This window comes from Falco cherrug, chromosome 5 (assembly GCF_023634085.1).
Source record: "Falco cherrug isolate bFalChe1 chromosome 5, bFalChe1.pri, whole genome shotgun sequence".
NCBI lineage: Eukaryota > Metazoa > Chordata > Aves > Falconiformes > Falconidae > Falco > Falco cherrug.
Window position 1 is genome coordinate 33,790,318 of NC_073701.1, and position 54,325 is coordinate 33,844,642.

The following is a 54,325-nucleotide window of genomic DNA, read 5'->3' on the forward strand; positions in this document are numbered from 1 at the left end:
CAGAGTGAAAGCCACCTTGATAGGTTTTCATGTCAGAATGATAGCTTTTTACATTGCTAAAACTGGGGTGCCGGGCTAGCACAGTCTGCAGCCTGGGCAGAGGAAACAGGCTTGTGGCCAGGAAAGGCTGCTGTTGCCCTATTGCTTCTGCTGGGCAGGGCATCAGGGGTGGATTGCCCCACACTTGAAATCTTGCCCCTGAGGAGGCAGGCAGCAGCACTGCTGGCTCCGTACAAACAAGAATTGCTGTAGCTGTCACTGAAAAATCTGAATATTCCTGATTACAGATAATCAGAGAGATTTACAGGCAGAGGAACAAGGCTCGTTCAGGAAAATCCTCGAATTTCACATTAACTAAGGGGACCCATTCAAGTTTGGCCCCTGTCAGTAAATATGTGCAAATACAGAAATTTTAGTCTGAGCTCTGATTTTTTAGTGAAAAAATAAGGTGCTAGTCCTTTCCGCTGCAGAGAAAAACCTGACCCCGCAGCATCCTGTGGGCTTCTTTCCTGTTATCTAGTTAGTTTTAATTTGCAGGTTTTAGGTCTGTTTCATGATTTTAGGGACCTGACGCATATTTGTGGAGAGATTGTAGCAGTCAGCACTGCCTTTTAAAACTGGGCCAAAGCAGTTTTGTGCTCTGGTTCCTTTCAAGGACACAGATGAGGTTATCGACATATGCATTAACTATATTATTATATATATTGCCTGGGTGGTTTTCGTACTCTGCAGCAAGCATTTTTATACAGACATGTCTGTGTGCTGTGTCACCTCTTGGCCATAGAGTTGATGCCTGGGACTGGGACAAGGAGATGAGACTATTTCCAGTCCTGCAACCTGGAGGCTATTATTTGCATGGCCCTTTGCAGACAGATACAACTCATTCTGTTCATGCTCCCAACTGGCCGAAAGCTATACTCAACAGGACTGAGTAACTCATGCTCAACAGCTCATTAGTGATGGCTGCTCTGTTTTCAGTTGGTTTGGAGTGCGGGCAGAGGGAGCTTACGTCCAAAGATATTCACCCTGTGTCACGTGGGAGTAACTCCTTAAAACCTGCATGCATATTCAAGTTTTCCAATTGTAGACTGCTAAAATATTTATGTTCCTGCTCCATAGGAACTGAGCCTAGCTTTTTAAGTATTTGCAGAATGTGTGGAGATACCAGCAAAAAAGTTACACTAAGAGTACATAGTATTACCATTATTATAATGGATTTCACTTTGGTTCTTGAGTACATGATTGCAGTCCTCTGAGAGGGGGAAATGGAACAAGTACAAAAATAAATATAAAAGAACAATCTGTCATTCTCACCTGTTCTTCCCTCTGGAAAGATTGCCATTCACTGGCGTCCTTTGATTATAAATAAGGGTATATAATACTTCTCAAATCAAAGGAATGAGGCATTTTTCAATCCCTCAGATTTTCTTATTTTCTTAATGAAAGGAACAGTAAGAAAAGAACAAGTGCTGTAATTGCCCAGGTTCTGGCATAGGGCTGGTCCTTTATAGAGAGGAGGGCCCAGAAACAATTAACACAGTATGAGGACACAGGGCCCTAATTCACACTGATCATCACCATACTGCTGTTGTTCTTGTAAGTAACCACAGTGAAACCAAGTGCCAAACAGAACCCATGCAGAATCATGGAGGTGTAGAGCCAGAGCCACCATGAAGCTTCAGGCTGGCAACCCAAGAAGATTGCTTAGTACTAGACAGCTTTGGTGCTCAGGCTCTGGCTCCTGGAAGATAACCAAGGGAATTGTCTGAGCTATCAGCTTGAGGTTGTGCAGTCCACTTGCATGACTTCAGGGAGCAGCAGTGCATTTAGAGAAGCCTGTCACCCAGGCATACAAAGACAATGGTGTTAGCAGAGGTGTACCTGTAAAAATCATCAGTTTTACAGGTGAATTACCCACTTTTCTGGAGGCACAAGTGTAGATGGAAGGTGTTGGTGGAGTATGAATGAATGTGAGAAACCAGATCCTTAGAGAAGCAATTTTTTGCACTTGACAGATTGCAAGGCAAGGAGTGCCTCTTCTGAACAGGAGTATGTATGGACCCAGCTGATCCCACATATAGTGGCCAGACCCAGACTTGTAATTGCCACTTCTTAATGGAGACCAAAACAGAATAGCTGGCCACAGGCAGCATCACATGTGCTGCAGAGGGCTCTGGCTTGTCAGTCTGTTTCATACATCTTTCATGCACCTCTTGTTCCTGTGCCGTTTCTTTTGTCTTTGTTTTCAGCTGTATCTAATGAGCCTTCATTGTGCTTTTGATCAGAGGTTTTTCTGTGAAGACATACAGAGCTCTCCTCCCCAGTCCTCTTCATCTTCTCCCAACTCCTCCTTCCCCTCTGCTCTCCTTAGTTGTTCGTACTGCCATCACAGGTTAAAATCTTCCAGAGATAATGACCAGCCCTTATAAGAAGGTCAAAACAGATGGTAAAAGAGGAGGAGTATGGGCATGTGTTGTGGACCCAGGTAATGGCAGTGGGGACAGAGCTATAGAAAAGGGAAAAAGGGATCATTTCCCTCTCTGTCTTTGGGAAGCACTGGGATGGTAGCAGCCAGAGAAAAGCTTTGGGAGCCTTTTGAATGAACTCTTTCCTACCAGCATTGTTCAGCAGGAGAGAGATGTGCTAGCTCCCTCCCAGGTGTGCAGTTATCTGTCTGGACTCAGAGCCCAGGAGCAGCTAGAGAAATGGGATGCTGAATGGAGACTGGAAGTTGTAATGTGTACCTGTGCCCACTCCTTCCTGAAAGGCTGACACAGCACTCTGTAGTCACCGTCAGGTGAGTGCATGGCTTGTCCTTCTCCTCTGGCAGGATCACAGGCTACACGGAGGGATGTGGTGGGGGTTGCTATTCCTCCATCAGGGCCTGGGAGGCTATAAACTAACCCCCCTTGGTATTCACTGAGGGTAAAGAAATTAATTGCACACTTTGGGGTTTTTTTTTCCGCATGTTCTACCCAGAAGGTTTTTTGAATAATGAGGGGTGGGGGGGGTGGGTTTTAAGCTTTAATTTTGCTTCTTAGTAATTTTTCAAAGATGGGGAAAGTTTAAAAAAGTTTCAACAGTAGAATGAAAATGAAAAGGTGCATGCATGTCTGGTGAGGAAATCTGGGCATGCTGTGTCAGTGGCAAAAGGAAAAGAGAGGGACTAGAAATGCAGTCTGTTCTCAAAAATATTTCATTAAAATGTAATTAAAACCGATTCCCAGCAAATGCAGCAAATAAGAGGTGACTTGCACATTTTTCACAGCAAAGCAATGCTTTTCCATTTTTCAGGGATCTCAGAAAATATTATTAACCCATTTTAAACCCTGGGACACTGAGAAATTGGTCATACACAAATTCTGTGACAGGACCAAGAATATAAGTCAGACCACCACTTTCTCAAACGTATGCCTTCTCCAGTTGTATTCTCCCAAGTATTACTGTTCTTACTCGTAACTGATGATCATTACTTATTTTCCCAGTCACTGTAACACCCCTGGAGAGCCTTTCACTGAGTTTAAATGCCTGGGTGGTGGTGATGTACAAGTAATGCAGGGGCAGTAGTATTTGTGGCTGCTCGTCTACTTGCTCTTCAGAATATGAATTGGTACCTGCAGTTTACTGACTCTGAACATTAACTTTTCAGCATTGCTTGGAGGGAGGGGCACCAAGCAGGAGAAGTGAATGTGGGAGGGAGGAAGGGAAGGGAAGGGTGAGGGGGTGGAAATATGAGCCTGCTTTACTGAATAATGAGAGGAGTGAAAACGAATGGGAAAAGAGAGAGAAAAGCTGGCTTAAATATTTAATCTCTGTTGCACTTGCTTTTGAAGAAGAGACAAAAGCCTTGGAACATCTTTTGTCTTGAACTAATTCTGACCAGAGGTGAATGGCATGTGATTGTCACTTCTGTCTTTTGCCTTAAGGTGGAGAGAAACAGATTGGTTCTGCTGTATCAGCCCATCACATCAGTCTCCAGCTTCAGCCACTGCTAGTACCCGATCCTGAAGCAGGTATAAATTACTCATGACAGTGATACTTCTGCCCCACAAGCCGACATTGCCCCAGATCCTGGTGCCGGCGTAGTCAATGTGTGTGCTGCCTGGGAGCCGCACCTTTCTTCAGAGAGGAGGAAGCTCCTCTGAGGAGCAGTTGTGTCCCACCACAGAGCAAGTCACTTCCCTTTAGGTTTTCATCATTTGGAGCCAGGTGGTTAATGCAATGCATCAGCAGTATTTCCCCCTTGTCTCTCCCCACTACTCTGTACGTTCTTCTACCCAGCCTCTCCCTGAAACATTTCCCTTCCCCTTGCTTAGACCAGCCACAACTGCACCATCTGCAGCACTTTCCACAGCTGAGGCAGCCCCATGGATGAGCTGGCAGGACCCACACACCAGCATCGGAGACAACAGCTAGTTGTGCTGATGTGCTGCTGCCTCAACAAGGTCATAGAATCATACAATGGTTTGGGTTGGAAGGGACCTTAAAGATCATCTGGTTCCAACCCCACTGCCATGGGCAGGGACACCTTCCAGATTGCTCAAAGCCCCATCCAACCTGGCCTTGAACGCTTCCAGGGATGGGGCATCCACAGCTGCTCTGGGCAACCTGCTCCCGTGTCTCACCACACTCATAGTGAAGATTTTCTTCCTTATAGCTAATCTAAATCTATCCTCTTTCAGTTTAAAGTCATTCCCCCTTGCCCTATCACTACATGTGCTTGTAAAAGGTCCCTCTCCAGCTTTCTTGCAGGTCCCTTTTAGGTACTGGAAGGCTGCTGTAGGGAGCAGTGGTGGTTCCCTGCAGCCAGCCTGTCATACTCTGAGACAGATTCAGCCAGATAAAAACATCATTTAGGCTTTCTGTATGGACTGGTAGAATAGGAAGGAGAAATGCCTCCAGAAAGTAATTAATTGTAAGCTGAGCTTTTTGATTGGTAAATATCTGTAAGCTCTAGGAAAGGCTGATGGTCTCTGACTAACCAGAGGAAACTGCTGAGACTGGGAACTTTTTCTATTGTTTTGGCAGTGGCTTTGTCTCTCTGATCCACTTGTTCCATTTATAACCCTAAAAGCAAAGAGGTGCTGCCATCTCTGCTTCTCAGATAGGGGCAGATATAACATGATTTCTCCACTGGAGCCCCTCAAGACATCTTTGAAAAAGCAGAGATTTTTTCAGCTGTGGTCTCCTGAGTCCTGGGAGAAGGCATGAAAGCCCAGCTTCTTGTCAACTCCTGAACTGGGAGCACAAAAGAAAAAAAGAAGCAAAAAAATCCACCCCCAAAAACTACAGCAAAATCTCTCAAGCCTCGGAAGGCTCATAGTTAGCAATTATCTTTCAAAGGCTCACTTCAAAAGTAATTTATAATTTCCCTAGCTGTTTGCTAAGAGATCAAATAAAGCCAAGGTTCCTCGTGAAGTATGTTTCTATTCTATTTTGATATAATTTGAGGAACTCGATTGGCTACTTTAAATGCTGGAGAAGACAGCTGAGTAGGAGTCTGAGCTAGGTGAAGCCAACCAGGTGAGAGTTTTGCATTTTGTTTACAAAAAAGCTTGAGTAGGCTGACATTCCAGGCTGATGAGATGGTCTCCATGATGACTACACTTCTCTCTTCTTGGGCAGAGAACTTGTACACTCACAGGTGAGCTATAGCAATGAAAGAGGAGTTCATTCTCTATAGCACCATGGGATTTGACCTTGCTGATTTTTGTAGCAACTTTTCCCATGGCAACGATACCAGGATGCCAGTCACTCTGTTTGGATCTAAGCCACACAAATGGTTGACCAGACACCAGAGATGGCAGATTTTGGTCCAGGTTTGATCTGAACCAATGACTTAGGAATGGAAAGCATTGTATCTTATTTCAAACAATTGTCTGAGCCATAAAAATACTCTTCTACTTTTTGCCAAGGGAAAAGGCTCAGGAGCTGAAAAACGAGTCCTGGTACTGTGGTCTAAAAAGAGCTCAGTTCAGGTCACGACTCATTACCAGTTCACTACTACTGCAGTGTTTCAATGGTGCTGGGCCAAACCATGCTGTGCCTTCCCAAACCTAAGCTGTCTGCAGAGGCTGCTGCTTCCCAAATTTGATCAATGTTTTTTTGCCTTTGTGTTGTCCTGGGAGCCTTAAACCCACCTCTTGCTCAGGCCTGACCTTAGTAGGAGCTGCTGCCTCTCACAGACGGTTACAGCAGGACCCATCTCATAGCCTGTGTCACGGCCTTCACAGTCTGTTGGCACAGAGATGTACAGGCGTGTCAGACTGTGTGCCTGCAACAGCCACAGCACCCTCCTCAACCGCTACTGATGGCTGCTGATGGCTGCTGTGCAGCACCAGGAGCACGGGCAGAGGAGGGAAGCGTTATTCTGAGGGTGACAGCAGAAACCTCCATGTGCTCTGAGGAGGAGGAGGAGAAAAAGCAAAGCATCTCAGGAATTCCTCAAAAGCTGCAGGAATTGTTGGGGCAAAGGGGTATGGAGATGAAACAGGCAAGGTAGTTGGAGTAGTTTTTGTGATCAACAGAGTAAATTTGCTCAGAGAAAGAGAATTGTGGGAGACCTGAAACTATATTCAGATTTGGGAGATCATGTCTCACTTCCATTTTCTTACTGTCAAAATATCTTGAAAAGCTGGAAGTGTGTTTTTTCCCCTCTCCGATTAGGAGTTTTAAGTGGGAAATGCTGAAATACTCAATTTGAAATCTTTCAAAATCATTCTTTTTGATGTCTTTTAAAATAGACTTCAGCTCAGAAAGAGAAAAAAATAGAGTCAATAAACAGTGAAATAAACTGCAAACAACACTTTTCACTTGGGCTGAATGAACTCCTTGAATTCACCTTAATTTTTCTTTGTTTCTCTTTTTTTTCTGACCCTAGTACACCAGACTTTCAGTTTGTTTGTCCTTTTTTAACATTTTTATTACCCAGCCTTAGTTTAATTTTTCATTTATTTAAATATTAATGAAAGAACAGCAGTTACACATTATTCTTATTTCTTAATCATACCAACAAGCAATCCTAATGTAACGTGTTTGAGGTTGAGGGAACAGTGTTCCATACGGCAAAAGAATTGGAGGAATTATGGACAGAAAGCCCCTGCTTGGGAAATGAGTCAGTCTGCGTCTGTCTAGCAGAAAAGATCAGCACAGAAGTATAGAGCCTTTAGAAACAGCTTATGAATCTGCAGCTTGCAAAGTAAGTCAAGTGTCTGTGTCTCTCGTACACATACGCTAACTCACTCGCCACACATGCATACATACAGGTCTCTGGTGGAAAGACGGGGATCGTGCAGGCTGCAATGCATAAGAACTTTCTGTTTAAAGGAGAAAAGAAAAGGTTTTTCAATAGGCACAAAATCCCACCCCCTCAGCACCCCTCCTTCCCCTGTGTCTGACACTGACTTCCAGGGAGGAGTTGAGCCAATTATCTGTGAGTCCTACAGAAGGAAAATCTGCAATTTGCCAGTAGTTGTGACAGGGAGAGGGAGAAAGGCAGGGAGGGAAGAAGAAGAGAGACTTAATTGGCAAATGTAAAGAGAAGCCCTTTCTGTCCTCGAAAGGCAATATTTTAAGGCAAATCTCAGACCAGAAGAAAAGAAGCTCGTAGTGGTGGGGGGTGTGTCAGGCAAGACCTGGAGAAGCATAGGTGGTTCACCATAGACAACTTCCATGCCCCCACTGATTTTTCCCCCCAGGGTCTAAGGGGGTGTGGAGGCAGGGTGGGCCAGCCAGATGCATCCACAACCCTGCACGACTAGGTGTCGCTCCAGAGACCCTTCCCCACAGCAGAGCCTATGAAGCACAACTTGCAAGAAAAGCCAGTGGGAGCGGGTGAGACTCTGCCTCTCCTTCCCTTGAACTGAGGCTGTGAGGAGAAGAGCTCAACTCACCAAAAGGAAAAGCTGTCGCTGCTTCTGAGACCCTTCTTTAGCCCACGTTGGTTGCCTAATCCAGCACCTACCATCCATGGGGGAACGCTCTCTGAAGCCCCGCGATCCTTCCCAATACTGCTAAGTTCCTGGGAAATAACTAGTGAAGAACTGAGCCCAGAGCAAGCAACGTGGGATCCACAGAACAACATCTTTTTGCAGTAGCAGCTACCTCTGATTAAAATTATCAGCTTCATCAGACTGTACCAAGAACTGCTCCTTCAGGGAAAGAGAGGTAAGAAAGCATCATTGGCTTTGGTATGGATGTAGGAAACAAACATCCCACAGGAGTGATTTTGGTGTGCATGAAAATTACAGGGATACTAGTAGTAATTAACAAGTGGCAGGTCTGTTATGCATGACACAGTTTGTGTCTGCCTCTGTCCTTTTTAGCTGGGTGCACTGAATTACATTGGGATAGCAAACAGAGACACAAACAGTAGCTGAAGACCGAGGAGTGCAAGAGAGGTAGTTGAGAAGTCTGTTCATGGGTGGGGAGTGGTAGCGAACATACCCCTGGGTGGGAGGATGGAACAGTAAGGTGAAAAAGCTCTAGGCAGTTTGAATGAAGAATGTCTCTCTTAGAAATCTCTCTCTGGGTGCTCAGGATCAAATTTGTCAGCACCTCACTGAAATTCAGACAAGCTCTTCAGAGCATACAAACGCAGGTTCATTGTCATTCACTCCGATGTCTGCCTATGAAACAAGCAGTGGTGGTTAGCAGGTAGAAGATGACACGGAATCAAAAGAAATGGGGTTTAATGTTGATTTTAGGCAGCTGTTCCAGGTCTCTCTGGGCATATAAGCCTATCCCTTTATTAAGTGGAGATTAATTTTTAAACTTATTGCCTACATTTCTATGACATTTTGAAATCCCTGTGCTGTACCAATAGAAAATACTACTGTAAAGTTTCTAGCATCAAGCCAGTGCATAAAGCAGAAGGTACCACTGGGAATTAATCTATGCTTAAACATTTAATAAACTGGAAGGAAAAGATGTAGATTAAAGCCAGCTGGAGGTTGTTTGTCTCCTCATTCTCTTCTGATTGATTTTGCTTTACTTAGTACATGAACATGTGGTCTCTCCCTTTCTTTTTCCTTTAATCTTTTTTAATGTATGAGTCCCTGTACTCCCCTCCCTTCCCTACCCCTGAGTGTGAAGGCTGAAGCTTCCTTCCTTTTCTGATGAGGAAAGGTGGCAGATTGTATTATAATGGACAAAAACTGGAGGTGGGTGAGGCGGGGCGGATAAGAAGAGAAAACACAAAACACGAAATAAGCTCCTGGTTTAATGGCATGCTCTGAGTCGGATTTGCAGCAAAGGTGCTGAGATGAGCAGCAACTCCATGAATCAAAGTGCTGAAAAGCATCTTTTGACTTTGTGTGAAATGAAATGCAGTCAGGAAAGCACAAGAGTCCACTTGACAGAATGCCTTGAGAGGTGGAACTTACTCTCAAGAGCACAAAGTGCAGCAGCTGCAGTGACAGTCCACCTCCTTCGTTGTATGATGGGAGTTTCTGTAATCACCAACAGCTCAGTGGTTACCTGCCAGTCAGCAGTGTAATTTGTAGGATTTTGGCTTGTAAAGCTGCTGGCCAGGATCGTGTCCTTCAGCATGCACATTCTGTTCAGGACATATAAGGCATTTGCTTAAAATGCATAACTGCTCACTCCCAGATGCTGCTGCACCAAGTTGTACAAAACTGATCTTCAGCAGGTGTCCTCTTGCCCTCATGCAGCTACACTGGTCCATCCCAGTCTGAAGAGCTGACTCATTTCTAAATACCCATCTGAGCTGTACAGAAGTTTATAGTTTTTCGTCACAAAATCTATCTCCCTGCTTTTCTCTGCCAGCTAAATAAAGCCTGAGATGGTGAAAGGAAGCATCCCAAAGCAGCTCTGTCATCTTTTGTCTGCCCATGGATGCAAGGCAGTATTGGGCTGGTTTGCACAGGAAAGGGCAGAGGCAGTGTACATGGCAGTGTTGCTTCACAGATTGAATGTGGTGTTTCTGCACTGTTGGAGATTGGTCCTGTTCTAAATAAAACAGAGTCCCATTCAAATTGCAGGTGTGCTCCTTGCTGTCATTCCTGCCACAGCAATCCCAGCAGTACCATAGCTGTGCATGTTTGTGTCCATCTGATGTTCTGATATGACTTTCTGGCTCTAATATTATGCTGTCCTGCTCGCTAATATAATTCAGAGTGTAAGCTACTCTGAGGAGAGTATTACATTTTCTTCTGTGCTTTAGATAGGGCTGAATATGCTGGTGGTGTGCAGCAAATTATGGCAATAAAAATAAATAGTAGTGTTTTGCTGTTGCCTTGGGCTATAGCACAGAGCTTGTAATGATGCTGGATCTGAATTCCAGAGACTTCTTTATTTAGCAGTGACCATATCTTCACTGCTGCTTTGGTGCTTAGCACATGTTAAACAAAGTAAAAGATTTTAAGCTTTTGACTGAGATAACTGTCAGCTAGATAAAAGCTTAGGGAGATAAAATTCACTCAAGGGAAAGATAGGAATCCAGATCTGGACCCAGAAATGATCTTTCAGTGCACATAAAGTACTTGCATTGTAATATTAAATAAAGAACACCTAAGTTAAATAAACAGCACAGTGGGAACTTGATTATTCTTTAATGAGATCCTAGTAACCAAAATAAACTCTGTCAAAAATGTGCCGCCTTTGCTCTAAGAATTAGCTTTCCACACACAGGGGTTATATTTTTCCTTTCAGCACACAATTCATTTGAACTGGTACATGAAAATTTTCTGAGCAACACCCTCTTCCCCATCCCACCCCCTTCAAAGTTTTTTGCTATGTCAAAATGTGATCCCCAAGGTCTTGAGACTCATCTTAGTTGTTAGGGGTTAGAAATCTTTTCTAATAGCTATTTAAGATGGCTGTCCTTCATCTTTTCTCCTGGTTGTACTTAGCACCCGCAAGGACTGTGACACCCACAAAAGCTGTGTATGTATAAAGACCAAAACTCCTATGAAATCTACGTTTTTGCAGTTCTATTGATTGCCAGCCATCCTGCTGCAAAGCTGATAGTTTGTTGATACAGAGTTCCCACACTACCAGTCCAAACAGCAAGATTAAAATCTGGTTTCTAATAGGTCACTGAAGGCACAGATCTTTGAGTTTATCATTGGTCAGTGCCATTTTGTGGCTCGAACTCTGTGCATCAACAATGAAGGTTGTACGAGACCAACTATTTAAAATTACTGAGATGTCCAGCTTCCACTGATGTCGAGCATGATTCTTGTTTCTGTCTGACTTTTGGTTGATCTCAGAAAATGAGTACTATGCACAGCTCCTATGTAGGCAACAAAATGAAGCGATCTAGGTCCCAATGGCAGCTGCAGTGCGTGCAGTATATTGGGAAATCTGACCTCTCTGTTTATGTACCTAAATGAGAACTGAGCTTTACTGAAAAATCTGGTAATGTTTAAGTGACGCAGATGGTGGGAAGGAGCCTGGTGTCTAAGTTGAAACACAGCTGATAAAATTAGCCCTTAATGTTTAAACGAAATAGCAAATTACAAGTTAAAACCATATTATTTTTGATGTAAATGCCTTCACTTATTTATGACTTCAAAAGAAAAGGAAAAAAAATTTAAAAAACCCCAAACTACTCCCTGGAAATGAAACTAAAAATTTAAGCATTTCTAGTGAAAAGATTTCTATATGGACCATTGATCTACTAACCAGGATTGTGCTTCAGAGCACCCTTTGACAAGCTGGTAGTAAGGACCTGCTCTACTTCGTCCTCCATTTAGTTTACAGTCTTTCCTTCAACTCTGCTATTTCCTTTTTCAGGATCAAGCAATGATGAAGACCATGTCTGGTGGAAACTGCACCCTGAATGTGCCAGCCAAGAACTCGTACCGCATGGTAGTGCTGGGAGCCTCCAGGGTGGGGAAAAGCTCCATTGTCTCACGCTTTCTCAATGGCCGGTTTGAGGACCAGTACACTCCCACCATTGAGGATTTTCATCGCAAGGTCTACAACATCCGAGGAGACATGTATCAGCTGGACATCCTGGACACCTCTGGGAATCACCCTTTCCCTGCTATGAGGAGGCTTTCCATCCTGACAGGTGAGAAAGAATGGGGAAGTTTGCAGATGTGGAGCAGTGGGTGAAAGATAAGAATACACATTAGGTTGAAGGCTTTAGCCTGGAGATGACTGTTTCTTGTCAGGTAACTAAAGGGACTGCTTGATTTTGTTGGAAGACGCACTTTTCTGGAGAGGTATTTCCTGGCCAGGATGCTCTGGGCACTACAGGGAGTGCATTAGCCACAGAGGAGATGGTCACTGGGTGAAGATCTGAAATAGAGATTCCCCTTAATTTATTTCCCTCCCACGTTCCCCTCCTGTTCCATATTTTTTATTGCAGTCACAAATAAATGGCTGAATAAAATCTCGTGAGCACGAAAAGCAGCAAGGGACAAAATAAGCATGTAATTACAAGACACAAGTAGTGAAAAACAAATGTAAGACACACAGGAAGGAAATTCTAACCAAGAAAATCTCAAAATTATTTTTTTTCTAAAATTTCCAGCCTGATGCCCTTGATTTGATATTCCAGTAAAACAGTAGTTCTGCTTTTACCCTTTCTCCTTAGTCTGTGGTTGATCAAATGTGTTATATGGAAAAAAGAGAAAATGGTGGGGTCATTTTGTACATTCACATTGTCAAGCAGTTAGCTAAGCTGTATTCTTTAATTGTGAAAGTGACAGTGGAGGAGATATATTCAGCCACAGCTCACAAGAATGCTACTTTCTGGATTTGCTGTCTACCCTTCTAGCTAGCTGGTGAAACATGTCATTCACATCTGACCAGGCTAGCTCCCACATTCAGTGAGATCCCAGGGCCAGTTTCTGGGATGCAGGTGTGAGGTTTTGTCCCTGAAATCGCTCTCAGCGTGTTCCACATGAATGTCATTGAACAGGCAATGATTTGCCTTATTTTATATTTGCAAAAGGAATTGTAAGTCAGGAAATGTCAAAAGGAAATGCCAGGGGATCTGTGTCATTTATGTATTTCTTTTTTTTCCGTGGTCTGTTTCTCTTGAGCAAATGAAACGACAGCAGAGCACTGCACATTGGGGAAACTCTCGTTCCTGACTTAGGCATTCAGGACTGACTAGCTGTAGATCTTCAGTTCAGGTGTTGCTTCATGTATTGTGTAATCCAAAGGCCAAGGCTGAGCGGCTATTAGCTCTCCGCTCTTCCTGGTGTCAGAATAGGCTGTTTTTTACACAGAGATACAAATGAAAGGAAGAAAAAGGAAAAGCATTGCAGCAGAGCTGAGATAGAAACATATTTACAAAAAGAGATTAAAATGGGCAATAACTTGCAAGTCCAGTGCAACATCCAAAAGTCTTTTCCAGACATCCAGTCCCATACAGAAAGGTATGGGGAACTGAATAAGAAGAACTGGAATTAAAGTACAGCTGAGTGAATAGATTCAAAAGGACAAAAAAAAAAGGGGGGGGGGGAGGGGAGGAGATGGCAAATATACCTATTTAAAAAGAAAAATTAGCTCCTCTGACACAAGCTATGACTAACTAGCCTTTACAGTATCTTCTTTTAATTGCAGGGGATGTTTTCATCCTGGTATTCAGCCTGGACAACAGAGAATCCTTTGATGAGGTCAAGAGGCTCCAGAAACAGATCCTGGAAGTCAAATCCTGCCTGAAGAACAAAACCAAGGAATCAGCTGACCTCCCCATGGTGATCTGCGGCAACAAAAGTGACCACAGTGAAGTCTTCCGCAAGGTACGCTCAGATGAAGGTGAGAACCTTGTCTCCAGTGACGAAAACTGTGCTTACTTCGAAGTTTCAGCCAAGAAGAACACCAATGTGGATGAGATGTTTTATGTGCTCTTTAGCATGGCCAAGCTACCTCATGAGATGAGCCCTTCCCTCCACAGGAAAATCTCCATCCAGTATGGTGACACTTTCCAACAGAAATCCTTCCGGATGCGCCGAGTCAAGGACATGGACGCCTATGGCATGATCTCTCCATTTGCTCGCCGGCCAAGCGTCAATAGTGACCTGAAGTATATCAAATCAAAAGTTCTCAGGGAAGGTCAGTCCAGAGAGAGGGAGAAATGCACAATCCAGTGAAGAGGGCTTGCACTTCTGTCTGAAGTCATCATCCACATGCAGTGCCTTAAAGAAAAGTGGTCTGTGAAAGCACAGAATGGGCTCATGGGGTTCATCGAGAAAACCCAACATGGAGGAAGGATAACTCTTCCTGCAGATTCTGCCGAGTCACGAATTTAAATAACCGTCCTTCTAAACAACTAGGAAAAATCATATGCCTGAGATCTGAGCGCATTTCTCTGTAATGCAGTTGCTCTTCATTACCCTTTTTGTTTAAAGAATACAGACCTGAGAAGTAAAGACATTTCAACCTCATCCTTGCAAAGAAAGTAGGTCAAAAATGTACAGAAGACATTAACAGTTACCCAGCATGCAGCCCTGGCTAAGAGACAGGAGGTTTTGTGTGTGTGTATGTGTATCTCTATGTGTATACAGAGACTGTATACAGAATGTGTGTATGTGTGCATGCGAGCGTGGAGCTCTCCTTTGGAAAAACGGGACTTGCATTTCAAAGGGCAGCAATACTAACTGAGGTTTCCCAGATTGGGAGTGGACTCTGTATATGGATGCATGACTCTAAACTTGCTTCTGAGGCGACCTGCATTAAGATCTTCTTTTTATGTTTGCTGGGACAGTTATCATTTGACATTGACATGAATGTTGTTTTGTGTTATAGACTTTATTTGGGATTTGGTATTTTTTATTATCTGGGGGTGGATTCTTAGCAAAATCAGATGGCAAGTGCGTTTGATATCAAGAGTGTCTACTTTCTAGCAGTGAAAGGTGTTTTTCATCTGTAAAACCCTGTAATATGTACATTGATTGAAAGTGGAATTGTTCTGCAAAAAGCCAATACATTTGACAGCTTTGCAAGCCTAGTGTGATATTGTTTCTCAAAGCAGCCATACTGACTCTGAATACTGCAGTACAAATGCACCCTTTGCCTTGCTGGCCACCAGAGCAATGTTTCCTTCCTCTGCCTGTATCAGCTGAGACTGACCAGATTCATATGTAGGCTTAGACCACTTCAGAGACAGGATTGGGTTTTCCTTCAGATTTAAGAGCTGAACGGTTGTAGGACCAGCTCCATCATATTTATTCTAGTAACATGCCTCTAGTCATTTTGTTCATGATTTTCCCTGTTGTCTGATAAAGGTTGTCTTGATGGAAACCTTTCCACTGCAGAAGTCCTTCAGAACATAAGTATTGTCCTGGCTGTCCAAACAGAGCTGAACTGGCTAGCCAGATAAATCTGGAGCCATGTATTCACTTCTTCCCTTTGCCAGCCCAGTCCAGGCTTCCTTGCCTCCAGCTCTCTCCCTGTTCTGCTTCTGGCTTTGTTGTTCGATGTGCTCCTGTACGCCCTCGAAGTGCAATATATTCTCCCAGATGTGAGCTTGCCAGTCTCACTGACTGGAATGAGATGTGTGCACACAACTGTGGGCAAAGCATGGCCCCAAGGCTGCACACAACAGTAGAGTATATATGTTATACATACCTCAGAACGGCCTTCAGATATCTTGTCCCTCCCTCACCCTCAAATTCTGTTCTTGGCTGTATCTGCCTTGCTGTGTTCTGGGCAGAGCTGTGAGCTAGTTCAGACTACACTTTGTCAGGAAACCAAGAATGATGGTTGTCTGTAAAAAATAGCCTCTGGGATTCAAAATCCTATATTCATTTATCAGCTCCACCCTTCATTGGTACTGTATATTGACTGGCAAAACACACTGTTCTATTATTCCTGTTGCCAGGGCAGCACCTTTCAGACCACACTCTATCTATAAATATGTACATGGTTTATGATTAAATCTGTTTTATTTACTAGCTGTGTCCTGGTCCTTTTTACTTTCTCCAAGAATAATAAGGAAGGGCCTATCTTTTTGTTGTGCCGGTGCAGCTACGCAAGCAAGTTGTGTGTTGAGAGCCCTGATGAGATCTCCAGTAAGTTCTGGAAGGGGCTTTTATGTCCTCCAGACACCAGGAGCTATACATTTGTCTGTTTGGAATACAACTGTGTCTAGATTTACATATTTCCACCTGTTTGAACATGAACTTATATATACAGATATCCTCATAAGCAGAAGCAGACAGTTGCTTTTCCCCATGCTGCCTCCAACACAAGAGAACAACAACTCTGTCCTTTATGCACAGAGCTGTATTTTCAGTCCTGGTGTGATATAACATGGTCTCTGCAGAGACATCACTGTTGCTTTCAGCAGTCTCTCCATCTTACTATCTGCACCTCTCAGCTGTATGAGTCTTGGGCCCCCTGAGCACATGCCCACCTCTCTATAGACTTTCCACCCAAGTGTATGACTACTGAATGTACCAGTGATCAGGTACTGGGACTCATGTACCACAGGGGCATGAGGCCGGGGGACTGAAGATGGAGTAAGAAGGTCATGAGCACTGCCCATCTGTTGGGTTAAGGGGCTCCAGGAAGCTGAAGGAGAACTCCTTGCACTATAGACCATGTGCTGCCTTACTGAGCCCATGTCCGCTCTCCCTGGCCTGCTGGATAAAGCTGAATTTTTAAAGAGCCTTCATAATCTGCAGGTCTCTTCCTCCGTCTTGCAACACTGACCTTACAATTATTTTCCTTACTGTCCTTCCACCTCCACAAAGACACCAGCTTTCCTCCCCCTTCCATGTCCTCCCATTCCTGCCTTTTTCACCATGGATATGAAACCATAGGGCATGGGAAAACAACATTGCAGTGACAACAAGGGCACAAGAGTGAGGAAGCTGAAGACCAAGAGCAGGTGCTCACGGTGGCATTCTGGATTCCATGGGAAGGGCGGTGAGCCCCAGCTTCACAGTCTAGCTTGGTCTGCCAATGTTCAGGGTGAGAAGCATCTGAGAAGCTGGCTGGGAATGAAGGTGAAGCAGCATTACAGTCACCCGGAGAAACAAATGGCAATAAGCAGGTAATCTTATTAAAGTAATCACAGTCTTCTCTCTGCATTTTGTTACTGATGGTAATTGCTTTTGAAGTTAGATTATCATGCTCTCGAGGACTTTTTTTTTCTCTTTTATTATATCATGACAGTCATTCTATTAATATTCATATATTATTTGGGCTTTAGAAGTGCTTACAGCCCCTAAACCAGGCAGTATGTGTATCAGTTGTTTATTCACAGTTAGCAACCATTATATTCTGTGAAAAGGCTGGGACTGGAAAACAGAGAGCAAGGCTACCTGCCTGCACAGGGGGCATAAGGTAAGGCAGGAAGAGGAAAGGGGAATTATTTCTTCTCTACTAACTGCTGAATGTGTCTGGCTGTAAGACAGGGCAGGGAAGGGCTTTATGGGAAGCTCTATTACATGTGTGCAGAAATTGTGAGACCCTGAAAGGAGCAAAGAGCAGACCTACATCTAGGTCTTAGAGGTAATGGAAAGAGAAACTACTTTTTTCCTCCGCCTTGGGATTCAAGGGACCTGCACAGAGCTTACTGTAACCCAAGAAGTCATGAAAACACACCGGACTAAGAGCAAGCCTGTAGGAAGGGATCCATCCAGCAAAGATGCTGCAAGCAGGTATACCTTTACTTGGTCTTACCTAGTGTAATTAAGTTGCTTTATTCCAATAGTTGCCTTGTCCTATATTGCAGTATATAAAACCTGTCATTAGTGATACAAAGCCCTGCTGATGTTTTTCATGTACTTACTTTCAGGACAATGAGCAGGGACATATACCTGACTGAGGATCAGTCACAGCCCTGGAAAAAGACAGGGCTGAGATTTATTTTGTACATTGCTCTACACAGCAAAAAAGTCCTTGTCCTGAAGAAATTACAAGTCAACACATTATAGGAGCTACTATAAATAATGACAAAAATCTAATTAAGCCAGAGGGTTGGTACAAATCAGGAAGGAAATAGTGGTCATGGTGAATTAAGTAAAAAATAAATTGAGGGTGGGAAGGGCAGAGTGAAAGCCTGTTTTGACATCCAAAGGACTACATTAGGTTTCTGTTCTGAAGGATCCCCAGGAGGACTGCTGCCACCAGGCCAGCCTGATGCTACAGAGAGGCTTCCATGATGCAGCCTCACAAAAAGCGTTGTCTTCTTGAGACCCCAGGGTTCAATAGGTCTGAAGGAGGGTGAAGGGCTTGTTATTATCATCACAAAGGCAAGTAGGAATTGGTGAGATAATTCTTAATAGGGCAGCAGAAAAGAGCTTCAGAAAGGGGCTCACAAAAGCAGGATGGAAATAGGAGGTTGGGTGGGTAAAGAGAAAAGATAGGCCTGGAGTGTATGCTGTAAAATGTAGCTTTCACCTCTGTTTCATCCTTCCCTACACATGTCAAATCTGAAGACATTTTATTTAGCTTTTTTATTCTTCCTCAAATGTTAATCACCACTTACCACTGTGTAAGGCTTACCCCCCACCTCCCATCACACTTTTTGCTGCCTTAGATTTACCCTCTTGTCATGTACTATATTGTGGGCTGCCTTGCTAGCCTTGTCCCAGTGTCATGTCAAGGGTAGAAGGTTACAGGCAGAGGTGTTTTTGAAGTAAGTGGTGATGATTTCATTTGATTTTAAATCACTATTACTCTTACGGGGTTTATTAGCATTACTGTTTCTGTAAAATTAAATGGTGGCAGGCTCAGATTAAAGGGTCTCCTTGGAAAAATATATAAAACGTGATATAATGTACATTTTCCCTACTGGTTTCTATAGCAACAGCCTTTTCTCTGCACTAAGAAAGAGCAGAGAATTTGCAGGGGGGAGTTGAGTAGCAGTGGCTCTGCCCTCCATCTTTCAGCTCTGAGTTCTCATAGGAGGTTCTTCTCCATTTGGTTTCTGTTATATGGAGAAACAAAGACCACTAGTGAGACCCCCCTCATAGACTACTGAATATGTATGGTAAAGCTGTGGGATGGATATGCTACCATAGATAAGAAAGTAATTTCCACGATGTGACTGTAAATTGGGGCATTGCTCCTTGCACCGTACCTGACATGGGGAATACACATCACAAGCTGCTATAAACCCAACTTCTGTACTCAGGTTTGGTTAGAACTAGCGATGAGCCTTGCTCAGCTTCTTTCTTCCCTGTGACTTTACAGGCTGCCATCTGGTACAGTCAGAGCCTGAGACTTTCCAGAGAAACATTCCACTTTGCTCTCATGACAGTATCAGCCAAAGACCTTTCCTCACCCCTACCATCACTGGCCATCTACAGCATGAAGAACCACCTTAAATCCCAGGCATCGTGTTCCTGGAAAGTTACTGACAGTTTGGAAGGGGCCCAAGAACCACCACAAAAAAACATTTTATGATCCTAGAGAGATTGACTTGAGTAAGCCTTAAGAAAACTCTGAAAGGGATAATTCTGTGCCGTGTAGGTAAACAAAGTCTGAGAGAGGCTGGCTGAAAACCCCTAGATGTGTTTGAAAGGTGGAGATGACAACTGAGACAGCACTTTTAGAGTTGGACACTGGGATCTCTCAGTGAGAGCAAGACTATTAAGCAGGAAATTGTAGGCAAAAGACTTTAAGACAGGGAAATCTACTGGAAAATTTTCTAAGGGATGTCATGAAAGTCCCGTTAGGAAAACACTGGGAAAAACACTGAAATCTAAATAGCCAACAGGGGTAACCGTGGTGTGGGCAGTGGGCTAGACTAGCTGACCCAGCAGGTTATTTTGATCCCCCACACTCGTTTCTGTGATGGAGCCTGATCCCAAGTCTGCTTCAAAGAAATTTCCTCAGACTGCCTGTCTCACTGCATGCTCCTGGCCCCTCAGTTGGAGGGCTGGTAGTTCACTGGTCCCCTCTAGTCAGACCACTAACAATACAAACAGGACTTCTTACATCAGACCCTGCTTTTCTGAGCATTTCCACAAAGATCCCTGGACTGTTTGCAGCAAACAGCTCCTTTGGTGAATTGTCCATGAACAGTTTCTTGTGCATTTGTTTATTGTTCAGAAGTATTTGATGAATGATTTATGCAAACGTGCCCTGTGCTTTGGCTGAGATGGATAACTAAGATTAGTTCAGATTAATCATGAAGAAAAGGAGGGATGAGTTCACTGTGTTTCAGGACATCTTGTATTAAAGTAAAATAATATAAATAAATAAAAAAATCCAGCTTGAATATGTGTCCTCACATCACTCTGACTTAGAGGGAAGCAAAACCTCCCTCTCTTTACCCCATTGCTCCCCTCCAGGCTCTTGAAGGAGGGATTTCAGATGGACTGTATTTATTTAACAGTGTCCTTTCACAAGCATTTGGCTTTCAGCAGTTAGTATAGAACACCAACTCACACATGAAAGCACTGAATATTTCAGATTGGTTTTAGCGATATATCTTGAGTCCATATTTTTGATGTTTAAAAAACAAGAAAAAAGGAAAATAACCTCTACAGTTGTGGTGAATGAAAGGCAGGGCGGGGGAGCAGTTCTGGCTCCGAGAAACAATTCTTTCACACATTGAGACCTTATCTGGAAAATGCACAAATGTCTTAAACTGGAACTTGTGGTCTTGCTGTGTTAAGACTGGGAACCAAAGCAACATAGACACACAAGAAAGACACTCCCAGCAGCGGAGCTGGATCTTGCATTTCAGACCCCACTAACATCAGGACTGTGACAGATCCCACCTAGTTTCTCAATGTCTTTGCAAAGCTCACAGGAGCTTCAGCTGGGTCCTGGTCTATGGGTAGAGCTCCATAAGACAAATAAATACCACCATGACTAATGACAGACCTTGTGTAACTGCCCCAAACTCAACAGAAGTTGCAAGCAGTCTGAGTCAGTGCCATTGTGTAAAGGGATACAACCTCTGTTGGCTATTTAAAATAGCTTTGTGATAGGTACTATGGGTTTCTGTCTTACTCTTCAGGTCAGAGACCTAACAGACTCTAGGAACAGCCCCACCAGTTTCCAAACTCTTTACATAAATCAGCATCTTGGTTTCCCATCCCTGATTGACAGAGGGCCAATAGCAGTCACAGGAGAACTGAGAGAGAAAAAAATCCTTCTAGATTGCGAGGCACTTGGGTACCACAATGATGGATAAACATGTTAAAAGGTGAAGAGGCACACCAGAAACAAGTATCACCTTAATCAGGAGCTGAGCTGCTGCAGTGCCAGCTACAAAGAAGAGCAATTACATTTAGCATAATCCCTGATTTCTGTGCTACCTACAGTCTTGTTCTCCACAGCATCTGCTGAGCTGTCAAGTCCCAGAAGCCTCAGGATTAAAATTACACACTGGCTATCCCCTGCCCTTCAATCACTACGTACCTGTGTGCTAAACAGTAGCGTGCTGCAGAAAGGTTTACACTCAGGGACCCTCGGGTGAATGCACAGCATAACCTTTCCTTTCACCCTCTCCTTGCTGTAGAAATGAGTGCCTCAGGGAAACACAACCTTGTTAAACACAACCTGGGGGGTTAGGATGGCATAGGGAAGATCAGTGGTATTGCTTTTAGCTGGTCCAAGGCAGAATGTCTCATCTCTTCTGTCACAAAACAGTTTGTTCCTTGCTGGGTGGCTCATTGCCAAGGTAATAAATTCAAGTTTCTAAAAAGAAATAAAATGAAAAGGAAAAATAAACACAGAGCAATGACTTGTTCTGCACATTGACAGGAGACTTGCCTGAGGCAATGGATAAGGGGTGACAGGGATGAACAGCTCTCTCATGGAGCCTTATTAAAGAGCGGACTGGAGCTCATCTCAGATGCTCTTTATGAGATGCTGCCATCTGGGAGAAATCCAGATTGGCAATTATTAGAGAGAACAATTCCAGCTGGCCACCACACAGCCAAAGCAGAAATTATCCCTTTACACAATGGCACTGACTCAGACTGCTTGCAACTTCTGTTGAGTTTGGGGCAGTTACACAAGGTCTGCCATTAGTCATGGTGGTATTTATTTGTCTTATGGAGCCCTGCCCGCAGACCAGGACCCAATTATAACAGACAATATACAAATGCACAACAAATAGAAGGTCTCAATGTACACAGAGGCTAGGGCAGAATCTTAGTCATTAGTGATGTCTGCCTTATGCACCCTGTGCCTCACAGCATCTGTTTTACCCTGTGATGGCTATCTACCTGTTTTCTACCAGCATCCTCTCTGTAACCTAAAGTGAGAAGAAGCTGCTGTATGCAATATTAACCCTCCACTTTCCTGATTAACATTTGAAAGCTAATTATGTCTGTAGAGACCTTGTAACTACTACATTGTGATAGTAGCAGCACCAAAACTTGGTATCATTTAGTAGTGCTTTTCCTTCAACTGGACTTACTGAAACAGAGAAAGCAGGTGGAAGGATTATACACTGTTTCCAAAATGCTCATGGGATGGGTGAATTCCTTATTATTCTTGCACTGGTTCCTTGCAGTGGTTCCTAGCAGTCTTGCCAAGGAGATCTCTTCAGTAGACAGAGCATCTTTGTGCCATGTTGGTGGCCTTGTGGTTGTGCAAGCCCCAAGCCAGCTGTGGCTGATGGTAGTTCCTAATTCCAGTAGACCTAATTCCAAGCTGTGTCCTGTGACAGGCAGTGGAGCCTCCTTACGTATGGCTGTCGCAAAACCTGAATGTGCGCAAGGTGAGGAAGTGAGGCAGCTGTGCTGGCATTGCCAAGTCATGGCAAAGGCCTGATGACTGCCGTTTTCCTTTAGTGGCCAGGTGATGCCTCAGGGATGTCTACTCTTCTTTTGCCTGTGAGCCACGCCAGGACCTCCCATAGCTCTCAGGGGAAAGAAATGTCTCATATACTGCTAGGACCAAGGTGTCTACCCACCTCTGAAATACAAATTGATGGAACAGAAGGCATTTTTAGCCACTCATGGAACTTGAAAGCTCTGAAAAAGCATGGAGAGGACTGAAATCCTCCTTAGTGGCCCCTTTGTACTGCTGTAGCTCACACAAGAGCTGTTATTTGCCCTTGATCTCCCAGAGAGGAATATGTCTGGTATAGGCTTTGGCATAATCACAGTATCCTAAAACTTCGTTTCCTCCCTCTACAGCATGAACATCAGAGAGAGATCTACCCTCAGATGGATGGTAAAACCCTTCCAGATGATACGGAATCCAGCTGACAGAGAGCACTCCAGCAGCAGCAGGACACTTTACTGCACTGGACAGCAAGCAGATGCTTAAGAAGTGAATGCCCTTGGTGTAAAAAGACGTAGGTATGTTTTCTATCGTTTTTTCTTGGGACTTGACACATCTCCAATGCATTTTCTCTTTTCAGACAAGAATTCTGTCAAGGAAAAGAAGTCTCAAAGTACCTCATTAATTAAGGGGCCTTGAGTTTTGCTGATTTTCTATGAGACTTTAGACTCTGAATTGACTTTTGAAAATGTGATGAGCTTAGGCTCACTTAAGCACTTTTTCAACTTTATCCAAATTAGTTGCGTGAAAAGGGTGCATTTGAGGACTGAGATTTATCAGGAGGAAACATTGTTCTGAACCAAATTTCCACTGAAAGAGAAAACTGAAAAGATAAGTGATTTTGCATGAGAGGCGCTTCAGTAGTAAAGGTTTTTTTAGTAAAACAAGAACTGTCTGAGAGGCCCTTCTGCTTTTCCACTCATTTACATTAGAAAAAAAAAAAGAGAAGCTTGTTGTTTCTTAAAAGAACTGAGAAAAGGAATATACTCCAAAGTGAAATGTTGTTTTTTGCATTTTTTTCCCATGGTATCTTTTGTCAACCAGGAATTAAAGCAAAAGAGACACTGGAGGCCCAAATATAATCTGTCAGGTGTGCTCTCACATGGGTTTGGGGGTCTGTGTTCCCTACCTCTATCTTTTCCCTCACCAGCTAAAGAAGAATCTGAAGCAAGAACACATAAAAGATCCAGTTTGTTTTTGACTAGAGGTATGTGGTGTGCTCCAGGACTTGGAGGCAGTAGGAAGAACAGCATTACCAAGTGAGTGAGAAAATTATCTCTAAATTACCTCCAAGTCTTGTGTCAGCCATTATTCTTCTCTAGAAGGGTCCTGTCCTCTTCTATTCCCCTCCAGCTTTTCACAAAAAGTCCAGTCAGGGAAAGACAGCACCAGCTATGTCTAGCCCTCCTAAACTTCAGGCAAAAGCTTCCTCTTTTTTCTGCTCTAGCCAGAATCAAAAGGAAACCAAAATGTCTCTGTTGAGCTGTGTCTACACTGCCAGGTATTCCCCATGTTGCATGTCAGCCCTTGTGCTCTGACTGTCCTCACCACCTGCATGTTGTTGTGAACCGCAGTGCCACATCAGTGCCTGCTTGATAGCTTTTAGTTCATGACCTTGCATGCCTGCTCCAGCCTGCTACCAGAGTCTCCACAGGTGTAGTTTCCAGAGCCTGTTCCCTTCTGGCACTTTTAGGGAGATGGCTGAGGAGACAAGGGCTTTTCACACACATGGCACGGTGAGTCTTCTCTGCAACATGTTGTGTCCCATCTCACAAAGCGATCAGATGTCATTTCATGCCACGACAGCAATACAGAGAGGGACAAACAACTGCCAGAACTGAGGTTCTTCCCCTGGCTTGTCCTTCTTCACACAAGTAAGCACTGGAGCCAGAAAAAGCATTAGAAACTGCACTGTAAAGAGTAAGCCTAGGTTACAGGAGTCTTTCTGAATTTCCATGCCACAGTGCTTAGCCTGTCTCTGTCCCATACCAGACAAGACACACTGTTTTGGTCTGCAGAGAAAGGAAACCTGGGTGAATACCCTAAAAAGGGACTGGTATGCTCCAACAGATGCATGGCATGCTCCAACAAGTCTGTTGTGGGACATAGCCACAGATCTTCCCAGAAATAAGTATACAGTCAGCCAAAATTACTTTAACTTCAGAAGTGAGAAGTCAAAAAGAGAGCACTCTGGAAGCTTTGCAGTGCTATGCAAGGCCAGTTATGCAAGCTTACTGAATAAACTGTGCCATGTTCAAACAGCTTGATCCTGGGGTGCTTACAAAAAAGCATGGCTGAGCCCAGTGCTTGGAGTCAGTAGCCTCAGAGAGACCAGAGTATATTGGCACCACACTAACAAGCTAGCAGGGTAACTTTAGGGACACACTGGTCTTTGACACCATGCCAGCAAGGCAGCAACCTCACAGAGGCCTGATGCATAATAACTGGTCCAAGTTGTCTGCTGCTACAGGAAACATCAGTGGCCCATGCCTTGGCATGACTCCAGGTAAATGTGGGCATTTAGCAAGATGTACTGCCTGCTTGTTTGCCAGGAGAGGCAGGCAGGGAGCAGCTGAGTATATTGAAAAAGGTCAGGGCAAGAGGTGGCAAGAGTCAATCTCCAGGATCCCCCAAACCAGATAGAGTGAATTTACTTTCTGAAGCCTGGAAGGGGCAGAGAAAAGAATGCACAAAAAAGTGTGCAGGAACTGGGAAAAATTAAGCAAACAGAGAAAACATCGGGTAAAGTATGTCCTGTGGACAGGAAATGTTTCTTTGGGATAGTTTTAAAAGTTTCATTTTCTGCCTCTGCTCCAGAGGCCAAAGACAAGCGGCCTGACTATTTTTAAAGATTCGTTTGACGCATTATGAAGGAGCTTGTGTGACATGATAGGCTGTTGCACTCAGGAAATGGACACCCTGACCCAGGAGAGGCATTCCAGTGCTGCACTCCTGAGCTTGGGCTCTGGCTGTCTGCAGGCTTCACTCTCTTTCTCAGAAGGAGACAGGAAAAGAAAACGAAAAAAAGCCTTCCGTTTCAACTCAAGCAGAAGTAATTCTGAAGAAAACAGGAGACCTTGGGAAGCAAACTCAGATGAACAAGAAAATGTCTAAGGATAAGAGTATGTCAGGCATCCCCTTTAACTAACTGACCAGTAGTACTATTGCTAGGGTCTGGGGTTTGACATCAGGCCAGCACTAGTAGTTGGGCACCAATGACCTAGGACTTGCTGGGTCAGTGTGAAAGCACCAGCCCATGTGAGGTGTCACAGATGCCTGTGTCTCCAAATTAGCTGTGAGCACACATTGCCAGGGTGAGCCCACGCTAGCAAGTAATCTGATGAAAGATCGAAGAGCTGGAGGTGTTGATCTTGAGTCTTAACCAAAGACACTGGAAACAAATACCCCAAAGACTTGCTCTTTTACATCTGACCAGAAAACTTAAGAAGCTGAACAGTGGTTACTTACAGTGACAACTTACCTGTCGGAAGCACAGGTCTCATCCTTGGCTACAAGTTTTGACTTCTTCCCCCAGCCTGGGGAGTGCAGCTTCCCAGCTCCAGTCTCCTCACAGAAACAGTAAATGCACATTCAGATGGGGGAGACTGAAGAACAGAAGCCACCAGAAAGCTGGGAGGGTTTCCCACTTGGTCAATTAGTCTCTGGTGTTCTCCTGCTAGGAGGTGGAGCAACATGAGCCTCTGCCCTGCAGAGAGGGAGATACTCTATGGGAGATTCCCACCTGCTGCTGGTTTTTGATCCCCTCCAGCAGGGCTTACACTGTCTCCATTTTCCCTTCTCTGGTCCACTGTTGCCTCTGACCCCAACACAGAAGAAAGGGCTTTGAGGTGGCAGTTGTGTTAGAGGGTTTACAAAATCAAATGCTTAAAGGCAAGAGGCATATTGGCCATGACTATATGAATAAATCAAATTGTTCCAGGGCATGTTCCCAGACTGTAGAACTGAATCAACCAGTCTGTTAAATTGTACATTCCCTGTCACAGTTTTGACCAGGACCAGGGAGGAGTCCAGGAGTCCTCTAAGACAAAACCTTCCACAAGTCTTTGATTTAGCCCAAGCCAGGAACAATTCTTCATAAGGAGTCTGCAGGCAGCCACCCACTTCTGGAGGGTAATGAGGTTTAATGAAGTGAATGCAGACCTTTCCATTCTAGTTGGTTTCAGTGCCAGAGAAAGATCCTACATTTAATTTTCTAGTACAGCTGTAGCCTACAGTACCATTCAAGGAGCAGGGTAGAAAAGGTTACAAGGTTTGGAAATATTTCTGATGTAACCTGCTTGTAGTGTGAAACAACATCATCCTTTACATCTCTTCAATAAACAGAGCTGTGGCTGCTTCCTTCAGCTCTGTTTACAAAATGGCCCACCAGCAAACTCATGGAAATAAACTAAAACAGGCATGAAACTCACCCTTTTGGAAGGCACTGAAACAGCAATACATTTCTACATCTAGGTCTCTGGAGTGGCAAAATAAATATGTGGTGGCGAAGAAGGAAGGAAGACTGCTCAAAAAGAAAAGAAAATGAGGCATGAGGGAAGATCATACAGGACTAAGTTGCTGACTCTAACCATGCTTCAAGGGTCTCATGCCAATTTACATGGCCCTGTTGATGTTATACAAAAAGCCTAAATGAAGTTACAAACCTTCAGCTCCATTCATCTTTTGCATCAGAAGTACTTGGAGCACAACAGCAGTAAATTAGTGCCAGCTCTCCTGCTGAGATAATTCAAAGTATCTTCCCCTGCCCAGCAGGGCCTGATTTTTCATGTTGATTACATATTGTGATTAATATGGAGGCATTTGCTCATTTAACAGGGGTAAAAACCTCAAACCCTAAAATCTTCACCAAATAGGGCTTTTGGGGGGAAAACTTGGTTTGTTTATTCTTCTCCACTCAGTGAAACATTAATTTCAAGAACTGTGCCAGCAATAGGCAATGATACAAAGAGATTGATAGATCCACTCTATTTCACCCTCACAATACCTATTAGGGTACATGTACATTCTGAGTGAGGCTTGTCAATCACCTCAGTGCTTGATATTGTCCCTACCTCCCACACCACTGATTAGTGTCACTCACCAAATGAGCAGAGAGGGCGCAGAGGCAGATTCTGCCAGCAGTAAGAAACTGACTTCAAATCAAACCTGTGAAATGCAGTCTAAGATTCATGCCATGTAGGTGGAGGAGGGAGGAGAGGAAAACATCTTTCCCTTGCAGGACTCACGGCTGCTTTTATTTCTTGTAAAAAAATAAATGGTCTAGTTTGCTAGAGGGGAAGAAAGAAGGCAGGTTGACTTTTAGAAGCACTGTGTGATGTCTTGACAATGAAATGGTTCAGGGTGGGTGTTGGGGAATATACCAGGAAATTATGCTACTTGTGGAGGGTGTCTGTGAAGGCAGGTGATCAATATCCATCTGCCAGAGATAGCTAGATTGTCTTTATGGGATGAGCTCCACATGGCAAGAGCCCAGGAGACTCTGCAGTGTTGTTGCTAAAGGTTGGGCTAAGTAGAGGTGACATGCAGTAGCTAAGAAATTACACTGAGCTACGTGGAATCTCTCCAAAGCTTGAGCATGTCTAGGAATGGCAGCTGTGGTCACCATCCTGTGAAAGGTTAATTTGGATATTATGGAGTTGGGAGGGGGGTTGGAGTGTCCCAAATTAAATCTGGTTGAAGATAAACAGAAATTTATGCCTCAGACGGGGGTGTAACCAAAGTATCTGCATTGCTTAGTGTTTAATTCAGTGCATTTGGAGTCAGGACTTTTGGAGCAAAAGGAGGTAAAGCCCTGTCTGCAGTGGGACAGAGATTTAAATGTATGGTATGAGTTCCACCTTCTGCAGAACTAGGCTGCTAATACTGCTGAGATGATAGGCACTGTGAGGCTTAAGAATGCTTGCAAAGGGGTATGGTGAGCCCAAATATCCATCCTGGAAGTCAGACAACTGCGCGTGCCTGATGCTGAGCACCCATCACTTCCACTGATGGCAGTGAGATCAGAGAGGAGGAAGAGAACGGGAGAAACTTGCGATCTCGTTAGACTGGGCTTTTAAAACAGCTACATAATTAGAGTCTCATGAGCTTTGATGCTTGTTCGATGAGGAGCCTGGACAGGTCAGTTTTGCTGTGGGAAGAGTTAAGGAGAGAGGACGTAAAAGGAGATGGAGGGCTGGGAGAGACGCCTTAAGGGTAAGGGTAGATGCTCCTGCAGTCATTCAGGGGAAAGAAAGTACTGGGGGCAGCAGCTGCTCTTCCCAGCATTAGTCATTGTCTCCCACACTGAAGTCTGTCAGGAGCCCCGGGCAGCCTCAGGGGTCCTAGTGGAGGCAAGGTCAGCTGCAGGAGCAAGGCTGCCTTGCAACAGTCTGTCCTGCCTATACCCAGATCCAACTCCACTTGCCTTTCCTGCAGGGCCTGTAAGAGCAACAGATCCTGTGCTATACCTGTGCTATACCAGCCCTTCGCAGCACCTAGCACATGGGAGTCCACCCCCCCTCCCCTGGGGTTCTAACTACAACCCACAAAGCCATCCTTACCATTAAAAGGCCATTATGTGATGACATACAATTAGGGATTACAACACAGCTTGGTTCTGCACCCTCTGACAGTGCTGACAAAGCCCTGCTAGGGCAGGAGTCCTTTTTAAGGCAGTGATGGCGTTCTCCACGTGATGTTCACACTTTGAGGAACTGATCATTTCACTGTCAAACAAAAGCCATACGGCTGGATTCCATACACAAATGACTCCATCTAGAAATAGATGTCCAATTAAGGGAAAATATGTTTCCAAAAATCATTTTGTTTCCTGCAGTTTATAAGCTTTCCTTTTTTTAAAAAAAACCTGACTTTTCATGTCAGTCAGTTTAGGGTTGGTTTATTTTTAACTGAGTTAGTATACTCCAAACCCCCTATGCAGAAAGAACATTGTCTGCTATTTGTTTTTGGATTTTTAATCACAGAACAGCTATCACATTTTCCACTCCATCTTTTGCCCCAAAGCCTTTCATGACATTGTAATTCAATGGATCTAAGATTTGTTTTTAAGGGAATCAGCAGAGGCTCAGAAAACCCCAAACCAGGCCCTATGAGCTTTCAAGCACTCTTAAGGATGATAAAAAGACGTGACAAGTTTTAAGATGAGAAGAGATTAGTGCGATGATCAATGATCTAGTTTATACCCCTGAGAAAGTACATCCAACAGTCCTGGCATCAAATAAATGACCTTTAATTGAGGAAAAAGGCCGAGGGTTCACAAAGGTCCTTCTTCCTAGCAGAGGCCCCTGCATACCTCATGTATAATCATTCCTTGGAGGTAGTGAAGACAGCGGGATACATGGAGAGAGGAAGGGGAAGCTGCTTGGATCAGGTACATACTAGGCAGGTCTGGTTGCTTGGGTGCCACATCTTTCTTCTGGGCTTGTCCATCTTCAGTGGCTCAGGATTACCGTTCTTCAGCGAGTGCTGGGATCGGATGGAGGTGAGGGTACTTGTCCTTTCCAGGCCTCCAGTGGGAACTGAAAAGCCTCCTGGAGAAGTGTGCTTTGCAGGAGTGCTGGGCTGCAGTTATCCAGCTGTTTTGGCACCAAGATTTCAACCTTCTCATGTTTCTTTGGTCCTCACCCCCCAAGACATGAGCCTTTGGTACAGGGCAATCATAAACACAGGAGAGGCCAGCGGTGCAGGTGGAGGGGCCAGAGGACTGGAAGCAGGAGAGGGGAGATTCGGTTCACCTTCACCGTGCTTAATACGGATGAGAGCTGCTGACCCCGGCTCACTGTGGGTGCTCTCCCCAGCTGTCCAGGGGCCAACCTTGTGATTACTGCAAGAGGGAAGGGAAAAGCACACTGCCAATAACCTCGGAAATATTTAGAAGTCTGCAAACCGGTGGGAAACCATTATCCAAAAGTCAACCAGCCTCCTAAAATCTTTGCTGGGCTTCTGTTCTGCCCAGCCTCCTAAAATCCTTGCTGGGCTTCTGTTTTGCCAGCGATGCTCTGTCAGGGGTTGGTGTGCGGGAGGATCTGCGGCTGTGCCTGGCAGCCGGCAGGGGTGTGGGCAGCAGAGGAATGGGGCAGCATGTCAGTTTTCCCTGCCGGGGGCTGCCCAGAGAGCATCTCTTACACACACCCATCACCACCGGCAGCCGGGATCGCACCACAGTGCTGCGCAGCCCCCTCCTCCCTCGCCCAGAGACCACTGCATAGCTCCCCAGACTGTCTCTGGGAGAGGCTGGGGTAAAAAAAAATGTTAAAAAACCAAACAAACAAACAAAAAAAACCCCAAAAAACCACCACAAAAACCTGCGGTGAGCCGCGTCGGGTACCCGCGGCCATGGCTGCTCCCCGGGGCAGCTGGGGGGGGCGGCGAGGCGCCAGGACGCCATCTTGTGGCGCCTCCCCACCAGTGACAGTCCACCCAGGCAGGGACCGGCCCCGGCCCTGCGGCCTCCCCGCCCCAGGCAGGCGCCGCGCACCTCGTCCCCCTCCCCGGACGGTGGCTGTCCCCCTCAGTGCGAGGCAGGCGGGAAGGGCCAGGCCCCAACGCCATCCTCCCCTCAGGGTGCAACCAAAATGCAAATTTCTGCACTGAGGGATTGAATTGGGGGGGGGTGTGTGTGGTGTGTGTGTGCAGGGAGCAGAAGTGCTCAGGAGGGACTTTCTATCTTTTTACCGACAGCTAAATAATTTCTTGTGACCCCAGCGCAGCTGGGTTGAATTGAAGGTGGTCCCCTGAAATAAAGCACCTCAATACCAGACGTAACTCTGGGCGCAGAGGGGCCTTCCCCTCATCCTCTGCGCACCCCAAGCCAGGAGGCAGGTGTCAACATGGCAGCTCCTGGGGCAGCGCCACTCGCTCAGGCAGTGTTCCTCCCCCCAGGGTTTCCCTGGGTCCCTGGTCCAGGGAGGAAATTTCTGACAAAAATGGTTTGAATTAGCAAATGTCGGTTTGTTAAACCTCATGCCCTTCAAGGAAAACTGCTTTTAACCACTGTGAAGCCTGGTGGTGCGCTGGTAACTAAAAGCCTGAGTAACTGCTCCTTTGCCACATATGCCAGGTGGGCAAATTCTCAAGCAGGAAATTAGATAGCGGTAAGGTCTTTGTCTATGGGCAGCTTGCCTTGGCAGTGTTACAGGAAGGTTTCCATGGCCCAGCATGGGAATTCTGGTCAAAGCAAGAGGGAAGGCAAAATAAAAGTTCCTGTGAGCAGCCATCAGGCAGGTATTGTCCTCTGTGCTCACCTCAGAGTGCTCAGCTGACATTCGGAGAAACTACGAGGATCCCAAAGCTCAGGAAGAGAAGACTGTGAGAATGATTTCTCAGACTTTATGCCAAGCACAGTCCTGTAGGGCAGCAGCAGAACTGGAAGAAAGGTCTGTTACCTTCATTTCTGAATGAATCGTTCTTGACCTCCATAGTCATTGGACTCAAGGTTGAAAGAGTAAGAGCACCTGCACTGGAAAGTTTCTTTTCCCAGAAAATGATTTAATGCTGTTTGGCTTGACTGCAAATGTGGCAATCCAACCCATCTTATCTACTAAGTAGAAGGAAGTTTGGTGTTACAATATCAACCACAACATCATATGTATAACTCAGCACCCTGCACACAACATTCATATTTGTCCCAGCATCTTTGGTGTGCCTTGCAAGTGCAGTTATCTTCTTTGGATATTTTTTCCTGGTTCTTTTCTTCAAAGACTACAATGTAGTTAAGTCAGATTTGGCAAAGGAATTGCTTGTGTACTCTGAAATAAACATGAGAGGTAAAGACCTATGGAAAACAAGCTCTTGCATGCAGTTTTCTTTCATCTGACTCCTTAGAAATTTGTTTCAAATTCTTTAGGGAAGGCACATTCCCTCCTGCGTATAGGCTTCCCAGGTGGTGCTGCTGTTTCTGTCAAAGAAAAGGCTACCTTAGACCATAGAGCAGCCTCCTATAAAACTAGGATCCAAGTCTGGGTTTGAGCTCCTCTGAGAGACTTACAGTTCTCCTAGCACAATGTTGTAATACAGGCTGCCATATGGCATGGCATCAGGTGTGGTACTCTCTAGAGAAAAGAGCTGTCTTTCTGTTGCTTCTCCTTCCCCTTCACAAATTCACATAAAAACCTTTCCTTAAAATCTGAAAGAATGAAAGGAATTGCAACATTTCCTCCAAAATTCCCCATAGAAGAAGCCTTTGAGCATTCTATTTCTGCTCTTTATGACATCAGTGCAAACGTGCCCTGGACAAGTCCTGGTAAGATCCTTTATAGAAAGCCTTGGGCTGTGTGTGGTGGATAGTGATACACAGACATACATATACACTCTGGCAAAACTAGGTATGAATCTCAAGCCTTGGAATATCACATCTCTTTGTTTCTTTTTCTGTACCTTGAAATTGCCACATCCCATAGTCATGCACGTGTTTTGAAAACGTAAGGAGCTGTTCCACACCTCTTGCTTTGTCTGCATCCAGTGCTCTGTCCTCTCCAGGTTAACTCTAATGACAGTCATCAGAAGTGCTGTAATGCCCTTCTGATCTTAAACTAGAAAAACAGATTTGTTTTTTAATTTAGAAAGAGTAGAGATCTTCTGTAACATCTGAGGTCATTTTGTCTGTCCTTCAATACAGCACGGCTAAAGAATTTCCCTCCATAAACTTTGAGCTGAGCTCATAATTCAGGTAATGTTCAGGGTGTCATACCTCTTTTTATCTGCAACTGAATTAAATTTTGTTGCCATCTTTATCTCTTTTCCCTAGCTGCTCTGTAACTAAGCCAACCTGCCTCTTATCTTGACAACTTCTACCTGCTTGAATCATTCTCTGAAGTCCTTTGTGTCATGATGCCCATTCCTACAGATACTGTGCGTTGTCTTTCATGACCACTCAGAGGAGCTGTGTGGAGAACAAGCAGATCCGTTTGAGTGTATTTTGTGTCTGACTGGTGTTGCTTCTGTAGTTTAAAGCTGTGTTGAGTATATGAGGTCCTGTAACAAAATAATGTCACATTACTTTGTGAATCAGGACATAGTGTTTGGAAGCAAATGAGCCAAAGCCTGTCCTTGTTGAAATGAATGGCCCTTTTCTGGATGGGTTACACCTAGAAGCGAAACGGCAGGAGTCACCAACTGCATTTCAGGCAGGCTGTACTTACACCCCACTTTTCTTGAGGAACATTAGAAACTGCTCTACAAAACTGCATGAACTGCATGTGGTCTTCCGTAACAGTTATGTCAATGCAAAGCTGAATGTCCAGCCCAAAACAGACAGATGGCTTAAGGAATGACAGTCACGCTCATCTTATTTTTTCACGTTCATGTCAAGTGAAGCAGATCACTTTTACCTTATTGGGAAATGGTCATGGTTCAGCCCTCACTGGCGAGAATAAGCCAGCTCAGCAAGGTTGTCTAGGTCTCTGTGGAGCATGGACCATTTGTCTTTGGTGCCTTGTGCTTTGTCCAAACACATTGTCAGCCCTTCACCAGTTGTAATAAAGGTAATATCTCAAACAGATCAAAAGCTCTTCATTGAGAAAGGGCATTTTTTCTTTTCAGACAAACTGTCTTGTGGAAAGCTAGGAAAGATGCCGTATAATGAAATGATGATGCCAGTCATCCGAATGTGGAACTGGCAAAGCCCATTGCTATTTCTGTGGTCAAGAAGCAGGCTGAACCTGAAGATCTGAATGTCCTTCTCACCAACCCAGTTTTCATTCCATTGTCTAACCAGATGTCCAACATCTGGCTAGACAGCGCTGTGTGAGCAGCTCTTTCACACCTGGGACATTGGGCAGTAACAGTTACCTGAGTGGGAGAAAAAGTCTGAACCAGAAGTCCCAGCTTAATACCTGTCTTGGTTCAAAAAGAACTTTAGGATTTACTGGGGGGTTGGGCGGAAGAAGTCCCTCATGCTTGGACTAAACAATATCTCTTCCAGTAATGCAAGATCCCAAGGAAATGAAGAGAAGAAAGAAGAATTAGAACTAGTCACGGATAGTTAAAGCTGGTTGGTTTGTTTTTTGTTTTTTTTTCATTTTTCCTTGCTCAGTTCTCCAGAGGACTGCTTCTTGAGTCAGCCATGCTGTGGTACCAGGTGTGACTCAAACTGCTACTTCAGTGTTTGGTACATCATTCATAATTTTTCCTGCAGTCCAGGTGGGAAAATATGTTTCCCAGTCCTATCTCTGTCACAAATCCCAGTTATACAGACATATTTCAGGGAAAAAAAAAAACAACCAACCAAACAAGTGACGTCATGGCAACTAGTTAAGTTGTACTGGCAGTTTGCATTAATTACTCCATAAAAACGAATTTTCTCTGGAGACAATGGTCTACAACTTGAGAATGGAGCAAAACTTGGTATCACGTGATCTCATCCTTCCCCTCTGAGCCTCCCATGATGTTCACCATTTGTTTGTGAACTGCATGGTCCCCTCTACAACCACCTAGCTGAGCATGACATGCACCAACATGGCTGCAAGGGAAAAAACTGTCCCTGGTTAGTCTAGATGGCTCTTTAGTCTAGTTATATCAATCTGACAGTAGTTCATGTCTCCTGAATTAGCCTCAAAAAGCTTGGTAAAACACAGCAGAAGCCCTTTTGGACTAGCAAAACCCAGATACAGGACCTACTTTGGGAGAAAAAGTGGCTGTTCTCCTCTATGGGGCCCACACCTCTTCCAAACAAAAATACCCTGCTATTGCTGTGCATAAACTAGGGACTTAAAGAATTGATTCTCAGCCACGTTTCCTTCATGAGGTAGATGTGCCTTTCAGAAATTTCTTCTGAACAAGCATAAATTGCTTTTGTTCTTATAACTTCCATGTAAGTATGTCGCCTACAGGAACAAGGCTGCAGCCATGATGCTACAGTACCTTATAGTACTGTGTATGGTACTTAAATACTTCATTTCTTGCTTCCTGTTTGAGGGTGAGATCATTTCATTCATCCAGGCACTGCTGAGATAGACAGAGTGGAAAAGCAGAATAACAAGCCAGTAGGGAAAAAGACACATAGAATCATAGAATGGTTTGTGTTGGAAGGGACTTTTAAAGATCATCTAGTCCAATCCCCCTGCCCTGAACAGGGACATCTTCCACTAGATCAGGTTGCTCAAAGCCTCATCTAACCTGATCTTGAACACTTCCAAGGTTGGGGCATCCACAACTTCTCTAGGCGACCTGTTCCAGTGTCTCACTACCCTCATTGTCAAGAATTTCTTCCTTACATCCAATATAAATCTGCCCTCCTTCAGTTTAAAACTGCTTCCCCTTATCTTGTCACTACAGACCCTGACAAAAAGTCATCCTCCATCTTTCTTATAAGCCCCCTTTATGCATTGAAAAGCTGCAATAAGTTCTCCGCGGAGCTGTCTCTTCTCCAGGCTGAACAATCCCAACTCTTTCAACCTTTCTTCATCGGAAAGGTGTTCCAGCCCTCTGATCATCTTCATGGTCCTCCTCTGGACCCATTCTAACAGGTCCATGTCTTTCTTGTACTGGGGACCCCAGAGCTGGACAGAGTACTCCAGGTGGGATCTCATGAGAGAGTAGAGAAGAACTCCCTTGACCTGCTGGCCATGCTTCTTTTGATGCAGCCCAGGATACAGTTGGCTTTCTGGGCTGTGAGCGCACATTGCCAGCTCATGTCCAGTTTTGCATCCACCAGTATTCTCAAGTCCTTCTCTGAATGTGGTGCTCAGTCAATTCATCACTCTGTACTGACATTGGGGATTGCCCCAACTCAGGTACAGGATCTTGTACTTGGCCTTGCTGAACTTTGTGAGTTTCACATGGGCCCACTTCTCAAGGTCCCTCTGGATGACATCCCTTCCCACTAGTGTATCAACTGTACCACTCAGCTTGGTGTCATCTACAGACTTGCTGAGGATGTACTCAATCCCACTATCTATGCCATTAATACTGAATAGTATTTGTCCCAGTGTGGACCCTTGAGAGATATCATTTGTTACATGGTCAGGACACACCACAAGGACACCACTCTGCCTCCACAGAGTGCATACCTAGCGCCACTTTTGCTCTTTTGTCCATTTGCTCCAGTTCACCCCAATGAGAACAGCCTATCAGGGAAAAACTCTGATGATATGAGCCTTGGTTTACTTAGGAATTTGTAGCCAAACCTTTACTATCCAGAATTCTTAGCCCTCCATGGTATCCCACCAGGCTCTTGTTCAAGCAGAGAAACCCTGCACTTGGCCAGCTCTGACACCAGTCAATCTGCTGTAGAGGATGAGAGTTAAATAAAATAGCAAAGAAAAAATACCCAAAACATCTTGGCAGTTTCTCCTATACAAAGATCTGGCTGAGCCCCTCTGGTTTCTTGCAACACTTACCCACCCATGCAGCTTTAAAGTTCATGTTTAAGGATCACCTGCTGAGTTAAGAATGAGTTTGCTGCTGTTAACATAGGACTGAGGCTGGCAGTCACACCACGTGGGTTTAGCCATGACGTCTTTGAGGAGGCAGAGCTAGGCCATGAGAATAACAGTGTCTCCTTCTCCTTGAAAGCCCTCTAAGAGATGAGAAATGAGAGTGAATACGAAGCAGGGAATATAAATTGCAGCACAACTTCCCCAGGAAACCTAGCCTCCCTCCAAGCCTCGAACCACCAAAGAAGGAGCCAAAGCCTATCATCCTGTGGCAGGAGCTGTCACTGATTAGGTTGGAACTCGGCCTTTGAGCATTTTGACTCACTTCCATGGATATCTGCTTCTACTACATCTGCTGCAGGGAATTGTAGTTTAAAGGCTTAGCACTTTGGACATCACAGCTATTGCCACAAAAGGCACTAATAAAAGGGGCGCATGCCGCAGCTAATGAATAGATGCAGAGCTGGTTTCCAAGTTTCTACTGCATCATAAGCAGAATGAAATAAGTGGTCCCAAGCCTGTGGTGAAATATTTGCTGTATGAATCCAGGTCTTTGAAAAGTCTCACACCTGCTGAAATTGACGAGAGTTGAGAGGCTGTGTACCTTTGGGACTCCAGAACAAAACATTTAGTTCTGTGTACTAACTATAGGCTTTGTGCTGTACATACATACAGACACCCACACACACGCTTTCTCATCACAGATTTAATTGTAAACTAAGCACTCCCAACAGGAGTGAAATTAAATGTCCAGAGAAAGCTAACTCCTTACATTTATTTCTAAGGTGCTCTGCCCTCAAGATACAAGCAATGTATGTTCAATCTCCCCCACACCCCTCCCCCCAATATGTATTATTTCTTATCTCATCAACAGCAGTAATTGAAAGGATGATGTACTCTGCAGCATGCACTTACTCTGTTTTGGTCTATTTCTGACATTAAGAGGCTCTAACACACTTTTTTTCACGGATAAAATTAACCCTTTTACTGAGGTGGATGCAGCATTGTCCATCCATGGAAAGAAAAAACATTGCTTCCATTTCTATCTGTTCTTTCCCCACTGTATGTTCCCAGAAGATTTGGAACTGAAGAATTCCCAGTTTTGTGTATGAACATGGACATAATGAAGTTAGGAGAGGAAATGTTTCTTGACCATTATACATGAGGTCTGTCCTTCCAGTCAGGCACAGATGCAAGCTATCCTCAAAACAGAGCAAGGAGGAAAGAAAACCCTCTTTCTCCTGTTGCACTAGCTCCCTTCCATAGAGAACTGTGGGTGGGTAGATCCAGATGTTATTATCAATGAGGTCGGAGGGGAAGTTGCAAGCATAGCTCACAGGAAAAAAACCCCAAGCTCTCTGAACACTATATAGCTGGCTTTCACATAGCCTGTTGTTCCCAGACAGATCCTTCATGCTTTGCAGTATGTAATTTAATGTTAGGCACTAAAATCTTTTCTCCCTCCTCTCTCCATTTTACATTTCAAAGAGGCTCCTTTGGGAAGGAGTGGTCCCATCAAGATAGTAACAGCCTCAAAGGCGTACAAAGGCTTTTAGACAGCCCTGGTTGATGGAGTAGAATATGAAGGCTGAGCTGCTTACCCAGGACTTCAGCACACCTCTAAGAGAGTTTGGTGGTTCAAAAAGGATTCAGCCAGCCATGTGTTGAGTCGGGAGTGGTAAGTACAGCCAGTCTGAAACCTAGCTTTCTTTTTTTCTTTTTTCTTTTTTTTTTTTTTTTTTAAAGCCTACTGCTTTAGAGCCTGGGCATCAAAGTCAGACAGTGATACATCACCCAAACCTGGTCTCCTGAAGGTAAGCCCTTTCAAAAATGGACTGCACAGCACAGTTCCTTTTTAAAGGACCAGAGGTGTATTGAGCTGAGTGATCTACGTGGTAACAGGCGCGCACCTGAACCTTGCTCACTAACCACACTGTTGGATGGAAGTGTCTGGAACTGCATTTTTTGGAGGTCAGATGTAGGCAAAGTATGAGCGGTTTCTGGCAAATGAGGCAGAGGAAGGTGACTTTTGAGGATTACAAATTAATTTAGGCAGATGAACACTGGTTGGCTTAGACCCACCCAAGCTGGTAGAAGGTCAGGGCATAGCACGAGCAGAATGTTAGAAATCAAGGAGGGAGTTACAGATGAAAATGTAAGCATGTAAAGAATTACACAGGCGGATCTGAGGTTCACACACTTGGATTTAGGGACCTCACTTCTGCCAGTAACCTAGTTTAGATATTTACGTCCTTTATTATCTCAGTCCAGGGCCTTTTTCTTTGGAAGTGAGAAGATTAGCAGTTTTCCAAGTGATACCATAGTTCATTAATCTCCAGAGCACTTCATTCTAAGTTCAGCCCAAAGGTCTTTACACTGCTTTGCCTTGTATGCAGCATCTGTAATCTGTCTGGGCATTTACACTACACCACTGTTTCAACTGAACGTCTACATACAGGATGTCCTTTGACAGCTGCTGAAATGCAACCACATCAAAGAAAGAACTGCTTACTGCACATGGCACAACTTCATATGTCTTCCTACACAAGAAGCTCACAAACATTCTCTGTCATGCAGTTGGCAGCCTGGCCTAGTGGACAGCTGAATGACCAAAGCATGAAACAGTAGATGTGCTGGTGCCAGGCTCTGCCTCGGTTTACCCTCTGTAAAACAGGGCTAATTGCACAGTACTCTAGATGGAGAGCACAAATAGGTCTCTAACTAAGGTCTAGGGCAAAAACAGTATAGCAAATAACTCAGGCAATTTTAAGAAGGGTGCTCTTTCATATAGACAGTACATTTTATACACTGAGATTTTTAAACTGGGTGAAACAGAGTTTTAATTACCATTAAACATCGGAACAGAGCTTGGTCCACATGACACTCACAGTCAACAAGTCTCTGATCTAAAACAGAGAAGGAAGCTACAGCACAGTTGAACTAGAAAAACCATAGTAGGAAATGTGTTAAAGATTATTTTCTAATCATCTAGTTGTTATGAACTAGCAATTTGTGGCTGTTACAAAGAACTCCATTTTGGGACAGAGGATTTTGACTAGAGAGAAAAAAATGATTACTTTATGCACTGAGGGATCATTTCAGCTGTAGAGGGAACAGAAAAAATAACATAGGGACAGCAGCTTAACGTGACGTGCTGAAATTAGCTGCGGGATAAGCTGGGTTAGCAATACGTGATATTATCAAGGCAAAACCAAAATGCATGAGAAATTTCTTTGCCATGATTTATGGCCCAGCTTTGTGAAAGCATCACATCCATAGTGCTAATACCGTGAGAAAACTCCAAGTCCATCTTTCTTCACATACAAAAGCACACAGATTAGCAGCTTGTGTTAGGAAACTCCCTCAATCACATTACAGCAGAGTGATTGTCAGAATGATGCTGTTACTGTTCAGAAGGCACTGATATCAGTAAATAGCCTTTGGCAAGAGGCAGTTGTGCCTCCATTTCCCACCTGCATTTCATTTTTCATTCTTGCTTACCGACCCCACAGATCCATCTGCCCTCAGTGGGGTAACTGTGAGCATGGCACAAGGCATGCCCTGCCTACTTTTCCTCCATCTCTGTACAGCTTGTCTGAGCCTGTCTGGTACAAACCATTTCCTCAGTGCAGGCTCTCCCACAGAATCTGCAGGGACACAGTATGGATGGTTTAGGCAAAGCTCTGCTGTTTTTTTCCTCCTTTCTCCCCAACGAACTCACAGTTAATCCATGACATACTACACCCCTCAAAGGGCACCAGACTATTCATCCAGCTGAGAGGTGAGTGAAAATACACAGACCCACTTTGACACTATATCAGCTAACTCTCCAGATAACCCAGAAGCTCATCAAGAGCCAAGAGGACAAGCCTGATGTCATGCAAGCCCTGGGCAGAACAATCTCGGATCTTAGTAGGGGTATCAGTTCCAGGAATTTTCCACCCCTGTGGTGAGAGCTTGGATGCTGGAATTTAGCTTGAAGAAGGAGACAGATAGACATGTTGGGAGAGGACGAAGATTGAAAAACTTCAATGAATAAAAGCACCATTACTTATACACCCTGGGAAGCAACAAGAGATCCACAAGTTAAGCATGGAGACATGGAGAATTAAGTGCTAATGATCCAGGTCTTCTACCCAAAGCTATTCTGTCACAGGAACATTTGAACCTGCTTTAAGGACGATCTAAAATAAGATCAGGCACCCGGCAGCTGCATTCATACTGAGCTTTCCCTGGAGATGGGAAATGGGAAATGGGTGTAATTTTCTTTAAGCTCTGCTCCAGACGAAGGCTGCAGCTAAGATGTACATGCCAGTATCAGCTTTAAAGAAGCCTTCCTGGATACCAATAACAGCATAGCTACAGCCCCCTTCTCAGCCCTACAACCTGGGGAAATTCACAAATTCCTAGACAAGGGTATCTGTGTTGTATTCATTTCTAATAGCTGAGGTAGTTAACTGGAGAACTGTTTTGAGGTCATGTCTACTGCTGGACTGCAGGGTAGCCATACTGGCAACAGCCTCCTTTCACCAGCTCTGGGCAAATCCAGTAAACCAGCCCCACAGCCCTGTGACATGTATCTGAGCCAGTGCCTTAATGTAACTGGAATAGCCTCAAGTCCAGGCTGTCCCCACTGACCTGGCAGCACTTGCATTTGCTTTTGCATGGGCATAACTTAAGAGACCATTTGGCCAGCTCAGGGCCATTGAACGACTGTTTCTCTCAGCATGAGATGCTTTTCTTGGGATGTGGGTAGAAGGATGGAGACTGAAATCCTTACCCATCCCAAATGCACATTGCCTTGTCTACCCAGCTACCAGCTACACTGGTATGCCCTGTGCCAGGGCTTGCATTGCCTTGCCCAACAGAGTCCCAGACCTGCCTATGTCTGACATAGCTTACCACGAGTGGTCTCTACAGGGCTGCAGGGTAAGGTGGAGGCAGCCTGTTCTGTTTGTATATTGACAGGGGATGAAAGCCAAACTGCGAAAGGACTTTGGTACAGTGCAGCCAAGTGACTCTAAAGTACTGCTTTAAAAAGCCACAAGGTCACCTTTACTGACATTTGGATAAAGATTTTATAGAAGTCACAGGACTGAGAGATGGGCTTGTCGTGCCTATGATCACAGGGGAGGGAGGGATTTATGCACTGGTCAAGAAGACTGCATTGTTGTGATTCTTTCATGGTCATGAATGCTCATTTATTAGCCTGTTGGATAAAAGAGGCTGATTGGGATTTCTCCCTTTTCACTTACTGTTTCACACCACTGTTCCAGGTGGCCTCCTTGACTCTGCCAGCACATCTTCACGAAATTTAACAGCCCCCTACTTACCAGTACTCTCCAGGTGCCATGCCCTTGCAGTCTTGTCTTCTTGCTCGGTTAGACCTCAGCAAAACTTGGTCTCATGGCCAAACATCATTTAAGCACAATATGATAATATGTATCATGCTACCAAATGAAGAGCCGGCACACAAGCACACTGGAATCTGAAGGATTTGGACAGAGGGGCTTTGCTAATGATGTGTGTTGTGAAGCTGGCCCATGTGTCTATGTGTGTGCTCAATCTGAGAAGCAGCACAGACTCTGTTAAGCCCTGTGGCAGCCTGAACAAGCAAGGATTCAGCCTTGAGCAAACCTGAGAGGACTGAGTCCAGGAAGGAGGAGAACATGCTCAGATGCCATGGATCTCCTGGAAAAAACATTATGGGCAAGCAAGTCTACACCAAACAAACACCTGGCTCCACCACTGGTTTCTCAGTGGCATAACGTAAGGGGCAGGTTTTGATCAGATGGTGGAAAACGTAGGGATCATGACAAAAATAATCCTCATCTGAAAGCACGTGGTACAGGTGAGCATTTGAGTCTCCTTATTAAATTACAGTGTCATATAGACATTACATCCTTTAGGCACTGTCTGTGCTTCAATACCCAGAAAGCAGACATATCTGTTCGGTGACTATCATGTGGACTGGAAACTTCCCTGTCCTTTCTTCATGTTAGCCCTGCAGGGAGATGCAAACATGAAGAATGCCACAAGCTTCATGCTAACGTGCTAAATATTTAACATAATTAGTCACTAGAGCTCCATCCCTTTCTCCCATTGAGGAGACCAAGACACAAATCACAGGATTAATAGTTTGGTCCCCAGCACTTGCTTGTTGATGCTCCCTGATGTTGGCAGGTGTATTTGAGCCAGGTAGGATCAGGAGGCAGAAGTAAAGACAAGGGAGACAGGCAGCACAGCAGCCTGCAGTATTGTTGTACCCTGGCTGGGGCTGACTGGCTCATTTGCACAGCACCTGGGAAGCAAGGGACGGCTCCCTGCATCTGAGATCCTAATGCCAGCGTCTGACACCGAAGCCCAAGAAAACACAGACAGGTCACTGGCTCAGTGCCATGGGGAGCTCTGCCATGCAATGGAAACCACGGCAGCGGGAGCAGAGTAGTATGTCAAGTGCAAAGCAGCAAGGATGTTTTTCAGCCTAAGGGTGAATGCATGTGCATAACCCAGTTGCTGCCAGAAACAGCATTATTAGCATAAAACAAATGACAGGAGTGCGTGGAAAGCATAGGACAGCCATAAGCCTGACCTGGCTGTAGTCAGTGTGTACGTGCTGGAGCAAGGAGGCTGGCAGCTACACAATCCACATCCCATCATGTGACCAGGAACGTGTATGTGGCATCAAATGGTGTTAATGGATAGGGGAGGCTGAGCACAAGCCCCTAGGACCCATCCTTCTTATGTAAAGCTATTCCTGGAAAGGAGGCATGAAAATTTCTGGGCTTATGCTGATGGTTTATCTCCACTGTGGGACTTTGTCCCATACATGAACCAGAAAAGCTACATGTGCTAGCAGCACAACGGAAACAGTGACTCCAACAAAGATGCTGAATCAATAGAGCATGGAGCTGAAAAATCCTTTCCCCACCATCCCCTTTCCTCTAGGAATCTTCCCCTGTCCCTAAAGCAGGGGCTGTTGCAGGAGTTTTATAAACTCATGGTGTGGGAATTACATTTATCATAGAATCATAGAGTCATTTAGGTTGGAAAAGATCTTTAAGATCATCAGGTCCAACCATTAACCAAGCACTGCCAAGTCCACCACTAAACCATGTCCCTAAGCACATCTATGCATTTTTTAAACACTTCCAGGGATGGTGATTCCACCATGTCGCTGGACAGCCTGTTCCAATGCTTGACTGCCCTTTCAGTGAAGAATTTTTTTCCTGATATGCAATCTAAACCTACCCTGGCACTACACTATGTCAGGACTGCAGCCAAGGGCATACACAGTACCCAGAGCAGCAAAGGTGCAGGCACATGGATTTCACCGCAAGCATCCCACTGACCCTGCTGTAGATAGCTCCACTGTTACTGGTATCTGAACTTGCTGGTTCATCTCAGCTTGCACATCTTCACTGGGCCATAGGCACAACCAGAAAACCCACATCAGGCCCCACATCTGACCACGACATACGTAAGGATGGTCCCTAGTGCAGGGGGGTAAGGCAGGCAAAGCGAAGGGTCAGTGCTCCCAACAGACTGACATTTATTCCAGCTACCTAATAACCAGTAGCTAGGCACAACATAAATGCAAACCCTCCCTTCTCCACCACACTACCTTACATAAAACTATTTAGAGACAACTCCGATCCCACTCAGACTGACAGAGGCAGCTGCTATAGCAGAGCTTTTAATCCTGAGTTAGAGGCTGTTGTCACTGGCAGGAAATCTTATTGTGTTGGACAGGCAATCCTAGACCTTAATTAAATAGGTTGCCCTCCCTGCAAAGCCAGACAGAGTAGACTGGAGTCAGATGAAGCAAGTTGCTTAAGCCAAGGACCACCTGGCTGTAACTTCATCTAGGTGACAGCATATGCTTTTGTGACACTCTGAAAGGTTGAGACCCCAAGCAGGCTCCCAGAGGTAAAGTGAGGATTTGTAAAGAGCAAGAAATCAGAGATGCTCTGTTCCAAGAAGTAATTCATTCCTTCTTGTTTCAGAGACTATAATGTTGTGGCCTGTGCCCTGACCAAAGACACAGCAGATCACACTGGTTCAGGATTGATTTTTAAGGGAGCTGGTGGCTCAGTGTAGCAGGGAGTGCTTTGAACCAGACCCTGCTAGTAGCTCCTAATACTAAGCACTTCATTTTTCTTTCTCATGCTTGCCCTCGCACTATCTCTGTGAGATAAGGTGCATTACTTTCTCTGTACCAGAAAAGAGCTGCCCTGTTGACTCCACGCATTTCCTATAGCCACAACCCAGCTGCTTGCCTCTGTAGAATCCTGCTGCTGTGCCAAGGTGTGACACTGCCATGAATGATCTCAACCCTGTGCAAATATACAGAAAGAAAACACGCTGGTCATCCACCTTGCTTTCCGCATGGATACAGCTTGAGTGCATAGGCCACAAGAGACTGCAGCACCCTGCTGCTGAGGCCCTGAGCTGGATGATGGGGATGGAGGAAGAGGAGGGAATGAGGACCCCAGTCTCACTGTGGGGTATAACTGCCCCTCTGACTAGGTCCAGCCAGAGAAACTGCACAGTTCCCAAAGAGTCAGTTGTGAACCTGGGTGTCTGGTCAAGACTTTGCACTCAAAAACCCTTTTCAGGCTCCAGCCTTTTCTGACTAACCCTTGAACAGCCTTAGGCACAATGTGGCCCTCAGCCTCTTCCCCCACCTCAGCAGAATTAGGTCATTTGTACTTCACTGTGGTGCCAGGACTGGGGGAGGGCAGCAGACAGAGGTAGGCACCTTGTCACGGTGTCCCTTAAGCTCCCCCACAGGACATTGGCGTACATCTGTAAACACAGTGCAGCATGCACTGCAGAGACACCTCTGCAAAAATGCAAAATGGTACAGAGACCAAAGCTTGAGTCTTCAGACCCTGGTGCTTGTTACAACCTTCCTCCAGGGCTAATCAGCCCCGTTTTCCATTGCCTGGAGGGAGCAATGCACCGTGCTGCTGCAGGAACCCAAGCCCACTTACACGCGTTACCACCCCATAAATAAGCCAAGGGCCTTCCCTCTCCGCATTCCCCCCAGCACAGCAGCGGCCACGGCCTTTAGTCAGGGAGCACTTCTCTCAGCTCCAAGGCACTGAGTGTAGGCTGCCAGCTTGCACTGTGAAGTCCAGTAACCAGGTCATGACCCCATGGTGACATCTGAGTGTCCCAAGTCCCCTGGCTGAGACAGATGCCACATGCCATTCAAGTCACGGAAGGACAGACACCACAGGATGCAGTGCAGCCGGGTGCATATGCAAAACACCTTTCTGCTTTCTCTTTCTCCCCCACTTCTCATTGGAGTGTCTGTAAAGCTAGGAGCAAACACATGACACTGGTGCAGGAATTTTTATTTTCTGAGAAACACATACTTTACTCTCCAGTGTAACAGAACTTCAGATGCATAGCAGTGGCTACCAGAAACGTACAGATCACAGAGAGTACTGCTCTTTATAGTTTTGCTAATGTGAGTTTAGCAACTAATGCAAGTTTCTGAGCTGGCAGACCCTGGAGACTGACTGGGTGTGTTCACCCCCACAAAGCAAGGTAATACTGTGCTGGAAGCTCTCCACAGTAACCTGCTAACAGTCTCACCTGTGGGAGGAATGGGATGCTGCGCCCCTACTTTCCATCCTGACATCCCTTTCAGACTATTTGAGTCATCCTTTTACTTCTCATTCACCACACTCCTCAACACTCCCCTCGTTCCTCCACACCCCTTCATCTCTGGCTATGCCATTCACCTCTCAGATAAGACTGGGTTTGGGGGAGGGAGAAAGAAAAAGGGAATAGGATAGGCAGAAGCTCACAGATAACCCCATACATTATTTTTCCTAAGAAAGCAGATTATTTCTCTTGTATACATGAAGCCAAGAAACAACGGTTTATCATAGATATCACTCTGAGTGCCTCTATGCTGCCTGGAGTGACTCTTGGCCTCTCATCAAAGCTTTCCCACACATCTTGGATGGCCAATTGTGAGAGTTCAAAACAGTGCTGGGGAAGCTATTCTAAGATGCATGGCCAGGCCTCCTTCGTGGTGTTCCTCTGTGCGTATGTGCTAACCCTGGAAACCAAACTCCTTGTACTTGCTGGCCATATCATTTCGGAACAGCTCCAGGGCCTTCTTCATCGCAGCCTGGGAATCAGCCCCGAAGTCTGAGTGTTTTTCAGCAATGACCTTGATAATGACTTCAGAAATGAACTGTGAGGAAGGAGAGAGAGAGAAAGAAAAACTGAAGGGACACTCAAGGTTTATTTTCAGAAAAGCCAGACTAAGAAATAGGTTGCAGAGCCTGGAAATATCTCCGAGCTAATTCAGTAGCCCTTCCCACAGTCTCCGGAGAGACAGCGAGGTCTAGCATGCAAGGAGCCTGGGCTGGGCAGAAGAACTGGGCTCTATTCCTAGCTGTGACGCTGATCTGCTTCATGACCTTGAGTAGACCATGGCCCTTCCCACTCTTGTCTATCTCATCCATTAAGGCTGAAAATTCATGCCCTGTGTTTGTACAACACTTAGTTTTGTGGGTCTTGGTCTCCAATGGATCCTCCGGGGCTTACTCTAAAATTGTACATCCCCTGTGTCCAGCCACTGATAGTTCTTATGTAATGTTGTTTCCCAGGCATGCAGAGGCTGCACGGGCTGGTTTATTATTGTCAGGGATTGGTCAGACTGCATGTGGTGTTTGGAATGGGAAATCTAAACTTGGAGATTCACATACCATTTGCATACCATGAACCCTTTTTCTGTGCCTCCTCCTGCATGTACACAGAGACCTTGGACTTGAGGGAGGGCTCGCTGGAGTCCAAGCGGCCATCAGTAAAAAAAAGCACAGCTCTCACATAGCTGTCTTGCACACATTCACTACACATCAGACACCAACATTTCCTGCCCTTTTCCATACCTCCAGATATTTGACAGGGATTTTGTGCTTGGTCGCATGGGTTTGAGCCAGGGGCTTCAGCTCTGACTCATGATTACCCTTCTGCTTCAAGATTTTTCCCAGTTGGGTGAGGACAGTAACTCCGTGTTTCTTCAGATCTTCAGAGCCCTTCATCTGATCAGGGGTCTTCAGGCCTTTGAACTTTTCAAAACGATCCAAGGTCTCAGGGTGGTCCTGAAAGAGTCTGTGAACAAAAGCAGAGGTATTGTGAGACCTGGGAGAGCTGTCATCCAGACCACAGCTGAGGTCCAACTGCTATAGGTATTTCAGAGTATATGGACCGGCAAAGGTGTGATAAGCTGCTTCTCCCTCCAAAGAAAGCTCTTAGCTAGTTCCTGCTAGTATAAGCTAATTTAACCTGGGAACTTTGACACTAGATCCTTTCCAAATCACTACCATTGACAATCACTCCCTTTAGCATGTACATAAGCCAGGGAAGCATATGACCCTACTGTGAATATGGTTTAAGTGTTTTTCAACCTTCCTCTGGTAGGTTGTTCTGCAATGTGATGATACTCTGTGTGCAGAAGTTTCCTTTCTGTTTATTTTGTACAGACTGCTTTTTGTCATTAACAAACAATGAAAAGCCTCTTGTCTTTGGAGAGCAGAAGCTCCTGACTCATCTCCTTTGAGTATTGTATCTACTTTAATCCCATCCTCTTACACATGTCCTAACATGATCACGGCTGTCTTTTTCCATTCTCTCTGGCTGTGATGGAGACACTGCCCTAAACATGTCCAGCTAGAGCAACAGAGCAAGTATCCATATTTTTTTACATAGGTCTGCTAACTCTTTGGCACCAGTCCCCTGGGTTATATCAATTGTATTAAGATAGAAACAAGAGACACATCTGGTCATGGTACTGAGAGATGAGTTCTTGCATTCATGAAGTAGAAACAAAACCAACCAAACCCACCTGTCTTCATTGACTTACTGTTACTGAGGAGCCAACCTGTAGCCCCTTGGGTTTCACCAGGACCCTCTTCCCAGCCCATCTCTGCATTGACCAGGAAAGGAGAGTTCTAGAGACTTCTCATACACAAAGAAAAGGGAGCAGCCTCAGGTCCTTCACATCTGGAGCTCAGGTGTTCTTGAACATCAGCTGGGTGGGAGCTTACTGTGTCCCCACCCTATGACTGCAGACACAGAGGAATTTGGTTCCTGCCCTTTTTTCCCACCCCCCAGCTCAGCCCAGCTGCCAGTAGTGTGGTTCCTCCATCCAGCACTGTGGCACCTCAGAAAGTTCTTGGGAGCGAGTGGGTCACAAGAGCGTGGGGCCTTCAGGCATGCTGGTGCCATGCCATGCAGTGCTATACATAGGCACTACAATCCCAAAATGGAAATGAAATCAAGAAGGTGGAAAAATATCTAAAAGACAGGCTATTGTTGTCCCCACTGTTTCGCCCCTGCTGCATTTCCTAGGAGACAGGATGCAGACAACACTGGCAACCAAACTAGCAGGAAAGTTCACTCTTTCCCCTGACACAGTCCTAGACTCAAGGTGAAAAGGGGATACTGCCTGTCCTGATTATTAGTAGTTTAATAATTAAGTGTTGAGAGACATCAGCTCCGTGCACAACTTTATTTTCAGGTATTATACCCTCCGATGGCTATAATCCAACTAGCTGAAGCACCAGCAAAAGCAATATCTGACTTTACAGCCAGGGTCCTGCAGCTCACATCTGTGAAGTGGCTCATCCAAGTTCCCTGCAGCAGCGTCTGGAGCTCCCACCCGGGACCTCAGCCATGAAACCAGCCTCCCTCTCGCAGTGCACTGATTGCACTCTTGCTCTGCCCGTGGGAGAGTGCTGCTGCTGCAACTGCCGGGGCTCGTGTCCCATCTCAAACTCGATGTTTCTCCTAAGTATGTTACCATGAGGGACAGACTCTCCACTGTCTGGTGAATGTATAGGTTAAACCAACTAACAAGTGCCTCAAGCATATGGAAAACACAAGCTGTTCTGTGGCAAAAAGATTCTGTAGATGAGTGACCAGTCTTTGCTGGTGTTTCACTTCAAAGGTCTCCAAAGGATTTCTGTACTTCACCAGGTGCTGAGCACACCAGCATTGGCCTTTCCTTTTTTCCTGTGTCTTTCCATGACACAGGTTGTGTCCCACCCAGAGAGATTAAAAAACCTTGTACCTTGAAATGGGATTAAATTATTTCTAAAAATCTCCTTCCATTGAGTCTGGCTATGGCTGAATCATGTCTGCCAAAGATTATATACTCCCAAAACTCTTGAAAATTCTTCTGAGAGGTATTTTTTTGTTTCCTTTGGAAAACATCCAGTTGAATCAGTATTTTCTAAACATATTTCCAGGATGTGACATCTGTCTAAGAAGTCTTTAACAATGGACATAGGGACACATACCTAAATGGAGAGCTGCTGGCTTCCCCTGCCTCTCTCCTCCCTCAGAAACCCCTTAAAAGAAGAAATGGCCTGAGTTGGCTGGGGAGCACAAAGTCACAGGGGAGACGGGTATCATCTATTTATGTAATACCACGCTCTGCTCTGTGATACCTGTAAGAAAAATGGTATTACCTCTTCACTTGGAAACTGCTGTTACTGTCTTATGGCACTTCCAGAGCCAAAGTAGCCACCTCACAGAGATGGACTGATGGGGAGGGCTCAGGTTCCTGCTACCCCTCCAGCACGCCTGCTCTGGACTGCATGCGGGGAGAGCCATCACATTGCCACCCAGCTGCCCCTGTCTCTCCCTTCCTTTCAAATGGCAGGTGAACTGGGCCATGATAAAGAAGGTAAATGAAACAGCCTCCTGCAGTGGCTCATCTTTGAAAAAGCTTTTTCAGTGGACTTGTCGGGTGGTATGGGGCCCTTCCTTTAGCCATGTTTAGTTAGGCTAGGAAACCCCCCAAGTATGTGCCACATCTCCACTGCTCTCAGCATCTGTACCCTTCCGGCATATCATAGTGTGCATGGGCTCAGGGGGGAGATCTGGAGAGGGTCCATCCGTGCTGGTCTTTAAGGACAGGCTAGTATCCAATTCCCACCCAATGTTGTTTCCCACTCTGCACCCCTGAGATCCCTTCCAAATTTCCGTGACTTGCTGCTGGCACCCAGGATGTTCCCTTCTCAGGGGGCCAGGACCACAAGGACAGCCTTGGGGCAGGGATCCTCTCAGATGGAGACCTCACAAGCATTCCTACTCTGACACCAGAATCATGGAGGGAAGCAGAGGGAAGGATGTGCCTCATTTCACACCCAGACCTCAAATTCATCATCAGGAAGTGGACAAGTCTTACCACCCAGATTTCTGGCCAAAAAGCAGGATGCGCAGGGCTCTGCCAGTTGAGACTAAGGTAGGGAGAGGGAAATACTCAGGTACTTCACAGTTAATTTTGCTGAAATCATAGAAACCAAGAAAATTGTCACAGAGGTGATTTTCCTCTCCTCTCCTTCCCTGCCTCCCCACATCCTTGCTGCAGAGCATCTGAAGGCCCGGGACACACAATTTGCTCCAGCTTTTCTCTCCGTAGTGCTTGGGCAATGAGGATCCAAAGCAGAGCTTTGCCAGCAGAGGCAGAGGCAGTGACAAAGTCCCACCATCTTTTGAAAACGGCACTGGCCTGCTCCTGCACCCATAGACAGATGGAGAGACAGAAGCACAGCCACTTTACACAGCGAGTAATTTTTAACCCAGAAACCATAGCAATGGAAAGAACACCACCCTGCAACAAAAAAAACCACCCAGCCTATTGAAATAAACACTGCCAAAAACAAGCCCCCGTACTAAATATACACCTTCCTTCATCTCTCATCAAAGGTTCTCAGTTTTACTGTTAGGACCAAAGCTTCTTGCCTACCTCATTAAAATTTCATGCCCATGGCCGGCAAGGTCGGACTCCACCTTTCCCCAAATGGTCAGGACCTGCTGCCACTCCTGGTCACTGAGCCCCATGGTTCACTGAAGGCAGGTCCTGAGTGCTCCCCACAACTGTTTGTCTTTCCCCAAAGGGTGGCTGGAGAGCTGACCTGTGGGATTTATAGCCCCTGGTCACAGACCTACACCTGTCAGTCGTCAGCTGGATGTCTTGCTCCCTTTCAGGCTTGTCTAACCTAATCAGTCTCCCTATTTTTTTCTAGGAAGCTATTTCGGGTCAGGTGCTATTGTGGGTGCCACTGATGGCATCATTTCTGCTTTTCGTATTGGACTGGCATATGGCCCACTCTAGACAGAAAGGGCACTGCTGAAACACAGTGCCAGGAGCCTGTCCTAGGTTCTCAAGGACCCAGACACAGTGTCAAGCTGTACGGCAGGAGATCTGAAGAGCACTGCCATCTGCAGCACCACCCTGCCTCCCTCTCCCCTGGTCTGCCAAGGGCAGGCAGGAGAAAAGGCCAGGACAGTTGGTATCATCAGCTCCATCGCTCCAAAGGCCTTTCCTTTCCCATGCTGATCTCAATCTCCTTTCCCCCTGGGGTAACACATACCATTTTCTAATAGAGCACAATGTCAGAAGAGACATGTCCTTAAAAGCTAACCATATTCAGAGTGGCCCAGTCATCTCCCCAGCCTCTGTAGGAGGGAGGAAGGGGATAAAAGCTACATGGGAGCTCGTTACCCCACACCTGCCTGGTGGGGTCTTTCTGCCTGCCTTTCCAGGGAATGCCCAGGATTAGCCGCTGGCTGAGCCTGGATATCATAGTCAACAGACGTACAGCTGAGACAGGACGGTAATTTGTGGCAGGCCAGAGACACAAGGACACAACAGGGCTTCACTCAACACGCATCCAGCCAGTAGTTAAGGTCTCTGGCTACCCCAGGCAAGCCAAATATCTGTGTTGGGAGGAAAAGCCACTGTGCTAACAAACAATATGGGTATGCTTTGGGACACCTCCCAGCCTTTCTCCTTCAGCCCCATCAGGACTGATAACAGCCTGGAACACCAGGAAGGTGATTAGTGCCTTCCAGGAGGTGACTGCAGTCAGAGCGCAGCCTGATAACAAACCCCAGCTAGCACTGCTGTTCCAAAGCACACACCTACCTCTGGACTTTTCCAAAGGGGCACACATCACAGGCCTTGGAAGGTGAGAAATGTCAACTGAGGGCTGAAGACACCTGTCCTGGAGCTCAGGAGAAGAGCATGAAACCCCACAGTCCCTACCACAGCACTGCAGGACCTGAGGTGCACTGCTGCCTTTGCCCCCATCCACACTGCAACAGGAGCAGCCTCCCTGCTCCAGCCTTGAAAGGGGAGAGAAGTGCCTATGTACAAGGGTAGTCAGGCAGCAAGGAGGATGGAGTCACGGAGCCTCACATCCATCAGAAACACACAGGTGTAGAGGGAATAGTTTGGGTAAGAAAGTGTGGCAGCTGGTATTCAAGCCTAGAGGTAAGAGAATTTTGGTCATTACATGCCACAAGCCTCTGTCATCCAAGTCAACCTGTGATGCTGCAATCTTCCCCTTCTCTCTCCTCTATGCACCAGTTCACTTCATATCCAAAAATCTACATCCTAAACACTTCAAGGCCAAGATTTCATCCTGATTTATCTGTGCAAACACCAGACTGCTACCGATTACCTAACCTAAGCTAAACTGGTGGAAGTGAGCTCAGGATCCCTCCAGCTCATTCCTTATGTTGTTCTCCACAGTACTTATAGCACTAACAAGCATTTACACCATCCCAGGCTTGGTCTTGGGTAGGATCCTGAATACTGACCTTACTATTTTACATGCGTTTCAGACACAACAGAAATGTGCTCCTGGTACATGAGAGGTTACTCTTATGCACCGAGCTCCACCATTTTCCGCAAGCTGAAACTACTCAGTTGCTGTAATAACTTCATTTGAAGTTGGTTGACTCTCTGCTCTCTGCAGCATTCCCCAGGGCTTCACAGCCAACAGTCCTGGTATGGAGATAAATGTTAAATGGTCAGAAGGCTTAAAAAGAGTATAGGATTCCATATTGCTTTTTTTATGAGTGAAGTAGTAATGAAATGAAATCGTAAGTTCTTCTCTCTAGAGCTTTAATAAATAGTCTACAGAAATATTAAATGCTTTATAGCGTACCCGACCACACCTCAACGCTGCAGCCACAAAAAGGACATAACATTTTAGTGTCTACAGGCCTTTCATCTCTCTCTTGGGGCAAAATCTATGACTTGCATAATAATGTCGATAAACACAAACTGCAGAGAACCAACATTTCGGCCGCCCGCTTTAAGAAGCGCCAGGTGATTGAATAACCTATTCCAAACAACACCCGCCACCCCAGAGCCCTGCTGACACGCGTGGCCCTGCAGCCGCACCTAAGGCGCTTTCGCTGAA

The 54,325-nt window shown here is 45.3% G+C and overlaps 2 protein-coding genes across 2 annotated transcripts; one reads left to right on the top strand and one right to left on the bottom strand.

Annotated features, from left to right (window-relative positions):
* Nucleotides 1-7,304: 7,304 nt before the first annotated feature.
* On the top strand, nt 7,305-15,842 carry RASD2 (RASD family member 2). The gene is made up of 3 exons (XM_005446700.3): nt 7,305-8,166; nt 11,758-12,037; nt 13,543-15,842. Exons 2-3 carry the CDS (start codon nt 11,767-11,769, stop codon nt 14,070-14,072), a joined length of 801 nt encoding a protein of 266 aa, XP_005446757.1. The 5' UTR covers nt 7,305-8,166; nt 11,758-11,766; the 3' UTR covers nt 14,073-15,842.
* Nucleotides 15,843-46,885: 31,043 nt separating this feature from the next.
* On the bottom strand, nt 46,886-52,087 carry MB (myoglobin). Its single transcript, XM_005446701.3, has 3 exons — nt 51,859-52,087; nt 47,993-48,215; nt 46,886-47,292 (listed from the first exon to the last, which is right to left on the bottom strand). The coding sequence occupies exons 1-3, from the start codon at nt 51,951-51,953 to the stop codon at nt 47,149-47,151; spliced, it is 462 nt and encodes a 153-aa protein (XP_005446758.1). The 5' UTR covers nt 51,954-52,087; the 3' UTR covers nt 46,886-47,148.
* Nucleotides 52,088-54,325: the final 2,238 nt, after the last annotated feature.

Bases quoted from the DNA above. Each gene is read 5' to 3' on its own strand.
- RASD2 (XM_005446700.3), top strand. From the start codon at position 11,767: ATGATGAAGACCATGTCTGGTGGAAACTGCACCCTGAATGTGCCAGCC. The intron at 12,038-13,542 runs GTGAGAAAGAAT...TTTTAATTGCAG, and splicing joins GAGGCTTTCCATCCTGACAG to GGGATGTTTTCATCCTGGTA.
- MB (XM_005446701.3), bottom strand. From the start codon at position 51,953: ATGGGGCTCAGTGACCAGGAGTGGCAGCAGGTCCTGACCATTTGGGGA. The intron at 48,216-51,858 runs GTAGGCAAGAAG...TTTTGTTCACAG, and splicing joins GGGCATGAAATTTTAATGAG to ACTCTTTCAGGACCACCCTG. The intron at 47,293-47,992 runs GTATGGAAAAGG...CCTTCCTCACAG, and splicing joins TCCCTGTCAAATATCTGGAG to TTCATTTCTGAAGTCATTAT.